The following is a 72089-nucleotide window of genomic DNA, read 5'->3' on the forward strand; positions in this document are numbered from 1 at the left end:
ACTGTTTGTACAAATGCGCATTTCTTTATTTCATCAGGGTTCAAGATGTGGGTGATTGGCCACTCATTTATCGCTAGTGTGGCGATATGGGCAAAGACCAGGACCTGGAGGCATGGTTTCTACTGCACGCAGATAGCATGGCAGGGTTTCCTGGTGACGTATTGGTGCAGTATTCTCAATAAGATGCAGCAGAGACTAGCTGGAGGGGAGGGACCACCTCCTCACATTTTAGTTATCCACCTCAATGATGGCAATTACCTTACTTCCCTGGGGCACTGTGCGCTAATGAAAGCTATGAAATCTGCCAGGGATAAGATCAGCACATGCATGGGGATGTGCGAGTTATGGTGGTCTGAGTCTTTTTCACAGAGGGTGTGGCACGGAGCCAGGTCTGGGGAGGCTTTTGAACATTCCTGCAGAAGGGTGAATAGAGCCATGCGCAAGTTCACAGAGCAGAGGGGCTTTGGCTTCATAAGACATGGATTAATCAAAGCCAGCACTAGAAGGCACACCGGCCAGAGGTTGGCATTGACCCGTTCCTGTTAGATCTGCGAGAAGCACTGGTAATGGCGAATAGTAGGTAATTAAGTTGCCGGCCTTGGTGGGGGAGCCCTGGATGTGATGGCGGCCATATCCAGGACGTTGGTGGAGTTACAGGAAGTTCTGGAGGCTGATTGGTCCATAGGGGTACCATCTCAAGGAGCATAGCAGGGGGGCTCTATGCCAAACTCCAGGAGTCTTTACGGCAGGGCCCTGGATGGAAACATCAGCACTCCACTAGTCGTTCGGGCAGCTGTAAGCCTGCGCAACCGGGGGCAATGCGTGAGTAAAATCATGGACTGGTGGCTCACAGTATTTAAGGGAGAAAATCCCCAGATAAAATGGTATCACCGATTGGGTTGGCCACTGTGCCATTTGGCTCATCAGGTGGGTGGGCAGCTTAGTTTACTCATCGCTGCCTACCCTTGCATCACCCGTAAGTTAACCCACCACGTTGACCTATTTCATGTATGAAATAAACATGCAGAAAACAGTTTCCCAACAACCTTAATGTGGTGTGATTATTTTTATGCATAGTGTACTAAGTGCCTTACTATGTTGTGGGGGAGGGTTGCTGATATCGGCACTATGGGGATGCCAGTGGCGCACGCAGTGCGCCCTTGTAAGAGTATTGCCACCCTAGTGCCGCATTGAGGCACATCCATCACGCTCCATTCACTGGGACCCCCCACAGGTGTCCCCCCCACCCCATGTCCGACACTCTTCTATGTCATTTCCAGCGCTTGGGGGTGCTGGGGTAAGTTACTGATACCTGCTCCACCCAGTGGCCATCCTCTTTGTTCCCTCCCACTGGACACGCTGTCACCCTTCCTACCCCATACCCAGCGTGCCTGTGTTGGGATTTCACTGCAATGTTCTGAACGTATTACAATTTTTATTTGTGTTGCAGACTGAGTTACAAGGCGATCCGGAGGCTGATTTGTACATAGGGGTACCATCTCAAGGAGCACAGCAGGGATGCTCTATGCCAAACCCCAGGAGTCTTTACAGCAAATCCTTGGATGGATACTTCGGCACCCTTCTAGTCCTTTTGGATGGTTGTAATGCTGAGCAACCGGGGGCTTGTCTTGCAGTGCTCCACCCCTAAAAAGGCGTGAGTAAAATAGTGGACTGGTGGTCCACGATATTTAAGGGAGAAAATCGCCAGATAAAATGGTAGCACCGATTGAGTTCGCCACTGTGCTGTTTGGCTTATCAGACGGGTGGGCAGCTTAGATTACACATCCGTGCCTGCCCTTGGACTGCCTGTAAGTTAACCCACCATGTTGACATATTTCATGTATGAAATAAACTTGCAGCAAACTGTTTCCCAACAAACATGTGGCATGAATATTTTAATGCATTGTGTTCTAGGTGCCTTACTATTTTGTGGGGGAGAGTTACCGATATCGGCACTATGAGTTTGAGAGGCCATTTGACTCCAGCCCACCTTCCATTGTTTCAGGATATATAATATATCCCCTTTGGCTTATTCACAGTGAACTTTGTTACTCATAAGTGATCTGTACAACTGTACAGCAAAAGGTTAAGACCAGAGACAGACTCTATGGCTATCTCCTCTGTAGGTGTATTGAATATTCCCAACACCCGAGTTAAAGCCTCTGTTAATGCTACCTGAAGAGAAATTAAATTGACAGACTGGCATGTAGAGAATCTGCCAGACTTTAGATCTGAGGCAAGATCAGTAATCCAGAATGTTGTCTGATGGAGTTTAGTGGAGTCAAGACTACAAAGAGCTGTGGCCTGTGACCACTTTCCACCCTGACCAATCACTGTAAGCTGCAAGCAGCACTTACACAAGTGTAAGAGTGTGTGTGCTCCACACTTCACTTGTACATCTATGTATTGCCCCTGTGAGAAGTGTTGAGTAGAGAGTGAGGGCCTGTGTGCCTCTGCCACAGCAGCTGTTAGCGAACCGTATGTGCAAACGCTAGTATAGGGGGCCCTGTGCCTTCATCCTTACTACTGAAATCCCATGTTCATTTAATAGCAGCCCTAAGCTACCTTTGAGAACCTGTGTATCTGCCACCTCGGATTCATCATCCATCCTTCCCTCTTCAAGCAATGCTGACCACCGAGGGCTCATGTGCCTCGATGCTTCTAGATTTCCAGCATTTGTCCTGGGATCTTGAGCCATTAAAGCCACTGCATCTGAGTGTGCGCTCAGCACCATCGCCCCAAGAACTGTAGCCGCCACTTCCCTGTCCACCCAGAGAAAAGGAGCCAAACTATTATTTCGCATAGATGTTCCTCTGCATTGCAGTGTCAAAAGGTACTGTGTGAGGAGCCTGGCACAATCCTCCCATCCAGGAACTTACTAATATATCAACTGCGCAACTGTGTCCTGCTAAATACTGCCATTTCTCCTCTTTGGCCGTATGGCTGAGGGGGATTTAGGAGAGTATCAAATGCAATCAGCAGCCTGGAGATGTCCTGCTGGTCTTTTAGGGTGTGGTCTGATCCATACCGACTCACATCTGAGGAAGAAATTAAAGCTGATGTACCGAGTTCTTAGTAAAGTTCGCCTGATGAGTGGGCAGGTGGCTGTTTTGAAAACTCTTGCCCCTGGTATTGACAATATGGTCTCAGTGCTGAATTATTCCTGCTTGACTACTGGGGCAGTGTTTGAGACATGAATATCAGACTGGTTTCTCCACACATGAAGCAAGCCAGGTTCCACCAATGTGATGCTGATAACTTTAGACTAGTGACAGCCGACACAATGAAGAGGTGGTGGAGCGGGTGGAGGGTGTGTCATCAGCAGAAAGAAAACTAAGAATACAACTCAAAGAATGCATTATGTGTTAACTGATAGTGCTGGACTGCCGACATGGAATGTCTTATATCCCTATTTCTATGACTGCTAAACAAAGAATACACAATTGCAGGGCTGAGCACTTGTAGGGCAGAGCCATTGTTGATGAGCACAATTGCTTACTTGCCACATTGTTAACATGTGTGGTACCTGCAAATGGGAGGGTGAATAGGTAGGATGGTGCAGGTGAGTGGCAGTAATGTGAAGTGATTCCAGCCTGCTGCTTACTAGCTCATTGAGCTACAGGTAGCTCTATTTATTTATAATGAAATTAGGAGCTTATAATCGCCTAATATTGTAATTGAATTTATATAGCGCTGAATAGCCCTGACGAGGCATCAAAGTGCTTTTTGGCTAGTAACACGCTACTCTGGAAGCCAAAAAGGATTAGTTGTAGAATAGTATCGAGAAATATGAGTTAATTAGAGCGGTGGACATGCAAGTCTGTTAGTGGATTGAATAGGATAATAGATGGGCAGAAGATGGAAGAATCTAGAAAGTGTTATTTGGGAGATCTTTGTTTTAGGATGAGTAAAAGGAGAGATGGAGGAGGGAAGAATCTCTAGGAAGTGATTTGGGAAATCGTAGTAGTAAAGTGAGGTTTGGGCTGAGTCAAAGGAGGGATACATGAGGGAAGAATTTAGAAAGGATTGTTTGGAAGATCATAGTTGTAAAGTGAGGTTTAGAGTGAGCCAAGGAGGGATAGAGGGAAGAGTCTAGAAATGATTAGGTTGGAGCTCATAATAGTAGAATGAGGTTTGGGATGAGTCGGAGAGTGGAGATGGAGGATATTGAGAGACGGTTTAGGGTGAGACAGAATACGGCAACACAGTATGGATTGGGGGAGGAAGCAATAGAAAGGATTGGAAGATGGCAATCTCAGACAATGTCATGCCTAAGCTGTGATAAGCCGCTATTATGATTTCTCAACAGAAGAGCGGGACTGAGTGCGGATGGTATGGCTGGTGGGCCTCTCTTACATCACAAGGGTCAACCAGTGGGTGACTGGGAGAAAGCATTGTAGGGGGTGTAGCTTCACAACATTAAATTGGCTGGTGGCGCAAACCAGAGGTGAAATGGCCCAGCTGTTACCAAAGGTGTGCAAGGCCCCTCATTGTCTTTCTCAACAGCTCCTTAGCACAGGGTGTAGTGACCCCTGCGCTAAAGGCAGCCACGATAGTTCCCATCTTGAAGAAACCTGGCGCGGACCCCTCCATCTCGGCCAATTTTCGCCCCATCTCCCTGCTGCCCTTTTTGGGCAAGGTGATGGAACGCCACGTCACCGCGGTACTGAGCGCCCATATTGAGACCAATGGGGGGCTGGCATCTCGCCAGGCCGGTTTCCGTCCCAGACATTCGACCGAATCGGTTGTGGTCTCAGTCCTAGATAACCTCAGAAAGGGTATGGATGATAACAAACACCAGGCACTGGTCCTCCTTGATCTGTCCGCCGCCTTTGACACGGTGGACCATACCATCCTACTGTCCCGTGTCAAGGCGGCTGGAATCGGGGGATCAGCCCTGGTTTGGCTCTCCTCCTTTCTGAGGGACCGCACCCAGGCAGTACGGCTAGGCAACTTCTCTTCCACTCCCCTCCCTGTCACTTGCGGTGTGCCCCAGGGATCCTCTCTCTCTCCCCTACTTTTCAATCTCTATATCTTTCCTCTTATCTTCGCGCTCCAGCAGCTGGAGGTCACCGTGTACAATTATGCGGATGATCTCCAGCTCATCTTTGATCTGTCCTCTTCTCCCCTCTCTATCTCTACCTTCCAGTCTACTATGACATTCATCAGGGACTGGATGAACCATAACCATCTTAAATTGAACCCGGATAAAACCGAATTGGTTCTCACCGGGGGTTCATCCAGCCCCTGGAACTCTCTCTTCTTGCCCCCTTCTCTTGGGCCTACACCCTCTCCTTCACCCACGGTCAAAACACTGGGTGTTAAAATGAATCACCAGCTCACTCTTCACACACAAATCAGCTCCGTGGTTTCTTCTTGTTTTCTCACTCTCCGCACCATCCGCTCTGTTTCCCGCTTCTTCTCCCCTCAGGCTCTTAAGATTATCATGGCCGCCCTGGTGATATCAAGGCTGGATTATGCCAATGCCCTCTATCATGGCATTCCAGCATACAGTCTGCGCAGACTCCAGTCGATCCAGAACCAGGCGGCCCGGCTGGTTTACGGCCTTCCACGCTACCACCATTCCACCCCCCTTCTTAGGGAGCTTCACTGGCTTCCTATAAAAGAACGTTCCCTTTTTAAGATTGGCTGCATGGTCTTCCAGGCCCGTCAGGGCACTGCCCCTGTTTTTATCTCTTCCTTAACACCTTGGCTGCTAAGGCAATTTTCCTCCTGCGCTGATCCTTTAAAATTCCCATTGTTCATGACGAGCTGGGCTCGTCATCAGCACACGACCACTGTGCACCATGACGAGCCCAGCTCGTCATCAGCAGCGAAAGGGTTAATAAAACCCTATGTGCCCATAAGAGAGCTCCGGTCTTCCTCTAAGTCCCTTCTTCAGATTCCCCGCTTTACACGTAAAAAGTGGGGTGGGGCAAACTTCTCCACCTTGGCCCCAACATTTTGGAACTCCCTCCCCGACCATCTTCGTTCTGCTACCCAGTACCTCTCCTTTCGTAAAGACTTAAAAACTTTCCTCTTCAATCAGGCCTTCCCCGCTTAGATCCTCATTCCTATTCCTCTTGTCTTTTCCTTCAGTTGCCGATCCTGCTCACTAGCGCCAAGAAACCGCACGGTGTACGCTGCGCTTTAGAAATGTTTTAAATTAGAAATTAGAAGGCCTTGGATACAAACATGAGACCTAATGTGCTTCTGGTGCATCGGGGGGGGGGGAAGACCTGACGACGCTAGATAGCTAGTTGCTACTGGAACTGATGAGATGGGATCTGATTGAGGTAGCCAGGCGGGTGGGGCTGGCAAATATATATATATATTTTTTGGAAGACCTTTATTTCAAGTGATACAGTTACACAGCAGCGTGCCTACAACCCATTGAGAGGGCCGGCTGCAATCAATTCGATAGCGAATAAAATGAAGCATATAATCAATGGCATCTGGCAATATCGTGCAAAATAAGCAAAAGCCATCGCTAGCCAGTGTTCCAGGCTCAACTTATATCTTGTAGTAGTATCATACATATTTAAATGCGGTCTCATTTTGTGATTTTTATAACCAACAATACAAAACCCCAACACCCCTCCACCCAAACATTCCCGGTTCCAGGTCGTAGCAATGTCTTGTAGTACTAAAGCGCATAGGTTAAGCAACACACAACACGCATTAGTGCAATAAATCAGTTGGTCAGCACTCGCAACCCTTGATCGCCCAACCCTGCATGTATCTCTAGTCTTTGGCTAACATATGGAATGGCCACACGTCGAGATAGTCATTTCTCAAGAGACAACCTGTATAGAGGGGAAAAGGCAGCACACAACAGGCACAACCGTAGTACAGTCGCACACACGTGTAGTTACATAGACCCACCCTCACCTGTCGATGGACCCCCACTCCCACTACCATTGCTATCGTCATCAGCCAGGGAAAGCATATATGCTGTATATGGGCCCCAGATGTCACGTGGTCGCGACCTTGCAGGAAGTCCCTCATAATAGCAAACCAGTTGATCCCTGCAATATGCCATGTCTGTCAACCACAGTTGGACATCGGGTGCCCGTCTCCCCCCCCAGACCATAGCAACCATCCGATTAGCTATCTGTAATGCCAGTACTATCAAGCGCCGCACTCCCGGCGGCACTCCGGAGGCCACTCCCAACAAGCACAGGCGTATGTCCAGCACAACCTCAGTCAACGTCATTTTAGAGAGTGCCTCAGTCACGGCAACCCAGAAGGCATACACACGTGCACATCCCCAGGCCAGGTGTACAAAATCCGCATCATCCATACCACACCTGACACATTGAGCCGTATCTCGGAGACCATACCTAACCAACTGCCCTGGCGTATAGGACCATTGATGCAGAAATTTATAATGAATGAGACGAAAATTGCCGTTGGCCACATAACCCCCGGTCATGGAGCAGCATTCAGTCCACCCATCATCAGTTAGCGGGTCTCGTAGGCACCCATCCCATCTAGCCCTGGCAATCACCGCGCCTCCCCCCTCGTCCTCCTGCGAAGCTCGGTATAGTCTAGAGAGCAATTTAACTCTATCTGTTGTGGTATATAGCAACTGTAAAGCTCCTAGCGCCAATGGCTCCTCCGGATACGTAGGATATAAGGAATGTATGGCAGCCCGGAGTCTGACATATATAAACGTAGACATAACTGTGTTAGGGGAACGTTCCGTCATAGCCTGTAATGAGAGGAATGAGGCACCTGGGAATAGATTCCCTACGGTGTTGAGCCCCGCACCTTGTAGGACCTGTAAAGCCCCAATTTCACTTGAGACCGAAATCTCCGTGTGATACAGCAGTGGCATACTAGGGGCATACAACGGCAGCCTGTTTGCTCGTCTACCCAACTCTCGCCAAGCGTTAGCGGTTGATCGCACTGTGTCCACTTCCCCCTTATTAAACACTGAGTGAGTGTTGACTATCATTGCCTTTAGAGGAATGGGTATGACTGCACTTGCCTCAAGCTCCATGTGTGGGGTATACAGTGGAGCCGACAGCCAGTAGGTGGCAAAGTGCGCCTGGGCGCACAGATAATACAGTTTCATGTCTGGAATGGCGAAGCCCCCCAAGTCATATGGCTTAGTCAGCACATCCCATTTCACTTGGGGTTTCTTACCAGCCCAGGTTAAGGCAATCAGTAAAGACTGCAGTCTGGCGAAGAAATGTGACTTTAGCGGGAGAGGAATGTTAATAAAGAGATATAAAAATTTCGGAAGTGCCATCATTTTTATCAGAGATACACGATCGGCGAAGGTGAGAGGGAGCCGAGTCCAACGTGCCACCTGGTCCTCAAGTTTGGAGATAGCCACTCCATAGTTAGCCCGAATAACTTCCTGGCTATCTCTATGCATCCAAATTCCGAGATAACGCACCGGTTCAGTCACCCATTCCAACAGGAATTCCAAGGGAAAGGGGAGGGTAACGTCAGTGAGAGGCAGCATAACAGATTTCTCCCAGTTTATGGATAGACCCGAGTGACGACCAAATCGAATGAACTCCCGAAGTATGGATTCAAGATGTCGAGCGGGCTCTCGCACATATAGGACCATGTCATCGGCATACATGGACACCGCTAGAGACCGAAGGGGGAACTTCAGAGCAGCGTCCGCATATCTTTGCCTCAGAACACAACCCAGGCGTTCCATCACAAGAGCAAACAGTTAAGGCGAAAAAGGACAGCCCTGTCTAGTCCCCCTCTGCACAAGGAACAGATTCGAGACATGACCGTTTACCCTTACACGCGCTATGGGATTCGTGTATAGCAGAGTTACTAGTGATGTGAAGAAAAAGGGCACCCCCATACGATGCAATATCGCTATCATATACTGCCATGCAACTGAGTCGAAGGCTTTCGCGGCGTCAAGCATGACAGCCACCAAGCTCGACATCGTGATGGCCGCACGGTAGTTCGGCTCCGCCGGCCTCCCGGTCCAAACTCGACTATCCTGGCACTCATTCTGCCCAAAAAGAATAACAATTTATATGCGAAGCTTTGCAGTCACTCACCATCCGTCCTGGTGGATCCGGCGCTCAGTGGGTCCGCGGCGGCGACCTCCCGGAAAGTGCGGCCTCTTCGGGTGGAGACCGGGGCCTCGCCTTCTGCGAGTGGCCGGCGAGACGGTGTCGGCAGCGGCCTCGGGTGGAGGTTTGAGGCCGGCCGGAAGATGCCGATGTGCGAAGAGCCCGGAGGCACATGAACGCGCCTGGGACTGCCGTCCGGTGTTCCAGAGGTGGTGTGCGGCAAGCTGTGTGTGAGGGACGCCGTGTTGGTGGCTTCCCCCCCTTGTTGCCGTCCGGCCATTCCGGACTCCATCGCTCGGTGGCGGAGAGTGTTTCCAGCGGAGCAGTGGCGCCGGCGGGTCCCCCTCTTTTGGTGGTCGTTGTTTCAGCACCGTGGGTGTTGTTTGTGCGCTTGAGGGGGATCCCGCGGGGGCCCTGCAGGTGAGCCCACCCCTGGAGTTTGTTTCCAAGAGACGACGCAACAGTTGCAAAATGGCGGCTGATGCCATGTCCTGCGGAAAGCCCCGGGATGCCGATTCCTTCCCTTTGTGTTCCGCTTGGGCCTATTCTGGTGAGCGCGAACCCACGATTGGTGACGTCCTGCAGGCGCTGAAGATTTGGCAGCTGGCCTTGGCCCAAGATTTTTGTGTACAAGACGAGGTGATGGCCGCCATTGCTCTCGGGGGACGCGGATGGGCCCGAGGTGGTCGTTGATTGTTCCCCGCTTTCTGGTGGGTGTAGTGACGATCCGATACGTAAGCGAGTGGAACTGCTGGTGATCATTGACACTGGTATGCACGACTGCCGTAAACAGCTCCTGCTTTGCCATCGGCAGAGGAGATCTCCTGGGTTGCTCCCATTGATTGTCCAGCGACTTTTCCACGGCCTTTTCTCATTACCTTGTTTTGTGCCCACTGCATCGACGTACATCGTGGCGTTAGTTAAGAAAGGACTGGGATGAGCTCGGATCTTACTCGGGAGGACTACTATTCGGTGCACGGAGATATGGACTGCCCCAAATTGTGATAATTTGTTGATTCTTTCATAATCATGGATATCCGAAAACCAGCCAGTTTCGTTTTGGGCCACGCTCATGTTTTATTTGGGTGGGGGGCGGGGCCGCGCTTCCTGCTACATGGTTCCTCTCCCCAGGCTCTTCTTTTTCTCTTTTTCTTTTTCTCTGTACCATCTTATTCTATATTTCGGGTTCACTATTAGGGTGACAGGCACGCTGCTGGGGGGGGTAGGCCGTAGCCTTCTGCAGGGGTGCAGGGTGGGGTGGGTGGGTTAGGGTCTATTAGATAGTTATTTGTTTCTATGGCTCTTTTGTGTCCTTTCCTTGGGTTTCCACGACTGTGCGTATTCTCGCGGGGTGAGTTACTGTGGGGGAGGAATAGGTATATGATGTAATATGGTACCTACGGCTTTGTTTATCCTGAATTAGTTGCCCCGCCCCCAAGCACGTTTGCTATTTGCATTATTGATCGCCATTACCGCCGTGGGGAGGGTACAGTAACGTGGAGTCCCCCTATTCTCTCCTTTCTTTTTATTTTTCATTTTAGTATTTTTGTTTTCTTATTTCCCGGGTTGGGTTGTATAATGATTGCAACTTTATCTGTCTCCCTGATGGTTTTTACTATTCTGGGAACGCTGTTCAGTTTGTCCCTGGGTACGTGAGGTTGCGAGTGGACACTACCAACGAGGAACTGTAAGTGAACCTATGCTTTGCATGCTTTGGACCTTTCTGATTACTGATCTGTGGATTTACTATTATGATGTAGTTGGTTTTGTTCCCCGCCACGTACACCAGGTCGCTATTTATACGACTGATCCTTTATTCTTTCAATATATAAAAATTAACCTCCTTTGATCCTATGTCGAGTGGCTCCATTTAGTTAGCAACATGGACTTGCAGCGTTAGGTAATATCGTCTAACCACTCCGTGCCTTTAATTGATAATGGTGCTTTCCAGTCTTGTTCCGTGGCCGGCCCCCGGGTTGTAGGCCCATATTTGTATGCATCCATTTACTCAAATAAAGGTTTTCAAAAATTTAAAAAAAAAAAAAGCATGACAGCCACCGCAGCCAAGTCCGGCTTGAGTAGATGCAGCACCGCAAACAGAGCTCTTAAATTGTGAGTGGTAGACCGGAGGGGAATAAATCCAGAATGATCCGGTAACACCATGACCGGGAGGAACAGGCGCAGCCTAGTCGCCAGTACTTTAGCTATAATTTTAACATCGGTATTCATGAGGGACAAGGGACGATACGACTCACACCTATTTTGAGGTTTACCCGGTTTTGGCAGAGCAACCAGAAGCGCCTCTCTCATTGTAGTCGGGAACTGACCCTGTTCCACTTCCTCCTCTAGAACCGTTGCCAGGTGTGGAAGTAAAAGATCCACATATTCTTTATAAAATTCAGATGGTAAACCATCTGTTCCAGCTGCCTTGCCGTTTGGAAGGGCAGCTATCGCATCCCTAAACTCCCCTTCCGTTATATGATGCATAAGAAATTCCTGTTGACCCCTCGAGAGCCAGACCAGCGCTATGTCATCAAATTACTGTGCTATTTCCTCCTCCCCCGCCGTCTCCCTATACTCATACATCTGTTCATAATATTTTGCAAAACAATCGAGAATGCCAGTCGCGCTAGTTACAGTGGCCTTCCCGTCCTCTATCTCCTGCACAGCACAGTGTCTAGCCCAGGGGTCCTTTATTCGATTCGCCAATCCTTTCACTGGGCGCCCCCCTCACCATAATAACGCGCCCTAGTGTGTTTGGATAGGAATTTTACCTCCTGATCAGCGAGATCGTTATATTCAGTGACTTTCAATCTAATGCTGGCCAATAAGGACTCCTCAGGAAACTCCTCCAGTTGGCGTTCAAGCGTCAACAATTCCCCTTCCAACTTAGTCATGGCATCCCTTAGTGATGTAAGCACACCCGATTGTAGGCCTATACATTCTCCCCGTATGGTTACTTTAAAGGCTTCCCACACCGTGCACATACTTTCAACAGACCCAACATTCTTATCAAAGAACTCCTCAATTATCGTTCTGAGCCGCTCACGCAACACCAAGTCAGTCAAGGCTCCCGGCGGCAATCGCCAGGAGAAGGGAGCCGGGGCATGCGTCGACAACCACACTTCCATGCGAACGGGCGCATGATCTGAGATCGTGCGAGGTAGGTTGCCAGGATCCATCACCCATCCGCTGACATCCCGGGTCACTAACCAATAGTCCAGTCTCGACCACGTGTCATGTGCTGACGTGTAACAAGTGCCCTCTCTCCTCCCAGGGTGTCTTAATCGCCATACATCCACCAGTCCAAGCCCACTCATACCATTGCGTACTGCATCAGCTGCCTTCCTACGCACGCAAGGCCTATCATTTTTCCTGTCCATCGCTCCATCAAGAGTGATATTCAAATCTCCACCACAAATTATGGCCGATGGAGGCAGCATGTAAATCGTATTCCAGAGAGTGACATAAAAATCAGGGTCATCAACATTTGGACCATATACATTAATCAGCGTAACCAGGGTGCCACATAGTTTTCCATGTAATATAATATACCGGCCATCCTTGTCAATCTCCTCATGTAGGGTTACAAACGGTACATTTTTAATTAGCTGACCCCTCAGTACCCCTAATTACCATACTTTCCTGACCCCCACACAACCTATAAACACAAGTTACCTGTGCCCCCTATATATGCCTCGCTGTACCTAAACTACACTCATCCCAGAACCCTAAAGTTCATCCATACCTGAACCCTAAAATCCCTTTCTAACCCTAAATGGGTTGATCCCTAAAAACCATCCCTACACCTTAACTACACCCATTCATGACCCCCTGAAGTCCACCCTTTTCTGAACCCTAACAACCCTTCACCATCCCTAAACACTACCCATTCCTAAAACATAAAAACCCTCATCCCCTAAACTCCACCCATCCCTAAAGCCTAAAAAACTTTTCTACGCCTGAACTCCAGCCATCCCGACCCTAATCACCCCTCATTTTCACTACACATCACTCATCCCTGAACATAAAAAACCCTTGCTACCCCTAAACTCCAACAATTTCAATGTAATTATGGGGGTTGCCTTAAAATGATCTTCTATTTAAAATGTTACCATTAATTATAATTATTTGCATTTCATTAGAATTGCCTTTTCTTTAAATTGGTTTTCCATGAACTGTTTTCCCCAATGTGATTTATCAGTTTTAGTTTTTCTTTAATTCACAACACTAGACCTCTTGGGATGTTCTTATGGTGTAGGGTGGAGCCAAGGGAGGGGGGCTGCCAAATGATGGGATGCCAATGGCAGTGTGGTGAAAGGAGCATCATTTATCACTAGTATGAACACTTACAGGCAACCGGTAGGCAGAAGGAAAGGGAATAGGTTGCCATATTTGTGGTGCAAAACTGGCTCCCAGTAATAAAAACAGCCCTTGGCCTTCAGGCCCACCGGGATAACTCCTGGTGCACACTAGGGCCAGTTTGACCTTGGCCTTGGAATGCCTAATGCTAGAACACAGGGAGGGCAGCAGAGAAAGACAAAGGGATAGGCGCATAGCAGACACAGCACTTGCAGCCTGGACATGGCCTGAAAGGTTTCAGATGTCACACATCGATAGCAAGGGAAGCCTAGAAGCTGCTGCACTCAACCCAATGGGCCTTCACAGCTATGGCACAGATGGGGAACAGTGATTTGTGACAATGTAAATGTTTTATGGGTGTTGTAGAACGTGGTGCATGTCAACATGATTTATGGTTTCTTATCAGTGGCACAAGGTTTATGGTTCCTTATCAGCGATTTACGACTTTCCAGAATGATTTATGGTCTATCGTGGGATTGATGACCATGGTTGGATTAATAAACTGTGACCTGACAGCTACACCCAAGAGTCAGTATTCATTGTTGGAAAAAAGGCTGCCTGGGAGGTCGGTAAAGGGCTGGTTGGACCATGTAGCTCATTTTGGGTGGGTTACAGAGCAGTTCAGGACTGCGCAGTCAGACTAAGGCTGTGGCTAATGTGCCAGGAGGGCTCAGGGCCAACGGGGAAAGATCGTGGAGGTAGTGAGGGGGGGTTGGAAACTCAAGTGAGAGGCAAGATGGAAGTCCCCCTTTTCCCCCATCTCTCCACTGGGTTTCTGCCAAGGAAAAGGGGGTTTTGGTCCCCCTCCCTGTTGCAGTTTAAGTTTCTAAGGCGTGAAATCCCTCCCATGGGATTGGAGGGCTCTATTCAAAGTGGCAAACAGCTGCAAAGGAGGGTGGCATGGCGAGAGGCAAAAAGGTAAGGAGTTTCAAGCAACAGGCATATTGTAGCACTGTGGAACCGAAGCTGCCCCACACCTGGAAAGGACGAGTGGACTTCACAGCTGCAAACAATCATGTCGGAAAGGCGGAAGCAGCATTATTTTTCGGTAGCACAAACACCTAGGGGCAGCTGGTAGACAAAAGGAAAAGGATACCAGTGAGCCTTGGGATACCCAATTGCAGGGATATCGGGAGGGCAGCTGACAAAGACACATAGCAGACAAAAAACTTGCAGCCCGTATACAGCACAAACGATTTCTGATGTCACACATCAGTCACAAAGAAAGTCTAAAAGGTGCTGCACTTGACCCTTTGCATAAATGGCACAGACTGGAAACAATGATATTTGACTATGTAAGTGATTGATGGTGTTGTAAAGCATGATGTATGGTGCTTGTCAACATGATTTATCATTTCTTATCAGTGATCCATGATTTATGGTTCCTTATCAATGATTTATGACTTGTCTGAATGATTTATCGTCTATCCTGTGATTTATGTCCAAGGTGGAATCAATAAAATGCGTCCTGATATCTCCAAACAAGAGTCCATGTTGGTTGTTGGGGGGGAAAAGGCTGGATGGGCCGGATGGGTCAGTAGAGGGCCGGTTGGACCAGGAAGCTCATTTGGCCGGGTTAGACACTTCAAGGGCCTCTTTATAGCTGAGTCTTCATCTGAACTTCCAAGCTACAGCACAGCCATTGCTTGAGAGTTAACGTAATGTTGTGGCTGAGGTCCACTTCATCTCCCCTTTTCCCCAGTTTGTCATGTTTTTTAACCTTTCATTGAGTTTTAAGTCCCCGGCAGCTGTGCCATTCTTTAATTATGTTTCTGTTAAGGGTTTTTTTTCCACGTAGTGTTCATACAGCTTTAAACCTTTCAGGTGTACATTTTGGGGATGTGTACGCCTGTGGTTTGCCCCTGTTGCCTCTGCTCCCTTTGAGTAGCTGTGGTTACTTGGTCTCATATTTACTATCGTTTTGTATGACACAAAAGTTAATGTTCTTTACTTGCCATTATAAAAGCCTGCATGAGCAGCGCCCCCGAGAGCCCACATAAAGTTAGTACATTGTAATCTTTCTAGTGCTCTCATGATTTTGTGACGGCTGCACACATTCCTACAGACTTCCAGAGTCTCTTCACATTCTCATGTGGAGCCTGGCGTTGGTACCTTGTCACAAGGCCCGCTGAACTCCATGGCACATCCCTTAGGATAGGCACGCTTCTTATCACTCTGTGTCTACATGTCTGATTTTTTTCCAAACGAGGTTAAGAAACACTCAATTCCTTCTTACTTAGCCTCCGCCTTCAAACAAGAGCCATTCATGAATCAATCAGTCTCCGGGAGCTCCACAGGAATTTGGAACTCGCCCCTCCCCCACGTGCTATGCTACCATCAGAAAAAGATATCAAAGTTCTTATCTTCGAAAGCACTTGGGCTATATTCCTCCTGCCGACACTCGCTCTCCAACGTATGCTTCAATTTCTCCGATGTTCGTTCTCCAAGTTAACCAAGGTAACCTTACATGCATCCAGCTTATCTCCCAATTACTTCTGATGTTGGGTTTTTCGTTCTTCCTAGATTGCTTCCCTAAGGTTTTCTTGATGTGCTTGTTTGGTAGCAGTTCTTGTGTAAAGCACTCCGAAGCCCACGTGAAAAGTCTATGCTACTATATGAAATCACAAAGATAAATACATTAAATGCTTTGGGTCTCACCATTTCGCCTTATGATTGCACCCAATACAGGCAACTCTAGCCCTCCCTGTGAGGTCCGTGAGGAGCATGTGGCGGTGCACACTGTTCTACAGATGTCTGAGCAGCAAGTGCAGGCCTTCATCCAGTGTAAACCACAGGAGCAACCCATAGATCCAAGCATTAACGTGCAACAGTGTCCTAGTAGGGATCATTAAAAATCATAATTCCGCATTTATGCAATTCGAAAAATAATGTATTGCATAACACACTAAGTCAACAGGGAGGATATGACCAAATGAGTAACTCCATGCAAAATGATTTAAATCGTGTGCATGTGTATACAGCATACACATTTATTAAAACAAGTGCAGTGAGTGTAGTATGAACACAGTGCTCCATAATTTGTGCGGGTGGTGCATTAAGGTGATGAAAAAAAAATGGCGGAAAGAACCAAATAACGTGCCGATTCCATAAAACTGTGGAAGTTGAGTCCAAGAATAAAGAAAGGATTTCTGCACATGGAGGTCATTTCTTGAAAGTCCGTCAGCCGCGTAGTTGTGACAAGGAGAACGGTCATGGCCGGACTGGTGGTAGCAGGCACCGGGCATTTCCCCGGTGGGCCAGAGGGGTGGGGACCGGTTTTGCCGCAGTGCTGCAATGTTGGCTCCCTGTACCGAAAGTGGAAGCAGTGCTTCTTGATAGCACCCCGCTCCCTGCCTCCTCTTCCCCCCTTCCGCTCCCAGGGCCAGTCGAGCAGCAATCTGCCAAGGCTGGTTGCTGTTCCTAGTCCGGCCCTTGTCCGGGTGTGTTCGTGCATGCTTATGTTTATCAGGCAGGCTTGTGGTGAAACCAGACTAGTCTGGGAGATTAAAAATTATGGCAGCCTTTTGGAGGAATATTAGGACCAGAAGAAACGTAGAAGAACTAGACGGAGACCTTCAGCCTCTTCCTGGTGGCAGCGTTCACAAGCGGAAGAGGGCTTTTTGGCAGCTAATCGGTATTGGCCCTTCACTTCCCTAGGCGCTGTGACTTCTGGAGGGCAGAGGAGTAAGTGTTCAAGGAAAAATGCTCCTCAGAATTCAGATTTTCATACCTAACCTGGCCTGGGATAGATTACCAACGTGTAGGACCTCTCCCTACGTTGTGTGGATGCTGTAGTGAAGCCCTAAGCTCAGGGGCTGGCAAGGAGTTGAGCTTGCATTTGGGTAGGTGGAAGGATTTGGGTGGCACAAACCTAGGCCATATTGTTCTAGGATTTCCGGATGTAGGCCTGCAAGCATTGAAAGAGTGATGCACTGAAGGATTGCAGATTCCCTGTGGATGGAAAGTAGGGACAGGGGCATGACACTACAGCAAAGGGCTGTATGCAAGAGTGTTGCATGAACATAAAATACCTTGACGAAACAAGAGGCGTTTGACAAAACTGGAACAGTTCATTTAATTGAACATTGCGGCCAGGAGATTATTTACAGGCATAGGTCAGAAGACTATCTCAATTTACAATCAATCTGTGGCTCTCTTAAATATAATTTATCATAGGAAAAGCTTGTTCCCGGCGATCCTTGTATGGTGAGGAATGGGAGTTGCTGCTTTTGGAGTCATAAATAATTGTCTAATTAATAATACAGGTGGGCCTCGACCTTGCATGAACACAATGTGGCCTGTGGGTAACTTGTCCAGATGTCCAGCATGGAGAGCTCATGTCCACTGCATGTGCTGTGTTCTGATAGGCTATATACTCCTAACTTGTGTGTAATCTGATGTTATGGTGTTTTAGGAGCACAGTACCACTTCAGCCATGTTCGCTTTATTGGGGCCAATGTCCCTTGACCATTGTAGTGTCGCTGCGCCTGTCTGAGGGATTGATCGAAAGTTTCCTGTCCATGCGTTTGTCTGCCGGCTACGTGCTACCCCACATATGGCCTACGTCTCAGTGCTGGTCTGACTACTTATTTGCGAGTTGGGGGTTGGTGTGGGTATCACAATGGGCAAATTAGTTAATAAAGACGCGATCTAGTTCACATACATGAATGTAGTGTTTTTCATATCAGCATCAACTTTTTTCCATATTAACAATAGCACAGAGCACTTTAAAACCAAGGAGAGTGAATGAATCCATGACAGAGCCAGTGAATAATCAGTACAGTGTTTGTGGGGGAGCACTGGCCGTCAGCCGGTCTTTGGTGAATGTTATGTTATCTTAAATAGCTTGTAAAGCGCGCAGCTACCCCAGAAAAGGGGCGTCCTGGCGCTAATCACAGTCAAATGGAGAGACCACTAGAAAGGGCAAGGGGACCTAAGGTGACGGGAAAAGATAAGTCTTTATAACCTTACTGAATGCCAAGTAGTTTTTCAAAGTGCAAATTGGCAAAGGGAGAGAATTCCATAATTTGGCTGCCCGAGTGCGGAAAGCGCGCCCTCCGGCCCGCCAAATGTTGTTCCGTGGAACGGAGTTGGTGATAAGGAATGTAGGGTGAGAGCAAGATAGCTACAATGCCAGGCAAAGAAGAATTCAAGATTTTAAAAGCAAGGCACAGGACTTGAACTCCACACTCCAATGTAGGTGGCGGATGGCAGCAGATGTGGGGCAGGTTCTTGGGAGGCCAAGAAGAGTTCTAGCTGTCGCATTCTGGAAACTATAGTCTTGAGATCTGACTTGTTGGTCCCCAAGTAGAAAGAGCTGGCATAATCCAATCTTGACAAAATAGCGGCCTGAATGATAATCTGCTGAGTGGACGGGTCAAAGTATCCTAACAATGGTTTAAGCCCCCGCAAAATACCAATACTAGTCCCTGCCACATTCTTGGTTTAGGCCTGAAAGTTGAGAGCCGAATCCACCCAGACACCCAGATCCTTTACCAACTGCTTGGGGGTGGGGGCACCACCCAGGGTTGTGGGCAACCAGTGCTCATTCGTTAGTTTTTCATCCCGACTGACCAACTGAACTTCAGTCTTGCTTGCATTAAGCTGCAGACAGTTGACGGACATCCATTCTGCAATAGCTGAGAGATCGCTCTGAAACGTGGAGGCATCCTGCGCTGAGTTACCCGAGAGTGCCACCACCGACTGTGTATCGTCGGCATATGATAATATTGTCAGGCCTCTGCTCCTAGCCACCGCTGCAAGAGATTGAACGTACAGGTTAAACAGCGTAGGACTCAGTGCTGAGCCCTGTGGCACCCTTGATGAATAATATGAGTCCATGAGCAGAAAGGGGGGCCGCCAACTAGAAGGACCTCTCAGAAAGGAAGGAGGCGAACCAGTCAAGGGCAGAGCCCACGACCCCCACTTCCTTGAGCTGTTGCACCAGGATTTGGTGGGAGACAGTGTCAAGCGCAGCACTGACGTCTAATAAAATCAGTGCCGACGTAAGCCCCTCATCGAGTGCAGCCCTCAGATGTTCGGTCACTGCTAGGAGGGCGGACTCAGTGCTGTGGCCCGGACGGAAGCCATTCTGAGACTGGTCTAAGATGTTGGGGGCAGATTTATGAGGCCCTTGCGCCACGTTTACGCCGCTGTTGCGTCACGCAAGGCGGCGTAAACGTGGCGCATCCCTACGAACGATTTACAACGTGACGCATCTAGGCAGATGCGTCACGTTGTAAAGCCCTGCGCCGCTTGTGGGCGTTCCGGCGCAGGGTGGGCGTTCCGGGGCAGGTGCGCCTCGCAAAAGTGGCTGAGTGAAATCTATGAGATTTCACTCAGTCACTTTTAAGCCAATGCTGCGTCAAAAGCCTGCGCCTGCTTGAAGCAGGCGTACGTCTTGACGCAGCATTGTTAAAATGGGGCACCCCCGAGCCTTACTGGAGCTGCGTCGCGCTTGCGACGCAACTCCAGCAATGCGACACATTTCCGGCACAGATGCGTCACGCATCTGTGCCGTTTTTGCACCATGGTGCGCCGGATTATAAATGGGGCGCACCACGGAGCTGTGGCGCACTGTGGCGCATGTTAACTGGCGCATCCCTGGGGATGCGCCAGTTAACATAAATCTCCCCCTATTATTTTCCAGAAATCCTGTTAGAATGGAATTGACATGGGTCTCAGCAATCTTAGATACCCAAGGCAAGAGAGATATGGGACAGAAGTTCTCCGGTTTGGTTGAGTCCAAGGAAGGCTTTTTTAACAAAGGGATCAACCTTGCTTGCTTCCATGTCCTAGGGTCAACTGCCTTGGATAGGGACATATTAATCACCTGGCCCAATGGAGACAAAAGCACGGGTAAAGAGTTCATAAATAGCTCCGGTTTATGGGGGTCAGCAGGAGAGCCTGATTTCACCTTGCTGCACAGCACACGGAGCTCGTCCTGGTATATTAACGGGAATGATGCAAGAGTGTGGGTGGGGCAGGTACTGGGGACTGGGCCCAGGGATTGAGCAGCTAGAGGGAAGGAGTTATAGATGTTCTCCACCTTTTCCACAAAGTAGGTGGCAAGAGCCTCACATTGTTCATCTAATGTCATGCAGGGCGCAGGAGGTAACCCTGCCCGTTTAAGGTCTTTTAGTATGCTAAAAACACATGTAGCGGGGATCTTACTGCCCCTAATCTCAGCTGCGTAGTAGGCTGCCTGCTCGGACTGGATAGCCCTGTGGTGGTCCTTAATAGACTGCTTGATAGCGTCCTTTAGAATCAAGATCATAATCGCACCTCCACACCCGTTCCAACTTTTTCCAAGCTTTACGCATGCTGGCAAGCTTATCACTGTACCACGGACTAGACTTAGTATTGCGGCACTTAGACCTCTTGGGCAGGATAGGTATATCAAGTGGCCACAAGATCTAGTCCGGCAGTGCTTTGTCAGCAGCATCAGGGTCATCTGGTAGGTTTGGGGTGCTAGTAGACAGAAGGGCATAAAACTCCTCGGAATTTAATTTGTGCCATGGACGCCTGCAGGAAAAGTGTTGAGCCGCCTTATGAGCGGACTGTACCTAAGTAAGGGTCATAGGTATTAGATAATGGTCCGACCAGCACAATGGAACAGGGGGGTCAACTATGAGGGAGCAGAGATTCGAGAAAACTGGGTCCAACAGATGGCCAGCACAATGAGTGGGGCCTTGAACCAGTTGAATCAACTGAGACGCCTCAAAGTCAGCCAGGAAGCTACCTATTTCTGGGTTCAATGGGCTGTCCAAATGCAGGTTCAGGTCACCAATGATGGTAAAATTGGCATCTCTCATAACCAATGTGCTAGTTATCTCTGTGACTGCAGTCCTGAACTCTTTAGAGGGGCCGGGGGCCGGTATATCAGAAGACCAGACAGAGTAAAGCCAGCATTGAAGGAAATCCAAAAACGTGCACACTCACAGCCAGCCAGGGCCATTTTGGCAAAGAAACAGGTGTAATCTGTGAATATAAGCAGAAAGCAGGTGTGTGTACCAAAAGTGAAATGGCACGTGATATGATTTTTTAATTTTTTATAAGGAGTTACTTCATCGAGATACAGAAATGTCATTTTAAATGAATGTTCATTCGGTTTCCTTCTGCTCCCTTCTGCACAGTGTAATTCTGAGGGACAAGGGACAGACAGTGGTTTGTAGTGGTGTACCCTCGCCAGCTCCCCTCCCCTATGTGTGGCTTCGGTGCTACACTTGATGCCTATCACTGACACTATTCCCTATGCCTGTCGCCAACGCCCCTCACCCACCTTCTGCTCATCAAATGACCTATTTAGTTAATAATGTGATTGAATATTAAACAGCAGTGATTAAAATTTAAGATACTTCAGAACGGTGTTGCTGCTGTACATCAAAAATCTGTGGCTGACTGACAAAGCCTGACTGACTAATGGTCCTCCCACGGCGCGCAGTGCCAATTACTGCACCTCCACACGGGTGGCAGGCTGTGCTGTTTGAAGACCGTTCATTGCGTTTCTTTTCCCTAATCTGAGGACATTTTACGAGTCGTGAAACTGTTCTAAACTCAACTGTCCTTGTAAGTCGATCATTTGAATTTTCATAAACCAGCAGAAATTAATCAAATGGTTGATGCGAGAGAATGATCAGTCAACAAGGCAACCATGTTCACTGAAAACCTGGGCCGTATATTTGAGTGGGTCCCCCAAAGAGCTCCCAAATGCGGTCTGTTTAGCACGAAGTGACAGCCCTTCTGGAGCTTCAGATGGATGTGGACTTAAGAAGACCTGACCTTTGAGAAGTCTCCACCTAGAATGATTCCGTCACCACAAAGCATTCATACTCTACTGCCTATTGAAGCGCTGCCAAATTAATGATCCCAGTCTCACAGACACTCTCTTTTATGTTAGCTGCAAGCTAAAGGGCTTATTTACAAGACTCCATGCGCCACTGGTGTGTCACTTTTAATATGGGAAAAAGTGGCGTACAGGTGGCACAAGGGGCTTATCAAGCCCCTAAGTGTGGCCCAGCGGACTGCTTGGATGCATACCTACCTTGATCGTTATCGCTATGATTTGGCTTATTTCTCAAATAGCAGCAAAACTCTACTTTACCTGCAGGGTTGGTCTGTCCATGTAGACTTTGGAGCACAGCTGCACCAGAAATGTCAGCCATTACACTGAGCTGTATATTTCTTCTACGTCACACTTGTGAAGAGCTGGGCTGCCCCTCACACATGCAGTTTGGAGCAGGGGCTTCACCGCTCTAGTATACATCTGAACGCCTAAGCACCAAAGTCTAAATAGCAAATAGAAGGACCCCACTGTGATTGACAGTGCAGGACTATAGCACAGCCAGTCACCAAGCAGATGACCAATGGCATTATGTCTCTCCATGCTGCTGCCATTAAATTCCTTATGCCATCCTTTTCCCAAATGCCTATCTAGAAACAAGCTTTGTGTGCAAATTGTCATCTTTGTTTTATCAATTCTTTGTGGGAATTTGATTCCTTCCCATGACTTCGTCACCCTAGTTCAACCCCAAGTTATTTCACGTTCTGGAAAAGCAGTGCCTCATTTACAAGGCCATTGTACCACCAGTGCATCACTTTCTTTTACGCACCGGTGGCACAGTGTGCCTGTCTATATTTACAAGGCCACGTAAAGTCACCCTCCATGACTTTTCATAGCCTTGTAACTATGGGCCCCTTTCACGCATTACTCTACATGAAAGGGGCGTTTAATGGGTGTTGCTGTGGGTGTTCCCACGCAACATCCATGGAACCTGACACATTCCCAGATGTACAAAGTTTTGTAAAGTTGGGACTGGAATGCGTCAGGATCTCCAACGCCTCCCCAGGGGAGGCGTTAGAGTGGCGCAACTAGGAGAAATACTTTTACTTCTCCTTGTTTTTTCCTCTTTCGATGCGTGTTGCAGAATCCAGCAAGCATAGAAAGAGGAAATTGCCATCATTGATTGTTTTCGTGCAGGAAGGTGCCCCTTCCTGCACAAAAACAATCATCCCCGCAGCGCAGGCACCTTTGCAACATGACACAATGGTGCCTGCACTGGCACATGGCAGTCAATTGTGCGACAGTGCAGGGAAAAGCACACAAATGCCTCGTATTGTTAACCCCTGTGCTTTTAAAATTACACCGCTCTACGCAAAATGTCTTGCGACGCCGCACCATTTTCTTTGTAAATGAGGCCCTCAGTCATGTGTTTCATGCAATTGCTTTATTTAGCGCTTGATACGAGTGACTAGGGGGCTTATTTACAAGCCCCGTACGCCGCCAGTACATCACTTTTTGCCATATAAAAAGTTACGCACCAGCAGCGCAAGGGACTTGTAAATAATGCCCGGTCTTTCCAAGCACAAGCGCTTAGAGACCTACCGGTGATAACGCGCTATATAAATTGAATAAATAAATAAATAAAATTATAATCTGGTTGCCTGTTCTGTAATGCCCGGTCTTTCCAAGTACAAGCGCTTAGAGACCTATTGGTGATAACGCGCTATATAAATTGAATAAATAAATAAATAAAATTATAATCTGGTTGCCTGTTCTGTAATGCCCGGTCTTTCCAAGTACAAGCGCTTAGAGACCTATTGGTGATAACGCGCTATATAAATTGAATAAATAAATAAATAAGCCCCCTAGGGGTTGAAGCATTTGTAGACAGGTAGCACACTACTCAGTTGGAACCACTATGGATGCAAGAGTGTGTGATGGTTATGTGGTCTATATGCTTAGGAGCTTATTCACACGCCCTTTGCACCGCCAGTACGACACTTTTTCCCATATTAAAAGTGGTGTAACAGTGGCACAAGGGGCTTGTAAATAAGTCCCATAGTGTACAGTGCTGGGGCGAGGACATGAATGTCGCCCTTAACAAGTTTTGTCACTGTGCTTATATGTGAATTGAAAGCGAAACAGATTGATAGGACACAAGCATTTAATCCTAGTGTATGGATTGATAGGTAGTGTGTGCGGCCTGTGAGTGAAATTATTTGGTGTCACTGTATGTAGCTGCTCATACTTATGGGTATAGGAAAAAGTATGGGAACAGATGCTGACATGCATGCAGACACATCGTATGGAGTGGGCTGTCAGGTGAGGTTATACCACATTGAATAAGCTGCCAAGGGAGGTGTGCAGAGGGGAATGCTGCTAGCTTTGGATGTTTAGTCTTGCATCAGCTGCTGTATTTGCTCTAGCATCCACCCTGGAACGGCATAATGGGCTGTCAGGTGAGGTTATACCACATTGAATAAGCTGCCAAGGGAGGTGTGCAGAGGGGAATGCTGCTAGCTTTGGATGTTTAGTCTTGCATCAGCTGCTGTATTTGCTCTAGCATCCACCCTGGAACGGCATAAAAGCAACACATAGGTATGAGCATTTTTTAATCAGCCTTATTTAAGCTCTCCTATGTTCATCACAAGTGAACAGAGGAACAGCCTGAACAGAACAGCTATGATATATGCCTAGAGCAGGGCTGAATTTGTGGAACAAAAAAAAGTGCTGGTGCCCACAAATTTTCTGAAGTGACTGGTACTCACCTCTACCATCTCTTGCACAGAGGCCAAACATAGATTATAAAGGGGTTTAGGGGCTTCTGCCCATAAGAACACTTCATAAAATGGTGTCAATTTGTGTACTTTAAAGTCCACTTTTCACTTCAATTTAAATAATAGCCACAGGATCTGAAGGGGCGCTCATGAAATATCCCAGTACTGAGTTGTCTGGCTCGGGGTGAGGCCTAGGGCTGGAGTATGAGCAGAGCTGCTTTTTTCCACTACTTGAAGCAGAAGCCTAAATCTACATCTATTTAAAGTGACAAAATAAACTAAATAGTATACAAACTCACTGAACAATTAAACAGTGACACCATGATATGAAACTTGCCATAATACATGTACTACTGCCTTTTTGGCACTTGTGTTTGGGTTTGTTCTGACCAGTAGAAGCAGTGCCTAGGCATTATCTGCTGCAGCTGGCATTGGTCACCGTTGCTCAGTCTGAAATCAATTGGACTGAACTGTGTAGTACTTTGGAACGAACGCATTTAATAGTCATTTATTATTTTTACATATAGAGCTTCATACCACACTTCTACCACTTTCACGAATATCCTGACCCTTTCTTTTCCAGAACTTTCGATGAGTCCAGTGAGCCGGCTGGGTGACATGAGTGATCATTAATCGGGCATCAGATTGAGGGACACTTTCTCCCACATCTGCTTTCACTGTAGGCTCCAGGGATGTGGACATTTGTTTGTACCGACCCCATCTTGTTGGAAACTGGATGTTGTAAAGTAATCTCATTTGTGTCGGGATTATTCATACACTTATTTACAGACTCTGAGGAGACATCTACCCTATCTAAGCCTTGATAGCGCGGAAAGAGTCCCAAATTTAATTTCCAGTACCGGTTCAACCAGAAACTTACAAGAGTGGGCTCCAGCTCCATGCCAAACCCTTCTTCTGGACGACAGATCGTTGCCATCGTTTTTGAATGTTCAGTCAATAATGAGAGTTTTAGATTGGTTTCGAAATTCTTTTTTTCTCATAAAGAGATTAGTAAAACTCTTTGATTGTTTTAATCAATTAGTAAATCAGATAAAGTCAGTTTACGGAAATGTATCAAGAAAAAAATGCTTAAAGTCATTAAAGTGTAAAAATGTCAAGCATGTGCAATAAAGGAATTAATCCCTATTCTAAACAATCTAGAATTGAAAGCAAATAGAACCCATAAAGAGTTTGGGAAAAGAGTGAGATCAAAAGGAGCATAAAGTTCAAAATCAAATTATGTATTAGAACTTCCCTATAATGAACAGTTCATGAAACTCAGCCGATTCTCAATATCAGAAGAGTATCAGCATACGGTTACAGTAGCAATCTGTACATAGAAACAGGGAAATATGGGGAAACAGATGCAGCAGTAGCTACAACCGTCGAGAATAGGAATGTTGAAAGTCTGGGAGTATCACCCCCAAATGTTGCAGGCAACTGCAGCAGCGGTCAGCAATAGTAGTCTGTCTAGCTAGAAACACGCACAAATATAAAAGACAAGAACACGTGAATAACATTGTTGCAGGTTAGATCACTTCTTTCCAATGGAGAGACATCTTTCAATGGTGAGCAGGCTTTGTTCTTCCTTTTCCACGGAAAACACATGAAGTCGACAGTCTACTATCAAATATGTAACAGACATCACTAAACAGTTCTGTTTCTGGAAGCACTAGCCTTGATTCCCAGAGAAGCTTAATGCAGAATCTATTCTATCATTTATTCAATTTTTCACTGCATGACAATGAACTGTACTAAAGACAAAAATATTTACTTGAAGATTTCTAGTTAGGTAATGCTTTTCGTATTTCATGTAAGTGAGATTCATTGTTAAGTTATGCAATTTTCTATTCAGCATTGTATGAACACGAGATAGATAGGAAGTTCAAGCCTAGTGCAAATGAGAACATTTTGTTTAAGAAAGAGAACTCCTTTGTAAAACCAGAACATTCTGCGACGAAGATTCTAAGCAGGTCACATTAAGGTCAACCTATACAATACATTTGTGGTTGAGCAATTTCTAAAGCTTCTATTTGTTGAAGGGAAATCTACCAGTGAATATGGCTGCCTGATGCAATTTGCACATTTTTACTACGTGTCAATTTACAGTATGTTTTCACGTTAATGTCTTAAGCAAATAATCCGATTTTTAAAAATTAATTATAATTTAAAATGTCACATTTTACAGCCTCTAGCCTTCAGAAGTGTGGATCCAGCATTTTTCAGACACATTTTTGTTTTCAGCAGGCACTTTTTTCTTCTTAATTTCATACTCCTTGAATGAGGCAATGGGACACAAGCACCCGTGTCTTTATTCATGAATGGCTAATGACTTCAGAGAGTGCTGATACATAAGCTTCTGGCTGATTCTATGTCAAATCTGTAGCCTCTGCAGTGGCAGAAACATGGAAGCTTGCTATCCTCATGGTTCCTCTTGGTAGTAAAGTTGGGAAAGGAAGATACCTAGAAATGAATATACACCCTATAGCTGCTTGACTCTCTGGGCATGGTCATCAAACCCCTGGGACAAAGCTTCTTATATTTTATACTTATATTTGTGTTGGATTTTGTACCAAATCCTATGAAAATCTCACACTACTGAAACAATCATAACTTTATTACCTTACTAAAGATCTACTGATTCTTCAGGAAAGACAGAGAGAAGTCAGGCTTGCTGCACAAGGAGGTAGCAAGGATCTCTCCTCTGTCTTTTAAAAGCTGCAACAGTCAGACGGAATCCATACGAAATAATACAGTGATTGACTACAACACAGAGAAATAATGTCCTGATAAGTCAGTCCAGGCTGATGCAAAGCATGGAAGTCTTAAACCACTGCTCGTGCATTCCCTCCCATGGGAACTAGTTCCTATAAACTATAAATAAAAGTTTGGGAAGCTCTCCAAGTTTCATCTTCCAACTAATCTAACTTCCACTCTCCCAGGGCTTTATTTGTAAAATAATGAGTGTTGGTACCCAAAGTGCTGCTCAGACTGGCCGGTGCTATAAAATGTCGAATTAATAGTCTGAGATCTTCCTCTGCCCTAGTTAACTTCTTCACAATTTCTTCCACTCTCCTCTTCTCGGATTTTTGCTTATGCACTGAGTAGCTAAGCGTCTCGCCTCTACCTCCCGCCTTAAATGCGTCCCAGGCATTGCCTACGGATGTGCTCCCCCTATTGATCGTCAAGAAGTCTTCTATCCAGTTATTCATGAAGCTGATGTATCCACTATCCTTCAAAAGAGCTCTTTCGAATGTCCAAATACTTTGTTTTATAACTACACCCATTAAGTTAATTGAGAGAATCAGGGGGTTATGGTCTGACATAATTCGTGGGAGTTTTTTGATTTGAGATCTGGATACTAAAGAGTTAGAAATCAGAAAATAGTCTAATTTTACCAGGATCCTATGTGGGGCTGAAAAAAAAGTACTACCATCTCTCTGTGGATTCAGTTTAGCCCATAGATCTACCAATGCATTATGCTGCGCTATAGCTGTTCCTGCCGGGAAAGCTCTCTTCTTTCTACCAGTATAACCTCCTCCTCTTTGGATCTCAGAGTCTGAGGGGCTATTAATGTTAAAATTGCCGCAGCATATGATCGGCTCCGGCCAACTAGCTAATTCTGTGTCCAAATATTCAAATATATCCGGATCATCCTCTGTGGATCCATAAACCGAAACCAATGTGAATTTCTCCCCCTATATACTAGCTCTATTATAACCACCTTCCCCACAAATCTTCAGCCTTTCTGGTGACTAAACAGTCCCTCTCTCTAGCCATAGGCGCCACCTCTCTTGTTTTAGAGCCTTGCTTAGTATGAGCTAATAAAGTAAACCCCAGCTGCTCAAGCAGATATCCCTTCCCTCCCTCAACATGCGTTTCTTGTAAGCATACAAAATCCAGGTTCATTGTTTTCAATAATGCAGAGACCCGAAGTATTTTCTGTATATCGTTTAGCCCGCAAACATAATTGTAGCAATACGACAAGACATTAGAAAATGTCAAACGGTTGTTCTACTATTTCCACCCGATCTTCATTTAGAAAAAAAACATGTGTGCTGTGCTGCAAGTGCTGTGCGTGTCCTAGCTCCCCCTCCCCCCTCCCACCCCTCCCCCCCTACGGGCAAATAGGCCAGCCATGACCTATGTGTGGTCCCTTTTGGAGTGCAGCTGCCGCCTCGTCCTCCCACCCTTACGTACTAAACACCACCAAGAACAAAGTGAATCCCTTCCTCCTCGACTGTACCATTTATACACCCTGAGTCCCTGAGCTGAGCCGTTACCTAAAGACTTTCATCCCCTTATCTCACCTGCTCCCTTCCCTGTACCTCCACCATGTACTCCTGAGCCTTCATCTCTGGAAAAAAAACATTTTCATCTGCCCTTTGGTGATCACCTTTAGTTTGGCTGGGTACAACAAGTAGGCCACCGACCCCAGGGCCTGTATAGAAGCGATAAGCTGCCTCAATCTCCATCTACGCTCCACCGTAACGTGACAAAAATCGTGCCTCGCAAAATAAAGACACATTGTTAAAAGAGCGTTTCGCTTCTGGCTTTGCCTTCTCTAGAATTAATTGCCTTAACAAAAAGTTGCCAATGAATATGAGAATAGCTCTAGGTCTCCCTTCTTTAGACCCAACTTGCCCCCTCTTGATTGTAAAGGGGAAATGATGCGCCCTCTGAATTTCCTACTCCCACCGCCATGAGGACAACTCTGGAAAAGCCCCCTTCAGTAAGTTCACTACAAATAGTCTGACATCATGACCTTCAAGTCCCTCTGCGACCCCCAAAAGTCTGACGTTGTTGTGACGCTGGCGGTTTTCGTAGTCCTCCAACTTCCACTGCACGTCCTCTGCAACTTTCTGCTGATCTTGCTTAAAAGTGTGAAAACTACAGAAGTCATCCTCCAGCTTCCGTGTCCGTTCTTCAACCTGAGTAACCCTCTCAGCAACCTCAACGTACAGTTTGTTCATTTTCCTTAGAGTATTCTGTATCTTCTTTGCTCCTTGTCTCGCCCTCCGGCTTTCCACCCTAGCCTCACTTTGCATAGTTTTTAGGGTACTGAATAACAAGTCTAAAGAAACTGGTTGGGGTGATACATGTGATGCGAGCTGTGCCCCTGGAGGGAGTGAGACCCCTTCTGAATCTTGGTATGTCTGCGAGGTGGCTGAATAATCCCACATCTAGATCTCCTTTTTTTCTGTGTACATTTTGGAGCCGTGGAGCTGCTCCCCGTGTCCGTGGACTCTTCTGTGCTCCCCTCGTCAGACCCCAGTGATTCCAAGTCTTGGTTTAGAGAAAAGAAGCGGAGGTACCTCCACCCCCAGCCCCGTTCTCACACTGTCCTGCCAAAATAATTTCCTGTTGTAAAGCTGCCAAAGCCTGGTTGCTCCCCCAGATACTCAGAATGCCTTCTTTTCCTACACAGTGCCCCACGAATGTCCCATCCGATCCTGAAGCATCACCCTGGGTTTTATCAGGTGGGAGGTTGCCCTGCAATTTTAGATTACATACGGTGCCCCTATCACAGCCTCCAGCAGCGCCCTGCTCCGAACTTGTAGTACTCACAGTTCCTGGGCCTTGTAACTGGCCTTGCGCCCCCTTTCCTCCCGGGGTAACATCCTCTGGCGAAGCCTCTGATGTTGCCTCCGTTCCACGCTCTGCGCTGTGCCTCGGCTTCTGCTCCACCGTCAGCGCCTGTGCTGGCAGACACGGCTAACTTCTATCTCTGCAAGCGCATCAACGATGCACTAGATCTTACAGCCCCTCTATCCAAAACTAAACCTAGTGGCCGTGTTCAAAAAACCGCACCTTGGTTCAGTATTGAACTGCGAATCGCAAAAACCTTATTGAAGAGAGCAGAAAGGCAATGGCGTAGGGCTTTCTCCAAAGATACTAGAGAGGCCTACTTGTCAGAGAGGCGACTCTACCATGGATTGATCAGAAAGTCGAAAGCTACACATTATGAGACCAAGATCAATGAAGCTGGTAACTCAACGAAGGAGCTGTTTCTGCTTTACAAAACTCTTTCTAGTGGAAAATCTGTCACTGTCCCTGATGACTGTTCGCCTGAGTCTTGTGACAGAATCGCAGATTTTTTCGCCGAGAAAATATCAGGAATTTACTCCGCCTTCCCAACTCAATCCACGAATGGGATAGAGTTTGTGGAAAGCCCAAGGGAACGGGGAAACTCACCTAGTCTGACCAATTTTGTCACCCCACCCCCAGAAGCTCTCCTAAAAATCTGCAGATCTGTGAAGTCAGGTTCTCCACGGGACCCTACCATACCTAAACGTCTAAGGGATAGCCTGGGGGTCTTGGAGCCCTACATTAGGCATCTACTGGACGTGTCTTTTAATACAAAGACAGTGCCTAAAGAATGGAAAAAAGCGGTGGTCCTTCCTCTCAGGAAAAAACCCACTATCAGCTTTGATAAATTAGACAATCTACGGCCCATCTCTCTCTTACCTTATCTGGCCAAGGTGGCCGAAAAAACGGTCAATCTCCAACTTATGGATCTCGTAGACAAAGCTGCCTTACTGCACGGCACCCAATTTGGCTTCCGACCCCGCCATTCTACGGAATCAGCACTACTGATGGCTGTGGAATCCCTACGGCAGGGAGTGGATGAGGGTCACACTATGGCCCTTATCCTATTGGACCTGAGTGCGGCATTCGACACTGTAGCTCATTCCACCTTGCTACAGTGTCTGAATAATGGAGGTATATCTGGAGCCGCACTCCAATGGATCCAATCCTTCCTAACTGGGAGAAGTTTCCAGGTCCGTCAAGGTGACCACTACTCCCGAGACATAGGACTGGGTCAGGGCTTCCGCAGGGATCGTCCCTGAGCCCAACCCTTTTCAATCTTTATGTCTCCCCAGTGGCTCCGATCGCTGTGGGGCACGGATTACAAATTGTATCCTATGCCGACGACACACAGCTGGTTGTCTCCCTCTCGCGTGCACCCGGCCTTGCCATGGACAGTTTCAGGGCTTGCATGCAAGATCTAGCAACATGGATGTCCACAAATTGCCTGAAATTAAATGGCAACAAGACCGAGGTTCTCGTGGTGGGAGGGAACCCATCTGTCTGGACGTCGGCATGGTGGCCACCATGTCTAGGTGAGGCCCCCACACCACGGCAGGAAGTCAGAAATCTCGGGGTCTGGCTCGATGCTGACCTGTCTTTCGGACCACAGATAAACAGGGTGACGGGCATCTGCTTCAGCATTTTAAAGATTCTACGGAAGGTCCTAGCTCTCCTCCCTACGGCCGCCCGCAGAACGCTGGTGCACGCCCTAGTCACTTCACGCATGGACTTTGGTAACCTACTCTATATGGGAGCTACCTGTAAAGCAATAAATCGACTTCAGGTGCTACAGAACGCTGCAGCTCGCCTCATTTTAAAACTCCCAAAAAGATCGGACTCCAAAGCTGCCCTCCAGTCACTCCACTGGCAGCCAGTGAGGAGCAGAGTTGAATTTAAATCCCTCTGTACCTGCCATCGTATCCTCACTAAGAAGGTGCCAGCACCACTCCAGAACCTAGTCACCAGGTATGTACCATCTTGTGCTCTGCGCTCCTCGCAGGGAGGCTTACTTAAGGTCACCTCATTTCCAGCCCGAACTTCCCCGATCTTTTTCCCCAGTGTCCTTTTGGAAGAGTTAACAATGTTATTCTTCTGGGTACCGGCACCGGTCATATTTTTCGGGTCGTTTTATCTTCTACAGCGGAATCCTTCTGTGCTGCAGGGTCTTTTGCATCATTTCCATTTGTCGCTCGGGGTGGCATCTTGAAGACAGCTCAGTGGGCCAGCTCGATAAGAAACAGTATCCTCTTGTTGGCACGGCACAGAATTTCCTCAATATACCAGCCGGTATACTGTCTCCAAAGCCTACTAGCTGAACCACTCAGGCTACTGCTTATGCTCCTGCAATTAAGACCCCAGGGCTAAGCATGGGCGAATTTTGCGAATTCGCGATCCGCGAATTTGCGGATTTGCAAATTCGCGATCCCCAAAATTCGCGAATTTGCGGATTTTTGGTTTTTTGCGTGTTCGCGGGTTTTTTTGCGTGTTCGCGGGGATTTTTGCATCTTCGCGAGCTGCTTGCATAGCGAAGTTACCCATGCAGTCGTTTATGGGAGAGGGAGAGAGAGATAGATAGATAGATAGATAGATAGATAGATAGATAGATAGATAGATAGATAGATAGATAGATAGATAGAAAGAGAGAAAGAGAGAGGGAGAGAGAGAACGAGAGGAAGAAAGAGAGGCCGGATCTCTGAAGGGCCAGATTCCTGAGTTGCACCTACAGAACATACAGCTTTTTATTTTTAGCAAAATGCATATGAAAATTGTGCTGTAAAGGTCTCTTTTAGCTTAACCCCTCCTGACAACTCAAAATGGGTGTATTTGCCATCCTCTCCCTTCTTCCTGTTTTTTATATCTGTAAGTGCTTCCTGATGAGGTTTAATTCCTTGGACAGGTGCCTCGTTGCCTACTTGTAACTATTCTCTGACCCTGCTTCAAGGGTCAGAGCAGGGTCAGAGAATAGTTGCAAGTAGGCAACGAGGCGCCAGGAAGCAATTAGCAGCAGGTGTCCAAGTTGAAATTAATTTGTTTGTAACTCTTTTGTAAAAGGTTACAAAGAAATTAGGTTCAACTTTTGCACCTGCTGCTGTAACCCTTGCTTGGCTGAAAATTCGTCCCCGCTGATTCGCGGATTTTACCGCAAATTCGCGAGATTCGCGGATCGCGAAATAGCGGAAAATCCGCAAATTCGCCCGCGAAACGGATTTTACGCCCACCCTTACCCAGGGCCTCGGACTCATTACCATCTGAGGGATCACTTTCTATCCATCAAAGCTATGGACGGAAAGAGGAGTGAGATGCAACTTCTTACTACAACCCGTCAGCGGCCATCTTGCCCTTCAATCGTTCATTTTGTTTACCGGTGCTATAAAAATGTCAATGTGCCGAATACCAAAGGTGCATAGTCCTGAATCCACCTCAGGCATATTTAATTTCCTACAGGCACTCCCTGCCCCATTATCTCACTCATACAAGTGTCTGCTTTCTCCCTTGGTGACATATTTTGTGTCTTTCTCTTTCTGTTTTCTATGTTTTGCCATCTCTTGCTGTTTGGAAAATTTTGATGAGAAATAAGCGCTGGTGACCCCCCACCGGCAACCACTGCCTCAAATTAAGCACTGCACTCTCCACTATGCTTGCAAGCAGTGCATAATTTAATCTGGAGGTTGTCAGTGGGAGCACTGCCACTCATTTTTGTGGTCTGGAGCTTATTTTTCTGCATCAGACCTTTACTGAGAGCAGGAGAGTAAAAAAACACACAAACTAGAAAAACAGAGGAAGAGAAAGACAGAAAAACCGTCACATGAAGAGAAAACATGAACCTGTAAGAGTGATATAAAAGGGCAGGAAATGTCTTGTAGTCGATAAAAAAAAAAGACATGAGGTGGATTCAAGGATACACAGCCTTGGCGTTTGGAGGATTGACATTTAATAGCACTGGCCATGGCTTCTGAGCACAGCTTTGTGCACCTGCACTTATTCTATTGCAAATTAAACACTGCTTTCAAGCAATATTTGAATTCGGGGGATTACGAAAATGCTTTTTATGAGGAATGACTATACCTCAAATCCCGGTATTTATGACTGAAGTTAAATATGTTGAATTTGTCCCGGTGTAATCTATCAGCACACATTCAGTGGTGTTCGGACGTTTACTGCTTTCTGTTCACAGCAGCAATCTGTAGGTGGCTCTTATTTACTCCTTTAGCTGAACCTTACACAATGGTCTCACCTAAGGGCCACAGCCATCGTTTTGTTGGAGTTTCAACCTGGCTAGAAGTAATGTGCTTCCTAACTCCTAGATGCCAATGCAATGGAGAAAAACGAAGGCAGACACCTTGTTATCACTGTACAAGTACTGAGGACAAACTATGACACAGAGCCCAATTTGTTGCTTTGTTCAACCCCTTTATGTAAGGAATTATTTGCTATGGCATTAGGAGAGTATACAGCATTAGTTCCTTCCTTGGCTTCTGGTAATGTGTCCGGATTAAGGTCAGAAAATCCTGCCTACTGATTAAAAGGTGGAAGTATCTTTAGAACCATCCTCTAAGGAGCAAGTCAATCAGGTAAGCTAGAACTGTGTTTTTTTTTAAAAAAATGTAGGCTCAGGAGCATTCTTGGTTTTGAGGGGAAAACTGCAGAGGTAGTAGATCTTCCTTGAGAATGAGTTCTCCAGGGCCACGTTTTGGTGTAATAATTATGGATCTGCCAGTTATCTTTATTGTCACCTTTTTGATGAGAGGTCTAGCTTCTCAAGTATAGGGGGAAGAAACAACAGTACTTCCAGGCGCAGAAGCAGTCCAGAATTCACCAAGCCGCACTCAGGGTCAGAACCCAACAGGAAGAGGGACCCGAGAGTACTGCTGCCATCCCCAATTATTTGCACACCTCGTGATCCAGAATCCGACTGGACAGTCCAGCTGAGATGCTTCTGCCGGGACCTGGTAACACCAAATGGCAGATAGGGCTGTTCAGATTCAGTGACATTTTGAACACTTTTTGAGGGTAGGCTGTCACCAATCTGTAGTCACACTGGAATCAAAGTCAATTTAAGAGTGCAATACATCCAAAACGCTTGTACAAAAATGCCAGTAGGACCAATGTTTCTAGGTCTTACAAGCTGTTCCACTTCGTGATAGTCTATTAATGCAGCACCTTAACAGTTGCTTCGGGTACACAAACATGCATTTACAGCAGCAATGGAAGGTGTTGGTGCTAGTCTCGGCGTTCCCTGATGTAGCGGGACTCCTCCCCAGCAGAACCTAGGAGTGGTACTCGCCCCAAGTGTCCAAATGAGACCCTTCCATTCAGAACAAGCTACGCTAAGAAACGTTAGCATACATGTTTCCAAATGTCTAAGGAATCCTTGTCACATGCACACTTCAGGCAAGGACGAATACCACACTCTTTGAAAACCTTTGAGAGAGCCACTGATATATGTGGGGTCATGAAGAGGAACACACCACGAGCTTCCGTGAAATAACCTAATCTTCTGTGGTCGTTAAATTGCTGAGGAACAAAACCACATTCATCAGAGAATGAGCTCTTGTTGCCTCACTTTATGCAAGAAAAAGTCTGGTTAGTTGGAAAAAAATACTTTTCACTTGTATTTACTATGCGTAGGGAGGCCCGATGGGCCTGAAAGGGCTAAGGGGTAAAGAAAGCTAATATCTACAGCTGAGAGGGAGTACACACTCCAAAGAGTGCACAACCAGGCAGCCTCCAGTCAAACTGCATTGAAGCAGAGAAAATTCTATTACTTACCTACATTGGAATGAGATCCCCCATTATGCCGTGTATTTGCATGAAGGAAAACACATTTGTTAAAAGATACCATCTTTATTGTATGAGTCTTCTATTTTAACATGCATTAATACTGTCCAGGCAAATTTCATGTTATTAGTACCAATTTAACACCTGATTACACTAATCAGCAGGTAAAAGCCGACTGAGGAATGAGTTTGTGGAAGGCTTTGGAGAGCCAACTGTACTTCTGGTTCACATATTCTATTCAGGCAATGAGTGCAGAGGTGACATTCAAGTTCCAATAGGGCGTGTTTGCTCCACTATCTGTAGGTGGACAGGGTCAGTGTTGTGGTTTCTTTTGGCTAGGAGGGATGTTTAGCACTGAAAGATACCAAATGGTGGTCACTTCATAAGGAAGTTTTCTTTCCTGTCATTATGAAGGATCCAGGCTTTTGGGTTGAGTGTGTAGAAACTGTGGGGCATATTCTCAAGGACTTATCGCTGAGTTATCGGCACTTTATTGCAACCAAAGTGGTGATAAAACTATAGCCCCATTCCCAAGCTGGTGATAACAACCCATATCACCAGTTTACCTCCGATAGCAGCCACAAAAAACAGCACCACAGATGACCCCGGCAACTATCGCTAATGAGATGCAGATTAGGCGTTCCTGTGCCAAAAGCCGTGACAACACCACTCTGCAACATTCTCAACGACAAGGCAGATCTGTGATAAGATCCCAAAACAGGTGATAAGGCGCATTAGCAGCAGGAAAGACAGTGACCTTTAGAAAATGCACCAACCTCACAGACCCAACACCAAAGAATTTCATTGCACACTAGAGGCTCAAACGGACAACCATCCTCCGCATCCTGACCACCATTGCCACAGGCTGACGGTACCAACACAGCGGACAACCGACATACCACCCCAGACAAAGCTGCTGGCCTCTGGTACCCTTCAACCAACAACCACCTGAGTCGGAGGAGTCTCACAGCCAGCCCAATCCAAGTTCCTCACAACGGTCGTGGATGACATCAGCTTGGTACCCCACTATCTATACTTCCCCCACACTGCGAAGGAACAGCTGGAGACCAAGCAAGGCGTCTACGCCATAGCTGGCTTCCAACAGGTGTTGGGGGCAATAGACTGCACACATGTCCTATTTGTGCCCCCTGCCAACACTGCACACAATACCCACAACAGAAAGCACACGTATTCCATCAATGTGCAGGCAATAGTGGACCACCAAGGAATCTCCACCAACGTCAACGCCAACCACCCAGGCAGTGTGTATGATTCCTACATCTTCCGACAGTCCATCATCAACCAGCGCTACCAGGATGGCACCTACGGAAATGCACTGCTTGTTGGCAAGTACCAAATGAACACACCACACACCTCAACTCCACAATCATGCAACTCACAACACTGGGAATGCACATGCTACAAACTCACTACAACATGCCAACAACATGCCCACCCACCAGACACAACACAACAGCACAACTTACTGTGGGAACCTGAGCCAGCCATGTACAAACGCTATCAACAGCATGGCACCTCAGCCACTCAATAGCAGATTGTGGGAAGAGGTGGGAACCAGACATGTGCGAAGGAGGCAAGTGGCCGATGAATGATAATGTACACACTGCTAAGTGTGGCATGGATGTGATGGCCAGACTGCAGTATGCAGACCACAGACATATCCATGTCAACATACACCGCTGGTGTATGGAGTGTAGTGGACAGTGGACGCAACCATGTCACCCCAGCCAGTGGGGAAGCTTGCAGAGATGGAGCTTGTTATGTCCCCCCCGTATGCGTGAGCGGAGTGGGCTGTCCTGGCGTACACCAGGCCAACGTAGGGGTGTGAATAAAAAGCATATAACTCTGGGCATGGTTCTCTTCCAGAATGCCCAACGTGTCTGCCAGGATGGCGCCTCTCACCCCGCCACGAGGCCGATGCCGTCGCGTAGAGTGGTGTTGCCTGTGATCCTGTGCGCCTGCTGCACCCCGGGCCACTGATCCCCGAAGCAGTCGTGCCCGCCCCTGCACACCCAGGCCTCAATGCTCATCTGCCGACACCAGTATGTGTGTGTCAAAGAGGGCCCACCACGAGCCGGTGCAAGCTCCAAGCCTGAGGGCCGCAACCCCGGCAGCCTCCTCACCACAGGCCCACAGTACTCCTTTCTCGTTGACGTACTCCACCGGAATACACAGCGGACTAGTAGATCACACATTTGGAATGGAGTCTTGATGACACTATGGCAGAGAACATTATTTATGGCAGTTTATATCACTATACTAACTTCGATGTGCTGCTACCAAGTTGGTGTATAGCATTCCAACCCCACAAGTCTGTGGGCCCACGCGGACTACTGCCCTCGGGCCACGCTGCGCTTGAGTAGGTCACACATTTGGAACTGATTCTTGATTTTTCAATGGCAGAATGCATATCATTGCACGCAAGGAAAGGTGTAAGAGGATGACGCGTTTCATTCAGGAGGAAAAAAGGATCATCATTACGGAGGAGATCGAACACTACCGACAACTGCCCTGGTGTTACCAACTCTGTGCATCGCGAGCCAACGACATGTGGCTGTGGGCTACTGCTGACTGCTACCTCCGGCCTACACTGAGGTCGAGTAGGTCAAACATTTGGGACTGAGTCTTCATTTAGCAATGGCTGAGTACATATCATTGTACCGGAATCATCGCAGCCTGCATCCCCTCTGAGCCCCGGTGCCACTAATTCTGTTCCCCAAAATTCATGGACACTCTCTGATTGAACTTTGGTGGCGTCTGACTCATGGACTGGGGGTTGTCTTTTTCCTCATGTAGCTGATACCCAAGAGGTAATAACGAGCCTGTAGCATTCCACTCCTCAATTTGTCAATTCCAGATGGCTTCTGCGTTCTGCATCATGCCCTGCGGGACACCTTCCACTGTCCCTCGGAACCCTCCGCCACATTCACCTCTGACATCGATGAGGACCCGCTCAATCCGCGTGGCCCTACCTCAGTGCACCGCAAATCACCGTCCCGTGGCAGTGTGCCTGTGCCGGCCGCAGTGCATCCCGGGCCACTAACTCTGTGCTGCTCAAGTCAGGGACCCGTTCTTCTGAGATATTGGATGGCCTCAGACGATGGCCTTGGGGTCATCAACGCCATGTGTATGTAGCCCTGCGCTGTCTGCTGCCTCCGGCCTCAACTGCAGTCCACCAGGGCTCAAACATCAAAATGAGTCCTGACTGGAAAGTCAACGTTAGAAATGAAAACAGATGATTATGTTAAAAGTACCATTTAAGTATCCCATCCAGATATTTGCAAGAAATATAAAGATATGGTTGCTATTTTTGTCTGGGATAGATGTCAGCCCTACGGACTCCTTCAAATTGTGCCCAAGAACGTGTAAATAAATGGCCGGTATTCTTTAAGAACACAGCAACACAGCACAGACTAGACCAAACAACAAAGTGAAAAGTTTGCACTGCAATTTAAATACTGATGTTGTGAGGTGTATGCTAACCCTTGCAGGCTAGGAGGGCAAGTCTGGTGTGGCTGCTGATGAATCCTGGCTGTAGCAGCTCTGATTTGGAGTCGGTGTCCTGGCTTGCTAGTGCTGTTAGGGCTAGGGAAAGGCCATGCAGGTTGGTTCCATTCCAAGCTCCTTGGAAGGTGATGGGAGGGAGAAACCCTTTGCTTGTGGCTGTTGCTGTAGTCTGCACGATCAATTAGAGGTCAGAGCACTGGTAGCTGGCTGCCCCTGGATCCTGTTGCAGGCGGTGAGCTCTGACTCTAGTGGCCTGAGCAGGGCTGTGCTGCTCACTGGTGCTTCCGAAGATCTGTTGTCCCCGATGGCTGGCACAACAACCCTGTTGCTGGGTTGCAGAAAGAGAAGGAAAATCCAGAGAGAAAATGTCTCTTTTTGAAGGATTTTCCTTCCGCTGCAATGCTCACCTGGAATGACGTTACACCAGTGCGCATGCTCCCACCAGGCACTACCTAAAAAAAACCAAGGGGCCATATTATCAAGTACGGCGATAACATTATCGCCGCTTTAGCGGCAGGAAACTGCCGCTAAAGTGGCGATAATGGGCTTGATAATATGCCCTTGTGAATTACGATTATTTATTACCAAGCCCCTTATCGCCGCTTTAGCGGCAGTTTCCTGCTGCTAAGGCATCGATAATGTTATCGCCGTTCTTGATAATATGACCCAAGGACATTTTTTAACTCTGGAGAAAAGTGTCATGACACTGGGGGCACTTCTTCAAAATTCAACACAGTCTGGGGAAATCCAAAATATCTGATCCCCTACGCAGAAAGACCAGTGCTGTCCTCTGCACAAATTATGCCTCAGATGCAAAGTCTTGGTTTGTGTCAGAGTACACCCTTAGACCCATGCACCCAGAGCAGACTGGGAAAGTGCACCATATTAGACAAAAAATGGGTTGTCCACACCTCAGGCAGGAACTCTGACAGTTCCCTTTATGCTGAAAAAAGCGTTGATGAAAGGCAAAACTGTAAGCTCTACCTTTCACTCGGAGAGGCTTGGGGATCCCTCTGATCTCCACGATTTTTCCTTTGGGTTCCCCCTGGGGGTGCACAAACCTATGTGGTGCAGCCAGTGTGCCCCCTGATCGCTTCTTTACCTCTGCACCCATATCTGTAGAATGGCACAGGCACAAAGGCAGATTGTTGATAAAGCAATTGCCAAATCAGGGCCTTCAGCGACAAAAATACTGTGCGCAGCATTTGTATAAAAGACTATAAATAAATGATTATGTTTTAGCCTTTGCTAATGCTCGAAGCACTGAACGGGTCAATTATTTCTTTCCCTTCATTCTAGTGCCACCTAGTGGAAATATGGCTACACTGCGACTATTGTTTGAGAAATTATGCATGCAGACAACTCAAAATTATTCACATCCGGTAAGAAAGAACCTCGAGTGTTGGGGAAGCAGTCGTGATGGTAAAGGGAGGGAAACGGTTCACAGGGGACGTTCAACGAGGGAAGAGTGATGTAACATGTTATTTTATTTTTTTATTTCTTTTATGCGTTTTTATGTAGCACGGACTTTACCCGAAGGTGTCAGAGCGCTTCACAATAGAAACGGTAATGATACATAAGGAGAAAATTACAAGTGAGCATGTTACAAATTAAACAAACGCTAAGTTACATGAGGCAATAGTGACAATTGAGCATGTTTTAACTCAAGAGCAAACAAAATACAATAGGTGGCAAACGATACGTTACATGTAAGGGTGGGCGTAGTTCGCGAAGCAGCGCTACGCGAAGTGCACTTCGCACTACGTGAACTTCACGTAGCACTACGCGAGCTGCGAAGTAGCATGTACGCACTGTGCAAGATGCGTTCTCAATGATTGCACAGTGCCGGATGCTTGTCCGCACTGCAATCATTGAAAACGGCATCTTGCACAGTGCGAGCTGTAGTTTTCTGCTGCTCGAGTAGATTTTTACTCGAGCGGCAGCTTTCTCAACGCGAACTGGTAGTTTCTCATTGCGAGCAGTCGCGAGCATGCGCAACCACTCGCAATGAGAAACCTGACCTCCCCGCGTTGAGAATCTCGCCGGGATGTCATTTTGCTTGCTTGCGGTCGCGAACATGACGCTGAGGACCGCAAACAAGCAAAAAATGACCGCTGCACTATGCTACGCTGCACTACGTGTGTTCGCACTGTGCTACGTGCAGCTCGCGTAGTGCGAAGTTGAGCAAACTACGAGAGCGTAGCGTAGTGCTTCGCCCAGGGTTAGTACTAATTACTATTCTAACTCCAATGGGGTGCATCTTTTGTGTAAGTGCTGAATAGTGTAGGGGTAATAATTACTATTCTAACTCCAGGGGGATGCATCTGTAGGGTAAGTGCTGGTTAGTGTAGGAGTAATATTTACTATTCTAACTCCAGTTTGATGCATCTCTAGTGTAAGTGCTGGATAGTGTAGGGGTAATAATTACTATTCTAAGTCCAGTGGGGTGCATCTGTAGGGTAAGTGCTGGTTAGTGTATGAGTAATATATTTACTATTCTAACTCCAGGTGGGTGAAGATGTAGGGTAAGTGCAGGATACTGTAGGAGTAATATTTACTATTCTAACTCCAGTTTGTTGCATCTGTAGTGTAAGTGTTGGATAGTGTAGGGGTACTAATTACTATTCTATCTCCAATGGCGTGCATCGTTTTGGTAAGTGCTGGATAGTGTAGGGGTTATAATTACTATTCTAACTCCAGGTGGGTGCATCTGTAGGGTAAGTGGAGGATAGTGTAGGGGTTATAATTACTATTCTAACTCCAGGTGGGGTGCATCTGTAGGGTACGTGCTGGATAGTGTAGGGGTAATAATTACTATTCTAACTCCAAGTGGGTGCATCTGTGGGGTAAGTGCTGGATACTGTAGGAGTAATAATTAGTATTCTAACTCCAGTTTGATGCATCTGTAGTGTAAGTGCTGGGGAATGTAGGGGTACTAATTACTATTCTAACTCCAATGGGGTGCATCTTTTGGGTAAGTGCTGGATAGTATAGGGGTAATAATTACTATTTTAACTCCAGGGGGCTGCATCTGTAGTGTAAGTGCTGGATAGCGTAGGGGTACTAATTAGTATTCTAAATCCATGGGGGGTACATCTTTAGGTTAAGGACAGGATAGTGTAGGGGTTAATAATTGCCATTCTAACTCCAGGGGGGGGGTGCATCTGTAGGGTATGTGCTGGGTAGTATAGGGGTAATAATTACTCTTCTAACTCCAGGGGGTGCATCTGTAGGGTAAGTGCTGGATACTGTAGGAGTAATAATTACTGTTCTAACTCCAGTTTGATGCATCTGTACTGTAAGTGCAGGATAGTGTAGTGGTACTAATTACTATTCTAACCCAAGTAGGGTGCATCTGTAAGGTAAGTGCTGGATAGTGTAGGGGTACTAGTTAAGGGTGGGCGTAGTTCGCGAAGTAGCGCTACGCGAAGCTACGCAAAGTGCACTTTGCACTAGGCGTACGTCACGTAGCACTACGCGAGCTGCGTAGTAGCATGTTCGCACTGTGCAAGATGAGTTTTCAATGATTGCACAGTGCGGACAAGCATCCGGCACTATGCAATCATTGAAAACGGCATCTTGCACAGTACGAGCTTTAGTTTTCTGCTGCTCGAGTAGATTTTTACTCGAGCGGCAGCTTTCTCAACGCGAACTGGTAGTTTCTCATTGCGAGCGGTCTCGAGCATGCGAAACCACTCGCAATGAGAAACCTTACCTCCCCGCGTTGAGAATCTCGCCGGGATGTCATTTTGCTTGCTTGCGGTTGTGAACATGACGCTGAGGACCGCGAACAAGCAAAAAATGACCGCTGCACTATGCTACGCTGCACTACGTGTGTTCGCACTGTGCTACGTGCAGCTCGCGTAGTGCGAAGTTGAGCAAACTACGAGAGCGTAGCGTAGTGCTTCGCCCAGGGTTAGTACTAATTACTATTCTAACTCCAATGGGGTGCATCTTTTGTGTAAGTGCTGAATAGTGTAGGGGTAATAATTACTATTCTAGCTCCAGGGGGATGCATCTGTAGGGTGAGTTCTGGTTAGTGTAGGAGTAATATTTACTATTCTAACTCCAGTTTGATGCATCTGTAGTGTAAGTGCTGGATAGTGTAGGGGTAATAATTACTATTCTAAGTCCAGTGGGGTGCATCTGTAGGGTAAGTGCTGGTTAGTGTATGAGTAATATTTACTATTCTAACTCCAGTTTGTTGCATCTGTAGTGTAAGTGTTGGATAGTGTGGGGTACTAATTACTATTCTATCTCCAAAGGCGTGCATCGTTTTGGTAAGTGCTGAATAGTGTAGGGGTAATAATTACTATTCTAGCTCCAGGGGGATGCATCTGTAGGGTGAGTTCTGGTTAGTGTAGGAGTAATATTTACTATTCTAACTCCAGTTTGATGCATCTGTAGTGTAAGTGCTGGATAGTGTAGGGGTAATAATTACTATTCTAAGTCCAGTGGGGTGCATCTGTAGGGTAAGTGCTGGTTAGTGTATGAGTAATATTTACTATTCTAACTCCAGTTTGTTGCATCTGTAGTGTAAGTGTTGGATAGTGTGGGGTACTAATTACTATTCTATCTCCAAAGGCGTGCATCGTTTTGGTAAGTGCTGGATAGTGTAGGGGTTATAATTACTATTCTTACTCCGGGGGGTGCATCTGTAGGGTATGTGCTGGATAGTGTAGGGGTAATAATTACTATTCTAACTCCAGGGGGGTGCATCTGTAGTGTAAGTGCTGAATAGTATTCTAACTCCATGGGGGGATACATCTTTAGGTTAAGGACAGGATAGTGTAGGGGTTAATAATTACCATTTTAACTCCAGGTGGATGCATCTGTAGGGTAAGTGGAGGATAGTGTAGGGGTTATAATTACTATTCTAACTCCAGGGGGGGTGCATCTGTAGGGTACGTGCTGGATAGTGTAGGGGTAATAATTACTATTCTAACTTCAGGGGGGTGCATCTGTAGGGTAAGTGCTGGATACTGTAGGAGTAATAATTGCTGTTCTAACTTCAGTTTGATGCATCTGTAGAGTAAGTGCAGGATGGTGTAGTGGTACTAATTACTACTCCAAATCCAATGGGGTGCATCGTTTGGGTAAGTGTTGAATAGTGTAGGGGTAATAATTACTATTCTAACTCCAGGGGGATGCATCTGTAGGGAAAGTGCTGGTTAGTGTAGGAGTAATATTTACTAGTCTAACTCCAGGTGGGTGCATCTGGAGGGTAAGTGCTGGATACTGTAGGAGTAATAATTACTATTCTAACTCCAGGGGGTGTATCTGTAGGGTAAGTGCTGGATACTGTAGGAGTAATAATTACAATTCTAACTCCAGTTTGATGCATCTGTAGTGTAAGTGCTGGATAGTGTAGGGGTAATAATTACTATTCTAAGTCCAGGGGGTGTATCTGTAGGGTAAGTGCTGGATACTGTAGGAGTAATAATTACTATTCTAACTCCAGGGGGTGTATCTATAGGGTAAGTGCTGGATACTGTAGGAGTAATAATTACAATTCTAACTCCAGTTTGATGCATCCGTAGGGTCAGTGCTGGATAGTGTAGGAGTAATAATTACTATTCCTACTCCATGGGGGTGCATCTGTGGAGTAAGTGCTGGATAGTGTAAAAGTAATAATTACTATTATATCTCCAGGTGGGTGCATCTGTAGGGTAATTGTTGGATAGTGTAGGAGTAATAATTACTATTTTAACTCCAGGGGGGGTGCATCTGTAGGGTGCGTGCTGGTTAGTGTAGGAGTAATATAGTTACTATTCCAACTCCAGGTGGGTGCATCTGTAGGGTGAGTGCTGGATACTGTAGGAGTAATAATTAGTATTCTAACTCCAGTTTGATGCATCTGTAGTGTAAGTGCTGGAGAGTGTGGGGGTACTAATTAGTATTCTAACTCAAGTAGGGTGCATCTGTAGGGTAAGTGTTGGATAGTGTAGGGGTAATTATTACTATTCAAACTCCGGGGGGTTGCATCTGTAGTGTAAGTGCTGGATAGTGTAGGGGTATTAATTACTATTCTAACTCCATGGGGGTTACATCTTTAGGTTAAGTACAGGATAGGGTAGGGGTTAATAATTACTATTCTAACTCCAGGTGGGTGCATCTGTAGGGCGGGGGGGGGGTGCATCTGTAGGATACGTGCTGGATAGTGTAGGGGTAATAATTACTATTCTAACTTTATGGGGGTGCATCTGTTGGGTAAGTGCTGGATACTGTATGAGTAATAACTACTATTCTAACTCTAGTTTGATGCATCTGTAGTTGAAGTGCAGGATAGAGCAGTGGTACTAATTAATATTCTAACTCAAGTAGGGTGCATCTGTAGGGTAAGTGCTGGATAGTGTAGGGGTACTAATTACTATTCTAACTCCAATGGGGTGCATCTGTAGGGTAAGTGCTGGTTAGTGTAGGAGTAATATTTACTACTCTAACTCCAAGTGGGTGCATCTGTGGGGTAAGTGCTGGATACTGTAGGAGTAATAATTAGTATTCTAATTCCAGTTTGATGCATCTGTAGTGTAAGTGCTGGGGAATGTAGGGGTACTAATTACTATTCTAACTCCAATGGGGTGCATCTTTTGGATAAGTGCTGGATAGTATAGGGGTAATAATTACTATTTTAACTCCAGGGGGCTGCATCTGTAGTGTAAGTGCTGGATAGCGTAGGGGTACTAATTAGTATTCTAAATCCATGGGGGGTACATCTTTAGGTTAAGGACAGGATAGTGTAGGGGTTAATAATTGCCATTCTAACTCCAGGGGGGGTGCATCTGTAGGGTATGTGCTGGGTAGTATAGGGGTAATAATTACTCTTCTAACTCCAGGGGGTGCATCTGTAGGGTAAGTGCTGGATACTGTAGGAGTAATAATTACTGTTCTAACTCCAGTTTGATGCATCTGTAGTGTAAGTGCAGGATAGTGTAGTGGTACTAATTACAATTCTAACCCAAGTAGGGTGCATCTGTAAGGTAAGTGCTGGATAGTGTAGGGGTACTAGTTAAGGGTGGGCGTAGTTCGCGAAGTAGCGCTACGCGAAGCTACGCAAAGTGCACTTCGCACTAGGCGTACGTCACGTAGCACTACGCGAGCTGCGTAGTAGCATGTTCGCACTATGCAAGATGAGTTTTCAATAATTGCACAGTGCGGACAAGCATCCGGCACTATGCAATCATTGAAAACGGCATCTTGCACAGTACGAGCTTTAGTATTCTGCTGCTCGAGTAGATTTTTACTCGAGCGGCAGCTTTCTCAACGTGAACTGGTAGTTTCTCATTGCGAGCGGTCTCGAGCATGCGAAACCACTCGCAATGAGAAACCTTACCTCCCCGCGTTGAGAATCTCGCCGGGATGTCATTTTGCTTGCTCGCGGTCGCAAACATGACGTTGATGACCGCAAACAAGCAAAAAATGACCGCTGCATTACGCGTGTTCGCACTGTGCTACGTGCAGCTCGCGTAGTGCGAAGTTGCGCAAACTTCGAAAACTGAGCGTAGCGTAGTGCTTCGCCCAGGGTTAGTTACATGAGGAAAAAAAAAATTACATGTGTGTATGTTACAAAAGCGTGCAAAGTACAAGTAGAGGTATAAAACTGCAATGTAAGAAAGTGTAAGTAGTAACCAATTCACGTAGGTGGGTTGGTGGAGAGTTATTGAGGGACTGCGCCAGAGGCGAGGCTGGATGAAAGAAGTTACTTGTGAGTAACTGAGATGGCCGTGGTGTGACCTTCATGGGAGTGACGAGGAAAGTTAGGTGAGAGCTAACTGGGGTTCAAACCTGAGTTCAGGTAGCTACCATAGACGCATTACTCCGCCATGCTATTGTGCTGCCATGGATAAGTTACATCTTACCACGACATAGTTCCATGGCAAGACCAAAGGTATAAGTGGGCCTGGTCTTGCCAGTGAGGTGCAGAGACGGGTCCTGTCAGGCTCTGTTTTTGCCCTCACCCTCAGGATCAGAAAAATAATTCTTACCTCTGCAGCAGTACCACCTATCGCCGCCTTTGATGTAACTTCAAAGAGACTTGTTACGTTCTTTCACAGTCCCACTATTTCCGAACTGAAGCATTTTCAATATTAAATACAACTAAGCTATAGTGTTTGCTTATTTATTTTATGCAACTAACAAGCATTTACAAAGCCAATAGTCCTGACTTGTTGTAGGTGTAACGTTGCTTGTTGTATTTTATATCTGGACGCAATGGTAGAAGTAGAAAAATACCAGTCGGGCGGCATATTAACCTAAGCACAGATTTTCAGCTTACCTGTTTTAAGACACGCCCTTAATTACATCCGCCACGTCCCTTTGAGAGACCCCTCACTTTTTTTCATCCCACTAGAAGCCCTGGGTAAGACATTCATGGACGAGTTTAGCTGTGGGGTGAGTAGGAGTAGTTTACCAGCATTGCATGTTAGCCAGTAAAGAAAAGGGTGTGCTAGTGGTAAGAAAATGAAACACTGGTCAGAAAAGTGATCAAAAAGCCTGATCAAAGCGGCGCACTGCAACCATATTTACATTAGTCTCCAATTCTCACAATAGGAAGTGCTGTCAATAGTAACATGACAGAAAGTTACTTACCCCTATGCCTAGTTTTCGTTCATACTTAGTGATTATCTCCACCCACGAACCAAAATAGAAACTTCTCTTAACAATAAAAAGGTTTACAAGATTGAACATACATTGTTCATCTAAAGAAATGTTATCTTTATTATTTCAAATAAAAATAAAACCAATACCCGAGTTTAGAGTTTTTTTTTTTTAACAGAACTGAGCTTTTTAACTCTAATTCTAAAAGGGAAAATGCAGAAGATGTGGACAAATGAAACATAACCAAACACATGGCAATCTGACATTTCATTTCAATTATTTAAAGCAGCAAGCTGTTTTATTATCCCAAAAGGTAATGCAGCTTGGCTTTATTTAATTTTGGTAGCCTAGACCAGAATGAGGCAATATTTACATGACTATTTCATGATTCATTCTCCTGCTCCCTACCGCTAATGAATTTTATTTAATGAAGATAGACATAATAGATAACTATGATTACAAGCCATGAAAATGCAGTTATGATAAAATGTTGAAAACCCACTAAGGGCCATATTCAGTAGCAGCTGCTAACGGGCCCGGGTGGTACGGGGGTGCGGTCTAGAGGGAACAATGGAAAAAGTAAAGAAAAAAAAATCATCCCACCTACCTGTGACAGCCAGCCGCCACCTCTCCTCTGTCGTCTTCTTCCTGTATCCGGTGCAGCAGCAGGAAGAAGCACCCAGACTCCCCTGATGCCAATAATGACGCTGCAATGCAGCGTTGCGATTGGTCTGATTGCCATGGATCGGCATGGATAGGGCGACTTTGCATGTTCCTCACCAAGCTGTGTAATGCAGCCTGGTAGGGATGACGGCCAGCCAAGCAGTCCTGCACACTTAAGGAGTGCAAACCACTCCTCTCTCTGCTCTGGCCAGCCCAACCCCAAGAGTCACTGAAAACTAAAATGATAATGATACGTTCCTCTGTTTCAGCGGAGGAGCCACCTCTGGCCATATTTATGACCTGGTTTGTATCACACTTGCACCACGCAATGTGACACAAGAGCACACAAACCTTAAGTCAGACTTTTTAAGCCATGAAAAGCCACTTTGCATGACTTTGAGTGGCTCCGAAAATCTGGAGTAACACATTGCAGGGCAAATCACTGCTTTGCATTATGCTGCCCAAAGAAGGCATGCTTGGGTGTTCCCAGGCAACCCGCATGGTTTTTGACGCATTCCAAGATTTACAAGACCATGTATCCTTAGGAATGCGCCAAAAAATCCCCATTACCAGGAGAGGCGTAGCTAGGAGAAATATCTTTATTTTACCTCGTTACTTCCTCTTTCTATGTGTGCTGTATTCTGCAGCACACAAAGGACTATGGACCTCAGGATTGTGTTTTGTGCAGGAAGGGGTCCTCTCCTGCACAAAAATAATGTAACGCAGGCACCCTTGCACATTGGCTCAAGGGTGCTTGTGTTGGCGCTAGGCACCCCATAGTGCACCAGTGCAGGGAAAAAGTCAGGAATGTGCTGCACGTTTTAAATATAGTGCATTCCTGCCCATTCCCAATGATGAAAACAGTGCAGGAAGGCGACTTGCTGTGCTGCACTACGCCACTATTTCATAAATATGTCCCTAAAAAAGTTATTGATCTGGAATCCCAAAGAGACCAAACTCACTTAAGTGTGTGATGGAAACGAATCACGAAATGACAGTGCTGCAAAAGAACTAGCCTTCACGTAATTGCACTGTAAAAAGTAATTTATGAAAAAGGCCCTGGGAAGAAACAGTCGGACCGATTAAGATTTATTTTCTTCAGTCAAGAGAAAGCAAGAAGAAAAGGTGATCCTCCAGGCTATGGACGGTTTAGATTTGCCAAGCTAGCCACTATAGGACTGTGAAAAATGAATAAATACTGTTTTATTGCAATCATTTTTGGCTTTAATACATACATCTTCTATTTAGGGATTCTCTTTGATGGGAAATACACCCGGAGAAATATGGTCTCTAATTGAGCTCTCCTACTAGAAAAAAGTATTATGGCCATTTATAGATTATATAGAAGTTGTGAACAAAACCTATCCCGGAAATAAGAAACGTGTACGCTGCTAAAGCTATTGCTAAGTATGGCTGGGGTTTGGGGGAATGGAGGATATAGACTGCCTCCAGTGTGTAGAGGATTCGGATTTTTTTTTTAAGAGATTGTTATCGCTTCCTCATAGCTGTTCAAATTTGGTGTTCCATATCTTTCGCATACTGTCCTTTTGACGCCTCTTTTACTCTGGTATTCAATATGGAGACGGGAGAATGCACCTCTGAATCAGATGGTATTGAGGGACAGCTTACACTTGCATTTCGCATATAAGATTATATGGTTGCAGCATATAAAGTGCTCCCGTCGACATTTGGGCTTAGGAGAGTTATTTGAGAATCCACCTATCTGTGCACAAATCTCTAAGAGGAGGCTAAAGGAGATTTTTCTATCAAAAGTTGCTTTAGATAGAAGGGAGGTAAACTAAAATAAATCCATGGTTAGGTTATATCAAATGCCCCCCCCTCCCCCCAATTACTCAGGATGTAAATTCTTATTTAGCCTTTTACAGAATCCCCGGACCTTGGCTTCTTAGCAGAGACCTGTTTGTAATCCACCTCCATGCCTGACATTTTCCTGCCTCTCCCTGAGAATTATTGGATTCTTAGACTGGGTAGAGTAGGGAAAGTGGGCGGCGGAGTTACTATAATTTTTAAAGAAGAGTTGAAAGCTACTATTATTGACTCCGTTTCAGATACCCAGATGGATATGTGTATATTCAAAGTGGAGCTATCACATCAGGAAACCTTAAAGGGCGCACTGTTATATCGCCCTCCGGGGCCACTTATAGATTTTAATCTAAAATTAATTGAGAAAATTGCCCCTCATATTATTGCCTCCAATCACTTCCTGCTGTTAGGGGATTTCAATATCCTTAGTGAAAACAAAGAGAACACTGGAGCAGTAAGCTTTTTAGTTGACATGGCCACTCTGGGCCTGGGAAAGATGAATACTGGTCCATCACACTTGGCTGGTCACACTCGGGATATTATACTTACCAATTCCCCTCTCATAAGTGCTGATCCTCCTTGTCCACTGACATGGTCGGATCACTCTATGATTCTGTTTCAGATCACTAACTGCCTCAGACAGCAATCAGCTGGCCCTTCAAAGACAATGGCACAAAATCACGTATCACTCTTTTAGCAAACTATATACGCCCCCGATATTCAATGAACATATGAACAGCACCATGAAGCTAAGGGTTTTTAATAATATTATTAGTGACATAACTGACACACTGGCTCCATTAAAACATCGACTTAATAAATCTCGGGGAAAAAGTGAAGATTGGTACACTGCTGAGTTACGGAAAAATCCAGATGTAAAGTGCTGGAAAAAAGCTGGCGCAAATCTCAGTTAGATAGCGAAAGATCTAACTTTAAACTGGCTCTCGCTGCCTATCACAAGAATTTAAAAATAGGACGGAAAAAGCATGTTATACTAAAACTGAACCAGGCAGGCAACCCAACAAAGGAACTATATAAAGTCCTTAACGCCTTTACTAAGCCCTCAGCTTGCGCACAACAGATTATCCCCTCTCAAGAACTGTGTGACAACATAGCTGTGCACCTGGCGGAAAAAATCAATTTGATCTATAACCAATTTCCTCAAGATCCCTGTCACACGGAGCCCATTGACTATAGCTCTCAAACATTTAAGGATTTGGCTGCAGGCCTGGTTGGTTTCAAAGGTTTTCAGATTTCTCAGGTGGAAGCTGTGCTTAGTACGGCAAAATACGGCTCTACTCTAGATGTGTTGCCAGCACATAAATATGCTCTGCTTGCTCCTCTTCTAGCCGCCCCAATGACTGAGATTCTGAACACCTCTTTAAGTGAAGGAATTCTGCCTCTTGACTGGAAGTCCGCTCAAGTACTCTCTATTAAAAAGAAAGATCAATTTCTCGCTGATGTGCTCTCAAATTACCGCCCCATTTAATTCCTCCCGTTGATGAGTAAAAGGGCAGAGAGTTATATTAACACTCAGCTAGTGGAATACCTCGACAAACACGCCATTCTTGATCCTTTTCAGTCAGGGTTTAGACCCAACTACTCCACAAAGACAACCCTTATTGGGGTTACGGATCATATTAAAATGGATTTTGATGCCAATAAAGCAGTGATACTAGTCTTATTGGACCTGACAGCAGCCTTCGACACGGTCTCTCATCAGAAATTGATTTTGCAACTGAGGGAGGCCGGTCTGCAGGGACAGGCACTTAATTGGCTGGTCAGTTTCCTTGACCAACGCACCCAGACCATCAACTTTGGCTCATTCCGTTCCCAAACCTTGAAACTCACTAAGGGGGTGCCCCAGGGATCTTCTTTGAGTCCAGCTTTGTTTAATATGTATCTGCCCCCCCCCTTGCCAAGGTTATTAAGGAGAACGGTTTCGCTCTTTTTTCTTACGCTGACGATACCTAGTTTCTCCTGTCCTTTGATAAGGACTCTGAGTCTGTTGATCAGCGTTTTACTAAGGGGATGTCCGCTATTGCAGAGTGGATGACAAACCACTGTCTGCAACTAAATGCGCCCAAGACAGAAATGTTGTTGTTTGGGTCAGCCCAGAAGTTCTGGGCCCCTTGGTGGTGGCCTGCAACTTTGGGTTCTGCTCCTACTCCTACCTTGGTGTCAAAAAACCTGGGAGTACGCTTGGATGTGTGGTTATCCATGAAGGACAAATGATGACTGCAGCAGGGACTTGTTAATATAGATTAAGCCTTTTGCGCAGAGTTTTCCGATGGCTACCTCTCTCTGTACGAAGAACCCTGATTCAGGCTTTTGATTATTGGCCGCTTAGATCATTGTAATGCACTGCTGGCATATGCAAATGAGTCCCTACTAACCAGATTGTACAAAATGTGGCGGCTCTCTTGGCCTTAGAAATACCACCTTGTACTTCCTCAGGACCATTGCTACAACAACTTCACTGTCTCCCCATCCGCCAGAGGCACAAGTTACTACTTGTGTAACGATATATCTGTAAGAGACGTTAGTGATAGATTCCTTACCTTAGAATAGCCCCAGGCGTCAGACTGGATCCGGAACTTTTTGCGTAGCAGTACCCTTGCGCGTCGGTAGGCGTCATCTGCGGCTCCGCATCCGTTGTCGTGGGCGCCGTGATGACGTTGAAGTACTTAGACGCCGCCTCCGCGTGCTGACGTCAGTTCTTAGACACAGCTTTTCCGCGCCAGAAACGCAGAGCCATGCTAAAAACCAACACTGGTGCCATTGAAACTAGGGCTCTGAAAGGGGATGACCTTAACCCTGGATATCGGTTCGCAGAACGAGGAGGATGGGTCGGTAAGGAATCTATCACTAACTAATGTCTCTTACAGATATATCGTTACACAAGTAGTAACTTGTGCATCTGAAACAGACACGTTAGTGATAGATTTCTTACCTTAGAATAGATACCCCAGCAATACCAACCCCGGTGGTGGGTCTGCGAATCAATAATCACACCTGAAAGTCCTGGAGGACGGAACGGCCAAAGAAGCCATCCCTCCGGACTTGGCTGTCTAGGCAGTAGTGTCTTGCGAACGTGTGCAGCGAGGCCCTCGTAGCTGCCTGACATAGGTCCTGCAAGGGGACTCCTCGGCCCAGGGCAGTAGTAGTCGCTGTGGCCTGAGTGGAATGGGCCCTCAGCCCAACAGGAGGTTCCTTTTTAGTCAAAGAGTAGCAGGCTTGGATGCACAACACGATCCACCGAAAGATGGTCCGTTTGTGCACCGCCCGTCCTTTCTTAGCGCCCACGTAACCAACAAAGAGTTGGTCATCCACCCGGAACTGGAGTGTGCGATCCAAATAGAATGAAAGCGCACATTTTGGGTCCAGACGGTGGAGCCGCTCTTCCTCCTTTGAGGGATGCGGAGGCGGAAAGAAGGTGGGCAAGGTGATAGACTGCCCGATGTGGAAGGCTGTGACTACCTTGGGCAGGAAAGAGGGTTATGTCCGCAACACAACCTTGTCCGGATGGACAGAAAGGAAAGGAGGTTTAGAGGATAGAGCCTGGAGCTCACTCACTCTCCTGGCAGAGGTGATGGCAACCAGGAAAGCAGTCTTCAGAGTAAGAAGGCGGACAGGACAGCTGTCAAGTGGCTCAAAGGGAGCGCACATCAGAAAAGTAAGAACAAGGTTGAAGTCCCACTGAGGCATCACGAAGGGAACAGGTGGAAACGTGTGTGATGCCTTTCAGGAATCGATTTACAATAGGGGACTTGAACAACGATGGTTGATCAGGCAGCCTTAGGAAGGCTGAAAGGGCAGAAAGATAGCCCTTGATAGTGCCCAGAGCAGAGCCCTGCTGGGCAAAAGAAAGAAGGAAGAGAAGAACCTCAGAGAGAGGGGCAGAGAGAGTATCCACAGCCCTTGCTGTGCACCATGCCACAAATCTGTTCCACCTGCAGGCGTATACCGACTTTGTGGAGGGACGCCTGGCTGCCAGAAAGATGTTACAGACTTCAGGAGGCAAGTCAAATGGCCTCAACTGTCACCGCTCAATCTCCGAACATGGAGGTGGAGACTGGACAGGTTCGTGTGGAGGACCGTCCCCTGCTGCTGCGACAGAAGGTCCTCCTGAAGAGGCAGACGAACCGTGGGAATCGATTGACATACTGAGTAGCTCTGGATACCAGTACCTTAGTGCCCAGTCCGGAGACACAAGGATGACTTGTGCCCGGTCGCGCTTGATCTTCTTCAGCACTCTGGGCAGAAGTGGTACAGGCGGAAAGGCGTACAACAGACCGCAACTCCACTCGCGACGAAAAGCGTCTCCGAGCGAGTGCCGCCTTGGAAATTCCAACGGGCAGAACTGATGACATTGCGCGTTCTCTTCGGTGGCGAATAGATCTAACCAAGGCTCTCCCCACTGCTGAAAGAGGCCTTGCGCCACGTCCGAGTTCAGATGCCATTCGTGATCCATCATGCACCGGCGGCTGAGTTCGTCCGCCCTGGCGTTCAGAGAACCTGCCAGGTGTTGAACCACCAGGGTCACGCCCTGATGTTTCAGCCATTGCCAGAGGCGCAAAGCCTCCTGACACAGGGTCCACGACCCCACCCCACCCTGTTTGTTGGAGTACCACATGGCGGTGGTGTTGTTCGTGAACACCTGCACTACACTCCCCCGGAGAGAGGGGAGGAATGCCTTCAGTGGTAGACGAATCGCCCGCAGCTCCAAAAGGTTGATATGGAGCCGGGACTCCGCCAGAGACCAGAGGCCTCTGATCTCCGCCTCTCCCATGTGGCATCCCCAGCCCTGGAGGGACAAGTCCGTCACAACTACGTGCTCCGGTTGGGGAAGGGAGAGGGATCTGCCGCTGACCCAATCGCGGTCCGTGAACCACCACTGCAGCTGTCTCGCAGTGCCCTCCGAGATCAGGGCATGGTCGGACAGGTTGCCTTGATGCTGGGCCCACTGAAACTTCTGGTCCCACTGCAGACCCCGCATCCGCCAACGGGCGTGATGCACCAGAAGGATGCAGGAAGCCATCAGCCCAGAAGCCGCAGCGTCAACCTGACCGAGACACGGGATAAAGGCTGAAAGATCAGAATCAGAGCCTGTATATCCCGAACCCGCTGTTCGGGTGGGTAAACACGAAACTGCGCCGAGTCAAGAACCGCTCCGATGAAAGGAGCTTCTGAGAGGGGCACAGGTGTGACTTCGGCACATTGATGGAGAACCCCAGCTGTTGCATGAGGTCTGCTGTCGTCTGGAGGTGGCAGACGACTGTCTGGGGCGAGCCCGCCTTCAACAACCAGTCGTCGAGGTAGGGGAAGACTGAAACCCCTAACCTGCGCAGATGAGCTGCGACCACCGCCATCACTTTCGTGAACACCCGTGGGGCGCTGGTAAGGCCGAAGGGGAGCACGGTAAACAAAGTGCTCGTGGCCTACCGTGAACCGCAGGTAGCGCCGGTGGGCCGGCAGTACGGGGATGTGGAAATAAGCGTCCTGCACGTCCAACGCTACCATCCAGTCTCCTGGGTCCAGGGCAGCTAAGACCTGAGCCAGAGTCAGCATTTTGAACTTCTCCTTCCGGAGGAAGCCGTTGACATTCCGTAGGTCCAAGAAAGGGCGTAGGCCCCCTTTGCCCTCCTTTGGTACTAGAAAGTAGTGGGAGTAGCAACCACATCCTACTTCTGGCCCAGGAACGCGCTCGATGGCCGCCTTGGCCAAGAGGGCCGAAACTCCCTTCTGTAGAAGCCTCAAATGATCCCCCGATACGCTGTGGTATTGCGGTGGCATGGCTTGAGGGGTCGTCTCGAAGGGGAGGGAGTAGCCCCTTTGGACGATTTGCAGCACCCACCTGTCCGATGTGACAGTGCGCCAGTGGGAGTGGTGATGGCGAACCCTGCCCCCCCCCCCCCCCCCACTGGCATCACATGGGCCTGAAAGCACGGACTAGGAGGGTTTTGAGGCGGATGCTGCGGGCGAAGGTATGGACTGGCCTCGCCGTTGTCCCCGACCGCCTCCACGGCGATTTCCACGGCCGCCACCGGGTTGGATGTTAGTCTGCGGTGAGTGGCTGGCAGCACGTGTGGGGGCACTCCTTCCTTGGCCACGAAAGGAGCGAAAGGCACCCGTTTGCTGGCGCAGGGCCGAGAGGCCCAAGGACTTGGCCGTAGCCCTGGAGTCCTTAAAGCGCTCAAGCGCATGGTCCGCCTTGTCGCCAAAAAGGCGACGGCCATCAAACAGCATGTCCATGAGTGTATTCTGGACATTGGCCGAAAAGTTGGCGGACCTCAAACAGGCGTGGCGACGAATCGCCACCGTCGTTGCCATCGCTCTGCCCAGTGAGTCAGTGGTATCCAGCCCACACCGGATAGAATATTTTGCTGCATCCCGGCCTTCCACAAGGGCTTGGCCGAGTTTGGCCCGTACCTCCAACGGACACTCTGGCAGCAATTCTGCGACCGTGTGCCACAGAGAGTGGGTGTAGCGGCCCAAGAGGCATGCGGTGTTGGAAGACCGCAGTCCCAGACTAAGGGATGAGAATACCTTTTTGCCGTACTGCTCATACCTCTTGGATTCCCTGTCCGGCGGAGCCGACGGGAATGCGGTCTGGGAATTCGAAGCCTGGATGACCAGGCTCTCGGGGGTGGGGTGGGTGGACAGGAAACATGGGTCGCCCGGGGCCGGGCAGTGGCGTCTGGCCACGTTCCTATCTACGGGCGAACCCGTAGCGGGCCTGGACCATGTGCCCAAAAGAACGTCGGTCAAGGCCTCATTAAATGGCAGCAGAGGCTCGGCCGAGCTTGACTGCGGTTTAAGGACCTCAGTGAGGAGGTTAGTCCTCACGGCTGCGACGGGGAGCTCAAGGCCCAAGGCCTTGGCTGCCCTCATCAACACCACACTGTAGGTTGCCCCCTCCTCCGTAGCCACGGTAGGAGGCGAGACAAAACCAGTGTCTGGTGAGGTGTCCAGACCACTGGCATCCCCAAGTCCACCTGTCCAGTCCTCTTGAGACTGACACTCCCGCGTCAGATGGTCCTAAGACCCCTCCCAATTACCCTCATCACCCATCCCCAAATAATCAGGGTTGTCAAACGATGGGGCCGGTAAACTCCCCAAGCGGCGCCCAGCGGCGCTGTTCCGACGCCGGAGCGAGGGAGGCATCGGGGACGGCGCCGGAGGTGACACCTGAGAGATCGGCGCCGGTGAGGTCGTTAGGTCAACCGGCGACGACCCGGATCCCGAAGCGGATCCAGTGGGGCCCTGCGGCGCCGGGCCCGGCGCCATCCGGGCCGAAGCACCCAACGGAGTCGGGGCCGAAGCCCTCGACCCGCTAGGGGCTCCAGACGGGTCCACTGGGCCCAAAGGCACCGCGGAGCCCATCAGGGAAGAGAGGGACCTAATGGCCATGAGGAAGCGCTCGATCTCCCCGGGCGTTGCGTTCTGCCCAAGGACCGGAGGGTGTGGAGCAGGCCGCGACGCCCGCGACTGACGGAGCCGCGTGGGCGGTGTCACCCGAAACCCCCGACCGCGTCGGAGTCAGAAGAGCGATGACGTCTCTTCGACTTCTTGTGCTTACCGGACGACGACTTCGACCCGGAGGAGTGATGTCGACTCTCGGAGCTGTGATGGCTCCTACCCCGCGACCTCCGTTGGGACCAGGACCTCTCGCGGCGCGGGCCGACTGCCGGAGTTAGAGTCGCTTGCGGGACCGCTTCCGCCTAGCTTTCGAAGTCAGGGCCTGGCAGTCGGAGCAGGTCTTGTCGACGCTGAGACAGTGGAGACACCGACGGTGAGGGTCGGTGACCGACATCAGTCGGTCGCAATCCTCACAAGGTTTGAAATTTGGCATCCCTATCGGCATCGTCCGGAGACGCAAGACTAAAGAAAAAAATGATCAAAAGGGATCAAAAAGTCTAGTCAAAAAGTGACTAAAGTACTGCTTTTTCCAGATCTGCGCTTGCTGGCGCGGAAAAAAGAACTGACGTCAGCACGAGGAGGCGGTGTCTAAGTACTCCGACAACGTCATCACAACACCCACGATGCCAACGACGGACGCAGAGCCGCAGACGACACCTACCGACGCGCAAGGGTACTGCTACGCAAAAATTTACGGATCCAGTCTGACGCCTGGGGATATTCTAAGGTAAGGAATCTATCACTAACGTATCTCTTTCAGATAATTAATTTTAAGCTTTGTTGTCTCAACCATAAAGTTTAGATTGGAAGGTAAAGGGTTGCTGGTGCTTCCCCGGTTTAAGAAGTTCAGTACCGGAGGGAAAACCGTTGTCCATCTAGCCTCAAAATTGTGGAATACCTTGCCTGACGACTACTCAAGTGCTCGCTCTTACTCTGTTTCTGGTAACTCCTGAAAACATCATTGTTCAGAGCTTAAACCGGTCTCCCATGTTTATCTGACTTATCTGCTCCTATAGCACGGAGATACCCCTTCGGGGGCGATTCCTGCGCTTTACAAATTCCAATACAAATACAGAACCCCACAACATCGGTTTATGTTGGTACGGTTTCACCTAAATTATATCCCACTGAAATTTGGTTTTCCGACTAATGCTTAGTCAGCAGGAGAACTGAGCTTGCCCCCTTGATGGGGTGTCAACGCAGACATGTATGTTTTAGTCGATTTTATATGACTCGGAAAAGATTTCTTATCCAGCTTATGCATATTCTATTTTAGTCAATGACAGCCAGCACCGTTTTTCGTCCAAATGCTCGACAACCCTTTGGTGTGCCATTCTTTTGCATAATTTCTCTGGTCCTCTCTGAAGAGAGAGAGAGAGATCTCATATAGATTGTTTTCTAAGAATATGAGCTGACAATTTGATCTGTACTTTGAATTGTTATGCTTTGTAATTTTAAATATGATTGACTAAGCGTTTTGACAAAGATGGTTATAACTTTATATGTATATTTGAATGGATACACCCTTGAAGTTGCTAGGTGTAGTTTGGTACTTTCACTACCTTTTATTGGATGTCTAGTTTGCAGTTTTGCAACTTTTATGATTGGACAATAATGTATCGTAATAACACCTTTTATCATTATCTTAGTTCTGATTTTAGCCTGGACTATATCAGGCTTATTGTAATACGCATTTTATGTTACAGAAACGAAGCAAAATAAGGTCTTTTGACTTTGACAATAGCTGTGGTCGCAAGACATGATAAAGTCTTACAGATCCTACATCCTATCTTTTATATTTAAGTAGTACCAAAATATTACATTAAAAAGGGATATCAAGTCAAACTACAAAAGGGGGCGTGGCCAGCAGCCGTACATGGCGGGCACGAGCTAGAGGAGCTCCGGAACCGAGCCTTAATTATCCTGCTAAAATCTGCCTAATTACCGTGAATGGTGCACAGGAGGCTGCGGTGCGGAACAGAACGACCGAGGCGGCATGTTTGAAGCTGCCCATGGGTGCTGGAATCGCAGCGGTGCGCGGCCATCGGCGCGGCCCTGCCGCTGATGAGACTGCCGGGCGGGGACCCACATCGCTGCGGCCTGTGGTGCTTGAGTGATAGAGAGGAGACTGGTGGCACGATCTGTGCTGATCGCGACGGCGAGCCAGATATCAACGTGAGTGCCGGTGCGTCTGCCGTGCTGTGGTGATCTACAATGCAGCACTAGCATCAGGCGAGCCCGGGGATTCCGGTGGGCCTGCTTTCTGCTACCGCCGCCCTCCCCCCCACCCCCTGGAGAGAGGGTTGCTTCCCAGAGGGAAAGAACGGACACACAACCACAATTGGAGGGGGAACGAAGAGCGGACTGGCCCCTGCTGTTGTGGGAGGTAGGGTGACCAACTAGCATTGGTGCAAATTCAGGACGGGGAGTGTAAAAATTCAGGACAAAGGGTCGAAATTCAGGACACAAATTCAGGACAGGAGGTCAAAATTCAGGACAAAACTTCAGGACAATTGGATACGTTTTACATACACATCAGAGGTCGCGCAATAGCATAGAAGTAAGCCCAGCCATATCCAAACATATTCAACAATTTGCAAACCTATCCATCATGTATCCTTCCATCTATCATTTCACTCATCCATCCCCTCATCCATCCTTTCACTCATCCATCCATTATCCATCCATCCACCCACCCTTTCACCCTATCCATCTGTACACTCATCCATCCACTCTTCTCCCCATCCATCCATTCACTCATCCATCCAGCCATTTATTTATTCTTTCACCCATCCAGCCATCCTTTCACTTACTCATCCATCCACCCAGTCACTCATCCTTCCACCCTTCCACTCTATCAGTCATCCATCCATCCTCCCTTTCTCTCTCAATCGACCCTTTCACTTAGCAATCCTTCCTTCCATCCATCCACCCACCCGTCCATCTACTAATCCACTCATGAATCCATCCATTGACCCTATCACTCATCCATCCTTTCTCTCATCCATTTATCCTTTCACTCCTTCACTCATCTATTCATCCTTTTGTCCATCTACCCTCCCTTTCACTCACTCATCCATCCTTACATCCACACTTTCACTCATTTGTCCATCCATTCAACCTTGCATTTATCAATTCATCAATCCATCCATCATTTCACTTATCCATCCACCCACTCATCATCCAACTTTTCACTCATCTATCCTTCCACTCATCCATCCACCCTTTTACTCATCCAGCTACCCTTCCACCCATGCATCCAGCCATTTACCTTTTCTCTCTTCCATCCTTCCACTCACTCATCAATCCATCCATCATCTCTCATTATCCATCTATTCAATCTTTCATTCATCCATTCACCCTTTCACTAATTCATCCAGCCATCCACTCATCCCTTCACTTACTCACTCGCCCACCTTTTCATATTAATTTTGAGCAGAGCCTTTTTGACAAGAGGCCCATCAAGAACTTCACCCTCAATGCATGAGCCATTCCAAGACTGGACAGAAGCCACCCAGGGCAGAGACAGGATCAACCACAGGAGGGGGACAGGAGCCATCACTGGGGCGGGGCAGGAGCCATCACATGAGGCGGAACAGGATCCGCCAGGGTGGGCACAGGGGTGGTGGGCATGCAGTATTGTAGTATAATCTTGGTCTCTTCCGGGGGGGGGGGGGGGGGGGGTTATCCTCACCCCCTCCTGGACAAGACGAGAAGACATGCTCTTTCCAAAATGTTAGTTTTCCCAACCCCCGCTGTGATGTACAGTACTTACAGGAGATGCTCCAAGAGAACTGATTTAACCGATTGTCCTCCATACTTTGTTAATTAGTGTGGGTGCGATTGTACCATTTCTTAATTTTATTACTTTAAGACTGCATGTTAGAAGAACCAGGTTTAATTACAATTTAGTGACAGTATTTAAGTTCTGTGAAGAGAACCAGTGCTGCACAATGTAATCAGGGCCGGTTCTAGGATGTTTGGGGCCCTGGGCAGAAATTAAATGTGTGAAGCCCTCCTAAATCGCAGAAACCTTTGTACATTCAGGGCTGTTTGCATCTGAATAGATGCCCCTGCTCCTGAAGCTGCCGCCCCTCCCTCTCAGTCACCTTCAAGCACCTCTTAACAGCTCATCGAGGGCTGGAGGTGTGAGGGTTGCCATCCCGCTGTGCCTCTCCAATGCTGCGGGGTATCTGAGCTTTGCATCAGTGTCAAGAAGGGAGGTGTTTGGAAGCTGAGCCGGCTTCGGCTTAAAGGTAGTGCAACCGGTCCCCGAGGGTAAAATTACGGACAAATGGCGTCCGTTAAAGAATGCTTCACGGACAACGGACAGACGGCCGAAATTACGGACTGTCCGTGAAATTTACGGACGGTTGGTCACCCTAGTGGGAGGGTGACGCACTCCACTGTCTGACAAATATCTGTGCAAGCGGCGGCCATTTGCGTCAGACCGGAGAGCCGTTTTGAGACTTGGTTCTCCCTTGTGCATGCTCCTGTTGGGACTGAGTTGGCAGAATTATTCGGTACGGCGGCCCGCCCCCTAGCGTGCTCATACGGCCTAGGGCAGACCGGGAAGCTGCAGCAGACTACGCAACTACTGGCGTTGGGGCGAGGTGACCGTGGGTGCCGCCATGACGACGAACGTGCCTTGGGCCCCTGATAAGGCTAAGGACTGCCGTGATTGGAATTGTAGGAGTGCAGTTTGGTGGTTGCTGGGAAAGTGTGGCCTTGTGCACCCTCTACCATTACTGGCCTTTACCTGAAGGGTGGACTGCGGAGCTGAAATCGCCGCCGGTGCCCTATTGCGATGACTGCGCAGTGGATAGCGCGGGTGTGTTGTGCTTGGGACATTAGATACTATCTTCCTGTGCGGCACCTGCACTGATACGTCTTCCCACCGTGTATTATGGGTAAAGTTGGGTGCCCTAAGCCGAAAATGGTGGAACGGTGGGGGTCGGATGTGTCGCACGAAGACCCGGGGGCCTGAATGACACTGGGCTCCGGTTACGTGCCCCCGACCAATGAGCCGACTGCGGAAGACAAACTGGACCTGATATTAAGAGAGGTACGTGACTCGAGAAAGGGTCTGGAGTTTCAGATAGGATCTCTATCCACAGGCTTGAACCTGCTTAAAGCGGACCATGCAAAGACGGCGGAGACTGTCAAGGAGCAGGGACAAACGCTGGCCGAACTGATGCCCAAGCAAAAACAGACTTAGGCGGATGTAAAGCAATTGCAGACCCAAGTGGCCACATTGATGGATAGAGTGGAAGATGCGGAGGGAAGGGTGCGCCGGAATAACATTCACGTCATAGGCCTTCCGGAGAAAAGTGAGGAGCCAGATGCAGTGGGATACATGGAACAGTGGTTTAAGGATAATGTCACCACGGAAGGTCTCTCGGCCCACTATTGCATTGAGAGGACGCATAGAATACCGTCTGGACGGCCCAAACCGGGTGCTCCCCCGAGGCCCCTCATAGTTAAATTTTTGAATTTCCGGGATCAGGATGTCTTATTACAAAAAGCCAGACAGGCGGCGCCGCTCAACTTTGAAAACACAGGGTTGCCCTGTATCTGACACCTCACCCGCAACGTACTGTAACCTACTCGTTTTTTGCAGGATATTCCTGTGACCGGGTACACAATAAGCCTTGAACCCCTTGGGTTCCCTCTTGGTGAGCTTTAGCCTTGTCCTATAGATATTGACACTCTCCAATGTCATCTTCACTAGCCTAGATGAACGCGTCGTCACCCCCTCTTGACCCCTTTTAACCTGCTTCAGCACTTGCACCAAATGTTATTATTTCACACCTTGCGCCGAATGTAATTTTTACGTCATGCACATGAACCGACCTCAATTTAGTCTTCCTGCATGCGTTTAGGTATCTTTTTGTCCAGTACTTGATATCAGCCTGTCACACTCGAACTTTCCTCCCACAGAGTGCATGCCCACAAAATTCACGCTATGTATACATGCGTCCTTTCCGAATTGTCCTTACGGATGTCTTTTGGTATTTTCCTTCCCTTCCTCCCTTTAGGCAAATGAGGCTGCTTTACTATTAGGCATACATTAAATGTCCTGATGAGATCCGTAGAATGTGTTAAACGGATCAAAACGCCGTCCACAACTATAAGCACCTTACACACATGGAATGTTTTATTTGCCCTTTAAAAGTGTGAAGGTGTCAATATTGTTCTGTTTTATAATCAAAACTGTGCGATTAACACGTTTACAGAACGTTAAGCTCTTGCCTAAGCCCTTTTGTTCGTTCCCTGCCCTGATATTTCTTGTGTGATTGACTGGGTACAGGCTTGTGCCCCGTCTTGTATATTGTGTGCTATTCATGTTTTACATTGACTGAAAAGTAAATACCAAGACCTCTGCCCGGCTGGGCAGGTCGTTTTCAAATATAGCAACGACTTTGTCTATACTTATTGATTAAGCATAATCGATCTTAAAGCGGCGTTCAATAAAGTACCAAGAGCAAGGCTATGGACCAAAATGCAAAATGGGGGGGCACCAACCAAACTTCTGGAAGCGATAATCAACCTCTACTCAGACACGTGGGTACAAGTAAGGATAGGAGACGGGTGCAGTATAACGAGCAAGATTCCAACCAAAAACGGATTAAAACAGGGGTGTGTGTTGGCCCCCTGCCTATATCTACACTGCCGACCTTCAGAAACATCTCCAACAAGTTCGAACTGACCCCCCAAAAATGGGTAATACGCCAATCACCAGCCTCCAATACGCAGACGATATTGTTATTCTATCACAAACACGGTTAGGTCTGCAGCGATCAATGACCCAACTAGGAGCATATACGATCACAGCTCAACAATAAACATCAAGAAAACCAAGGTGCTATGCTTTTCTAAACATCGGAAAACAGGGTCAAAAAGGTAAATTTATCTGGAATCTAGATGACAAATCAATAACCCAGGTGAATTCGTACAAATATCTAGAGTTTCAACTTGATCACAATCTTAACTTTAACCAACATGCTGGACCAAGGGAAAATGAAAGCAAAACAACTCCACTACGCCTTTAAACCTCTAGAGAGGAAGTTAAAAGGCTGTTCAACTGGTCACCTGCTAAAGGTAATTGCAGCAAAATTTATTTCAACTATATCATACGGGTCAGAACTGATGAACACAAAAGATGCAGCCGCCTTAAACCAAGCCCAGTCGAGACTCTTCAAGAGTCTGTTCTTAATCCCCCGGCACATCTCCCAGTCACAGATTCAACTGGAATATGGGCTTAAAAACCAGAAACCAGCCAGACAAGGAGCTGTGGCCAAATATTATTGGCGGATGAGGCAAGCAGAGGAAAATACTTTAGCCCACTTTTGCTGGGCAGAAATTGAAAAGTAAGCGAGGCAAAAAAATTCCATTGTCAGTATTAAAAGAATCACTCGCAGACCTACACCTCGAAGAGGCATGGCATACAATTACCTCCTACTCGGTGTTAAAAAATTTTGTGAACATTGCAACCAAACAAATTTCTTTGTTAATGGATAAAACTGCCTTTGCAAAAAAAAAAAATTTAAAAAATTCAAAAAAACACGCATGTGCAGAGATTCAATCTCATCAGACGCTGAAACCACAACAATACTTGTCAGATTACTTCTGACATCATAAAAAGCACTATTTGACAATGTTACGGTTCGGGTCATTCCCCACGAAGGATTTGACCCCGAAATGGAAGTGTATATGGGCGACGAAAGAATGCAGATTGTGTGGACAGGGAGAAGAGACATTATTACAACTCCTAAGCATCTGCCCCTTGCTTCTAGAAACGCTAAATATTGTTCTTCGCAAGATTTTCAGGAAAAAAGAATTAAGGAAATGCAGAGCAGCTGTCATTCAATGCCTTGGAGGCTTGTCAATCCAACGGTCCTGCAAAGCCATTATGTTTTGGGAAATGGCAGCCAAAGAACTAGATAATACACAAGAATTAACTTGAGTGGCTCTGACAAGACTGCCTGGACTCACCTCATCTGCACCTGCATCGTTTTCTGATTTCTCTTCAATGAATACCCTAGCATCTTTTAAATTGCACTGATTATAAATGTAATATTTCTTATTTCAACTGTTGATGAGGACTGAGTAATGACGACAGTGTTTTTATCCCTTGCTTCTTTCAAATCACCATTTTTAAATCATTGTGCATAACGCGCTTTTACAATCTTTTACGATTTTTAACTAGTATTATTGACTGACTTCAATGCTAATTTATAAATCTGCTTAAGAACATGCACTTGAGCTTCAGTAGAGCCATAATAGTTAAAAAGATAAACTGTTTTGAAACTAAAACGGCAGAGACTCCAGTCACAGCCTTGAAATAGGCCTGTTAACCTGAATTATTTTCCAATTTACTGCTTGATCAAAAATGTGCCACGGCTTTGTGTGCTGTGTTAGACGATCAAAATACAGTATGGGAAACCCACAGAGGAATGAATAACTAAGGATTAACCATATTTAGATGGGTCTCCGGCCAAAAATACCACATTTGGGTTGAAAGTCTTGATCTAGTTCAAAGCTGCACAATATTACACTTTTAAAGCAATTTATGTTACAGGATACAATCGTAATCAACCCAAACAGAACCATAACAACCCAAAAAAAAGTGTAGGAGTATGCATAAAAGATATATAACCTTTGAAACCTATCTATTGCTATAATGGCGCCCATGGTCACCCTGCCCACCCCTTATGTTGCCACCTTTGTGTGAAACCTCTTAAACGGGAATGTCCATCATTATCCTTCAGCTGCATTTGAGACCTCAATTGCAGGGTGCAATAGTGTAGCACCTAAAGCTTCTACATCAGGAGGAGAAAACACCATAGCCACCCAGGCCTAAAATATCTCGAGAAGAAAAAAGAAAAAACACAGCTGGAAGAAAGAAACAAATGGCAGGTTATGCTGTCTTAAATAGAGAGTCAACTCATTAATAAATACTTTTGTCCAACATATTCAATGCTTTGAAAATCTTTATAGTGCTTGACTATACCCAAGAACAATTGCATTTAGTTCTATGCAACAGAACAAACACATAAAAAAGTCAATAATCCTACATGTGAAGTAAATTTGAAAGAAATAAAAAAAAAAAGATTATATAGTACCTAGATTTTTTTTCTTCCTCGTCCTAGAATTTCATTTCTAGGTTTCTTTCTGAAAATTACCATTTATGTATTTATTTAATAACATACATCAGTGAATCCAGAGAGACGCAACACTAATACAACACTTTAAAATCAATTAGACAGACCTTATAAACATATTTTAGCTATAATTAAAACACTGTTTACTTAACTCCAATCAAGTAAAAAGTTATCAAGTAGCGTTAAAACAACCAACAATGATGTTTCCAAAAGGGCAGCATGATATTCTAAAGACATTTTATACTAATCCAAATAGCCTCGTGACTGATTGCAAGTGACGCCGCTTTCCTGTTTCTTAAAACTTTGAACGCTCACCGAGCAGCGCTGAAAATCGAACGCATGTTCGAGCGCAACACTTTTTAATCTCACCGCGCCGATTTGATTTTAATAAATTGCACTGTGTGATGTAAAATGTGTAAACCCACCTCCTAAATAGCTTCAGGAAAATAATTTGTGTCCCCTGTAGCCCCGGTCCTCCGCAAGCGCTAGGCTTGTTTGTGGGGAGGGTGCAGGGCGGTACCTTCTTCCGGCTTCCAGGCTGGGGCAGGCACTGATTGGGCAAACTGATTTGTAGAGGCGGAGCTAAACAATAGCCCGTCCTCTACATAAACCAGTCACACCATATAACGCGCAGCGAATACGCGGAGCAACCGCGCCAAAGCCACGCCGAAGACAAGCCAAAGACATGCCCGTCTGGGCCCGTCCGGGACAGGACGGGGCATGGGGCAGGGAACCCTACTCTAACCATCTCTCAGGTATGAGCTCCACGCAATTAAAAGCTTTACGCTCCACGCAATTAAAAGCTTTACGCCCCGCAATACATCGCGACTGCATAGAGCTCTCGCCATTGGGTGACACACACACTGCATTAATTGCAATGTTCAACTCACAAATATCCACCATACCCGGACCCAGAACCCCTAGCTCAAATCCCTTCCAAACGCCCAAAACGCACCAGCTGCAATTACTCCTTTTTTAGCGTAAATTGCAGATCCTTGCCACAGCACAAACTCGACATCTTCACCCTTCTATTAGAAGAAGCACCCAGTGCTCTCTTCCTCACAGAAACTTGGCTACACGACAGCTACACGGCCCGGATGTAGCAACTGCTCTCCCAGCCAACTATGCCATCACAAGACGAGATGGACAAGGCCAAGTGGGTGGAGGTATCGCTATTATATTTCGCAAAGATTTTACCTGCAATATGCTCCCAGTTAATATCCCAGACTGTGAAGCCGCCTCTTTTCAAATCACCCTTAACCCCAATTTTACTTTCTCTGGACTCCTAATATATAGACCGCCTGGGAATGCCAATACTTGGACAGCCAGCTTAGAAAACCATATCGCTCCATTTTTGTTAGACTACAAAAATGTTACACTCCTAGGGGATCTAAATCTGCACCTTGAGGACCAAACAAACGTGGCTTGCTGTAATCTAATAGACGATCTAACTGCCCTAAACCTATCACTCCTCAATTCCGGTCCTACGCACAAGGCAGGACACCTATTAGACCCCATAATCACAAATATCCCGGATTTAAAATGGACTCTAACCAGCCCTTTATGCTGGTCAGACCACCACCTCATCAGTTTCAGCCTAACCAGAACATTCTCCCCCAGAAATACTACATGGCCTGCTCATTCCATGAGAAATTGGAAATTACTCGACATAAACGAACTGAATCAAGCGCTAAGAATTAGCACACCCTCTCACGACCAGAATGTGGAAAGTCTAGCTATAGCCACCAACCAGTGGTTAGAAACTGTAGCCAACCAATGCCTTCCCTTAACGGAGGCAAAAAGAAACTTCCACCGTCCCCCTGCCCCCTGGTTTAATGAACTTCTCAAAACAGAAAAATCCAAATGTAAAAGCACTAGAAAGGAAATGGCGCAAAGATTATAACCATGAAAATAAGAAAACATACAACAAGGCGAGAAACGCATATCACTCCTCCTGCATCAAAGCCAGGGCCCTTTACGTGGCCAACTCCATTAACAATGCCACAAACAAAGCAAAGACTCTATTCAACACAGTGGAGGACCTAGCAGGTGCTCAAACAACTGCTACTATTCGCCCTTTAACAAAAAAACAATGTCAAGACCTTGCGACATTTTTTAATGATAAAATAGAAAACATTATCCTCAACATCACTACCAGACCCCATGATAATTGCACACAGCAGGATATCCCCAGATCACCGGAAAAAGTGAACTCCCTCGAGAAATGGCCCCTTGTAACCATGGACTCCCTAAAATCGTCCCTGAAGTCCATTTCATCAGGCTCCCCCTGCGATCCTCTCCCTGTAAGTATTCTAAAACAACTTGACACTACCCCCCTGATCACGATAGCAGACATGCTAAATGCTTCCCTCCAATCTTCCACAGTGCCGTCGAGTTGGAAGCACGCTATGGTAACCCCACTATTGAAAAAACCATCAGCCGACCCCACTGTCCTTTCTAATTATCGACCTATATCCTTGCTCCCTGCATTTTCCAAACTCATGGAAAGGCACATCCACTCCACCCTCACTACCTTCACAGAGGAAAACAACCTCCTCCACCCATCGCAATCAGGCTTCCGAGCAGGATACTCCACGGAGACCGCCCTACTGGGTGTAACGGAAAAAATTCGGAAACTCCTGGATGAGGGTCAAACGGTCGCACTCATTCTTTTAGACTTGAGTGCGGCGTTTGATACCATATCACACAAAACTCTTCTGGCTACTCTAGAGAGAAACTGCATTCGCAGTGATGCCCTACAGTGGATTAAGTCCTTTCTCACCGAGAGAACCTTCCAGATCAAATCCAGTATTGCATGCTCAGACACGTTTCCCGCTCCACATGGAGTTCCACAGGGCTCCATCCTGAGCCCGTTGTTTTTTTAATCTGTACCTTAGACCAGTGGTTCCCAAACTTTTGACCACTGAGGACCCCCATTGAGCCACCACTGGAAGCCGGGGACCCCCAAGCAATTTGTTGGATTTAAATTTCAAACATTAAAACAGTAATTCAGAAAAAATTAACACACGTGTGCACACAAAACAAATACTCAAATTACTAATGATTATGGGGCATATTACAAGCCCCTATCACCATGGGAACATCACTTTTTGAGATGTTCCCGTGGCGATAGGGGCTTTGCCTTTTTTACAAGGCAACGTTAACCCACTTAAAGTGGCTTAATGGTGCCTTGCAATTAAGACCCCCTTTCACTCAATGCTTAGCGTGAAAAGGGTGGGCAGTGGGTGTTCCGATGGGCGTTTCCCCTGCAACACCCATTGATTTGGAAGCTGCCCCCTATTTACAAGGGCAGCATAAATGGGAAGCAGCGCCAAAATTAAGACCAGAGAAAACCTGGTCTGAAATTGGCGAAACAAGGGGAAATGCTTCATTTCTCTTTGTTTTTTCAAAACGCCTTGGATTGTTTATGTTCAGGAAGGTGACCCTTCCTGCACATCAACAACCTTTAAAAAAATGACATTTTGTAACTTCCATGTGTGCTGCATTAAGCAGCACACATAGAAGTGACAAAATTACATTTCAAGATTTTTTCTGTGCAGGAAGGGGGATCTTCCTGTACATAAACAATCTTCCCCTGTTAAGTGTAACGCCAGAGCTGCACCATATTCTTGTAAATATGGTGCAGCCCTGCGTTTCTGAAGTGGCGAAGTGTGCTGTTAAGCCAAGAAGGCTAGTGACACTATCCGCCACTTCTGTTGAATTTTATATTGAAAGAATTTGCAAGAAAACAAAAAAAGTTAATGGGAAGGTTGGTGCTGCATCTCCGTGACTTTTCAATGTTTGGCTTTATTTCGCAGTACAAGGCTCCTGCTCCTTCCCGGGCCAGACTGGAAACCCAAAGCAGCCCTGGCAAATGATTTCAGACCAGTGCCCATACGGTGCACACCAAGTGCAGTGATTGAGCCTGACCCCTACAAAGGGGGCTTTGGGAGGCTCTCCCCTTAAGAAATTTAGGAAATAATGGTGCATTTCACAACACATTTAACATTATATATTAAATTGTATTAGCTTTTAAAGAATCGTAAATGAAGACCTGACTATGCACAAGAATGTGACAATCTTTCTGGGGGTTCTTCAATGATTCCCCCAGTATCACCCTCCAACAGTGCTTCTCATCTCTCCATAGCCCCGCTCTGTCACGTGTATTTCATTTTTTATAGCATCTCTCATACTATTGTAGGATGTCAGAGCACTTTACATCACACACATCTAGAGACAGTGAATCATATGTGTCAGTGTATAGAAAATGTTACATAATACAAAGGGGACTACAATGTGTGGGATACACATGTCATCCATACTGGTAGGCATTTTTAAAGAGTGCTTGGTCTGGAGAAGCACAAAGTTAGGATTCAGAACATAACAGTGGTTAGCATTGGCTTTAATATTAAAAATGTATTTCAACCCAAATAAACCTTTTTAGAAGCATCAGGATAATGAAAGACTGAGAAAAAACATAAGTAACTAACTTGTACTTGCAGTTTGCTAGCAGCTGTTTGATGACAGTTTCCATATAAAATAC

This window comes from Lissotriton vulgaris, chromosome 7 (genome assembly GCF_964263255.1).
Source record: "Lissotriton vulgaris chromosome 7, aLisVul1.2, whole genome shotgun sequence".
Lineage (NCBI taxonomy): Eukaryota > Metazoa > Chordata > Amphibia > Caudata > Salamandridae > Lissotriton > Lissotriton vulgaris.